Source organism: Protopterus annectens, chromosome 12.part0 (genome assembly GCF_019279795.1).
Source record: "Protopterus annectens isolate FY-2018-M chromosome 12.part0, PAN1.0, whole genome shotgun sequence".
NCBI lineage: Eukaryota > Metazoa > Chordata > Ceratodontiformes > Protopteridae > Protopterus > Protopterus annectens.
Genome location: NC_056746.1, coordinates 1431556116 through 1431628204, shown reverse-complemented (window position 1 = coordinate 1431628204; position 72089 = coordinate 1431556116).

Genomic DNA, 72089 nt, shown 5'->3' with positions numbered 1-72089 from the left:
CATATACCTTTAGAACCAGTGTCTTAAGTTGTTGGCTCACAGTGCTGTGGCAGAGTCCTACCATCCCAAGGAACAGCCGTCTTTCAAGAAGAAGGCCAAAAAAGTCTAGGTCTGATCTGCTTGCTGTCTAGTCTCCACCAGACAATAATCTAGAAGCCAGTGACCGTCTAATTCTTGCACTGAATTCCACTGTTGTGACCCCCATGAATATGAGCTCTGGCACCTCCTTTTCAATTTCTTCAAATCTTTTGGGTTTCTAATACCATGACAGGAATGGACCCTATTCCTAAGTCAAAGTACGATTAAAGTTCATGAAATTAGTATTGTTTCAATCTTTGATGTCAGCCAGAAGTGCTCTTTGCAGCACCCGTAATGTGCCCAGTAATGACTCCATCTGCAATTCGTATTGGGTTATATGGATTGGTAACCTATCTAAATACGATTGTAGATTCTTATTTATAAGACCCGTTGCTCCTACTACTGTTGGAACTGTCTGGGTATCTTTCTTCCACATTGCTCTCATTTCTCCCTACAGATACTGATATTTTATAACTTTGTGTTTCTCTGTATTCAAGGCACTGTAGTCAGTGGGTGTGGTGATTTCAATGATCAATGCTACTTTTGTCTTCTTTTCATGGACCACTATATCCAGTTTTCTAGCATCTATCTTTAGAACTGTTAGTAATGGGTAATCCGATGTGATATAAACTTCATAATTTTCTATGATAATCTGTGGGTCATGTTTCCAATATTTTCAGCCACTTCAGTACCATAATATTTACACACTCCCCAGTACAACAGTCTTGCCACATTATTATGCCTTTTAGTATACAGTCCTTCAGCCATTAGTATGTCACAACCAGCAACAAGGTGTGCAACTGTTTCAAATTCGGTTTTTACAAAACCTACATTTATCTGTTTCTCCCACATGCTCAATGGACTTTGTAAACCAGTGTGTATGTAGCCCACTATCTTGAGCTGCCAATATTAACCTTTCATCTCTTGGTTTGAATTCCCCTCTCCTTCACCATACCTGCCTTCATTCCTGATCAACACGAGGTTCTTCCAGAAGGTTTCTATACTTGCAACTATATTTATGCTTTTTCACATTTCTTGCCTTCTCATCTAGTCCTTCACCTTATATTCTTTCTTTTGTTTTTTGGCACATTCAGTTGCTGCCTGATTTTTATCTACTTCTGGTTTGGTTTCCATTCCTGCTTGATGCCGATATGCTTCTGCTAGATTAAGCAGAGAAGTCATCTTAGATTTATTCTCCTCATGTTTCAAAACTTTCACTACATTTGGGTCTTGTGAGGTCAGCAGATATGTGTGGAGTCCCACGATTGCAGATCTGTACATGTAATCAGTTTCAAGGAGGCCCATCCCTCTTTCGGAACAGGGAATATATAATCTTGATATACACACTGATTTTTATAAATCATTTGGTGAGCATACAGCATCCATCTTATTTTAATATCTAATCTATCCAGCATGTTTTGGGGCCAATCAATCACTCCAAAACTGTAAGTTAGGACAGGAACAGCAAACTGGTTTATAGCTTGGATTTTATTCCTAGATATCAATGATCTATTACCACCTGTAACATGATGTTCTATAACAATATAATAACAGCTATGAATGAAAAATTATGCTGTGATATAATTTATATAGATTTAACTTCAGCATTTGACAGGGTCATCCACATAACACTGATCAATAAATTAGTACAACTAGGTATTGATGTACTCTTGATAAGATGGATAGCTGGGTGGCTTACAAATAGGACATGGCAAGTATCATACAGCAACTGGGCAGGCAAAATCCTTGGTTACAGTCAGGATGTCCCAGAGGGCTCTGTCCTTGGCCCTTACTTGTTTAGATTGTATCTTTCAGACCTAATGTTTTCATCTGAGGTGGTCTACAGTCTATGTGTAGACAACCTGAAATTGGGTAAACTGATGACATGTGTTACAGATAAGGAATGCCTGCAGAATAACTTGACTAAATTGACCATTTGGGCACAGGAGAATAATATGCTGATAAATACATCAAAAACTAAGCACATGAGATCTGGTAGGCATAAACTGAAAGGTGATTTAAACTGTAGACTCATTTAAGGACCTCGATATATGGGTAGATTCATCTATGAGTTCTTCTAATCATATCAACCAATTGGCTAATGATAGTTATAGAACTATATATTGTATAAAAAGATTTATAAAGTCTAGGAAATCAAAAGTAATGAAGTCATTGTTTGTTAGTTACTTTAGACCCAAATTGAGTATATGGGATAACAATATGGAAACCCTGCAAGAAAACAAGCATAAGTAAACTGGAAAAGAGTACAATATACCAAGAGTATCCATGGATGTGAAAATTTAAGTTATTATAAACGACTAAAATATCTGAACTTGTACAGTGTGTCTTATAGATATCTAAGAGGAGATCTTATTCAGGTATATAGGGCATTTAGTGACTACTTCTGGGAATGTTTGGGGTAACAAAAAGTACTAGAGAATCATCAGACAACCTGTGTAGGAGATTCCTATGTAGGGGTCCAAATGGAGAGATGGAGGGGTCAGAATGGAGAGATGAAAAGTCAGCAAGCAAAGGAGAGTAGTAGTGTTGAAACTGAATTCATCCTCAAGTCTTGGTGAGTACCTTCATGAGGTGGACCCTGTTTTTACAAAATCTCACCAAGGCGACATTGATATATAGACTGTATTTATATAGCATATATCATGGACAGAAGTAGGTTAAAAACTAAAAAAGATATCTGGGTGCACTAGACCCAGGATAAAAAAGTGCCCAATTCTGGTAGGCGCACTGGTGCTAGAACTGGAAAAGATCACAGTGTAGAATCCTCAAAATACGGAAACATTCCTATGATGGGGCAAGGCCAGGCCCAGGGGGAGGATGGCCTCCCTGTTGTAGAAGGAAGTAACAGTCCACAAAAAACACAAAAACTGATAGGCCAAAGAAGAGACATAAAGATGATAAAGTGGATTATTGAGGATAATAAAGAAATTATGTATTGTTACTATTATTTAAAAAGCCCAGAATTTCCAGACACAAGATATACAAAATGATTAAGACAGAAATTAGTGTTAAGAAAAATACTTCTGCAAGAAAAACTGTCAGAAGCTTCAAATGAAAATTTGTGTTCATTGATACAACAGATTTGTGAAAAACAGTATATAGATCAAGAAACCTTGACCTGTTTGGAAAAAGAAGTATCTGAGAAAGTGCAAAAATATAAACAACAAAACCAAGAGATACTTGAAAAGTATAAAAAAGAAATATGGACATGGGAAAGAAAGAGAGATTTGATATGGTGCAATATTTATGCAAAAGAGAAAGCCAAATTAATCAATGTGAAGAAGGCAGCCCCAAAGATATTCAAAGAGAAATACAGGCAGAGGCATCCAGAAATGGAAAAATTCACAATAAAAAAATAACATCACAAAGACTGAATGTAGAAAAGAAGATTAGTAAAGCAGAAGTTAAAAAAATAGAAGTTGAAGTTATGGAGTGCCTGCGAAGTGAAGGATTTAGTGTAGAAAGCCTAGCACAGGTTACATCACAGCAGGATGTAGCGAGTCCCCAAAGCAGGGAGAAACAGGAAGATCAGGAAACATCTGAATAAGACATTTGGACATGGGAAAGAAAAAGAGATTTAATATGATGTAATATTTATGCAAAGGAGAAAGCAAAACTAACCGATACATAAAGAGCAGCACCAAAGATATTTGAAAAGAAATACAGGCAAAGGAATCCAGACATGGACAACTTTACAATACAAAAAAATAAGGCAACGAGGAAAAGCCGAAAAGGAGATTAGTAATAGAAAAGTTAAAGAAATAGAAACTGAGGTCATGGAGTACCTGCAAAGTGAAGGATTCAGTGTAGAAAATCTAATTCAGAAAGCACCACAACAGGCTAGAGTAATAAATATCCAAATTAAGGGGAAATCAGTGGAACAGGAACCAATTGGTCAGGTGCCATATCAAGATAATTTGGAACCTTCCACAGGAAGCCAGTTTAAACATTCACTTGATGCTAGAGAGCAAGGGATGGAACAGGAAACTGTGGAAACTGTGATGTGAGTCAATGTTGAGGAGTGATAGGTCAGTGAGTTCCCATATGATAGCGCAACGGATGGCACAGGATGAAGTTGAAGAGAATGTGCCATAGGAAGATGCTATAGAATCATCTATAGAATGCCTGTAGGAACTGGAAAACAAGGGATGTCCCCTTAGTTTGGAAGAAAATGAGCTAAGAGAAGAGTTGCTTGATTTAATAGACATAGATAGATATGTCAAGATCAAAGAAAGAAATAGACTGCAGAAGGTTAATAAAACCCAAAAAGTTAGAAGTTTGATAAAACAAATGAACACCGTAATTAGGACTGTTCATAGAGACCCATGTGATATAACAGAAGTAAACAGGATATATTACTGTGCAGCTAAATTAGTAACTGGTAAAGTTCTAACACAAGAACAGTGGGTAGTGTGGGAAAGGAAGGGGAGAAATTGAATACCATCATGGAAATATTGAATAGAGAAAACTATAAAGCAGTTAAGACAAGAAGTGTCACTATTAGAAGATTATAGGATTAGATCAACACAAATACTAAGAAAAATAGATGTGATAAAAGCAATGTGCAGTGATAGAACAGACCAGGAGCTATCATGCACTATTACAAATAGCAAACAAAAATTTTCAGTTCAGTTGGAAAGACTTAGAAGATATTAAAACAAATATAAAGGAAAAGTACAAAATAAGCAATTTATTGATGATCCAAAAAAGTTTTATAGAGAATTGGGAAATAAGGTAAAAAAAAAAAAAGAAGAAATAGATATATTTTGGAGAAGTATCTGTGGAACATAACAAAAATGCTAAATGGATAAAAGACGTTAAAGAAAGAATAAGAGCTTTAAAGGTACCGGGTTTTGAAATGGGATGAAGTAACAGCCAGAGAGATTGAAACAAAATTAAGAAAAGCCTCAAACTGGAAAACCCCAGGCCCAGATGCAGTACCTAATTTTTGGCTGAAAGTATTAACATCTTTGCACGAAGATTTAGCCATGAGTAAAAACTATTTATATGTACACCCGAACAGACACCAACCTGGTTAACAACAGGAAAAACAATGCTCCTACTTAAGAGTGAACCTGCAAGCTTCCCTAAAAATTATAGACCAATAACTTGTCTTCTGACAACATATGGACTCTACATAGGAATTGGTGCCAATAGAGTTTATAGTCATTTGGAAGAAAACTCAATTATGGCAGTAGAACAAAAGGGCAAAAAAGAAAGTAATATGGAACAAAAGATCATTTGTTGTTAAATAAAGTCATAGTGGAGAACTGTAAAAAGGGAAAGAATCTAAGTATGGCATGGATTGACTACAAAAAAGCATCTGTTTCCTGTGGGCATTCTACAGAAAGTTCCAGAACATCTTTCTGTGACATATTCTCATCAGCTGCATCCTGAATCATCTATTGCTCATTCATATGAGAACTTTCAACATGGAACATGTCAAGCAGAGCGCCTCTTTGGCCCTCTTCAAAATGAACTTTGACGATTGAATGGGAGATAGGAAATTCACCCCGGGGATCACGTCGGTTGCCCTGCTAGACAGAGGTCCAGGGAAGTAAATACTGTCTGAAGAAACAGCCAGGGAATTGTTATGGCTAGGCTTGTATAGACCCTAGGGCTGATAGCCTAGTACCAACCTATGAACCTATGAACTCACTGGCCTACCACTCCACAACAATGACTGTATCAGAGTTGCCACTGTTTCCTGATCCTTCCCTTGCTGTGCAATTCCAACTGAACTTTTTGTACTGAATTCCTACTAACTGCTCCAGAGTATCTTCATGTGGCAAAGTTTATTTTTTTATTTTTATTTTACATTTGTTAACCGGGCTAGTCTAGCTGGATATATGTCCATTTTCAGTAGAGGCCCGAGGAGAAAAGCTCCACACATACTAAATTTCAACGGGACAATTTACAGAGTAAATAATTAAGTACAAAATGAATTATCATTTAGTAACATGAAACAAACAAAAAAATATATACATGAAGTACCTAAGGAACATACTATAAAAAATTGTTGTTCAGTAAAAAGCATTACACAAAGTCAGGATTAGCAAGATGGTTTCAAAAAAAAAAAGAAGAGAAGAAGAACAGGAGATAAGAAGGGAATACAAAGGAGGAAGAGGGAAAGAAGCAATAGTCTGGAGAGGAGAAGGGTAAGAATGTGTATGAGAGGACAGGGGAGAGAGAAAGGAGGAGTAGGTTAGAGCATTAGAGGAGAGTAACAGGGCAATAAGAAGTAGGAATAAGTATATTTACTAAGTAAAGTGTAAAGTTCTAGTGGAGGAGGGGAAAGAAGAAATTAGTCAGGAGTCCTAAAAAGTGATCAGATGTTTCCCCTTTCACCTGTTACTCATTGTTCCATCGTGCTGTGATGTTATCAGAGTTGGATTTTCTACACTAAATTAATTATGTTACAAAATAAAATGTAAAATGTTAAAAAAATGTTATGTAAAATAAAAAAAAATAATAAAAAATAATAAATAAAATAAATCTTTCACTTTGCAGATAATCCATCACATCAGTTTCTATTTTTTAACTTCATCTTTATTACACTTATTTTCTACTTTCTCCTTCATTTTCTTATTTTTATGCTGTGAAATCTATATCTTGATGATGCCTTTGCCTGTATTTCTCTTCAAATATCTTTGGTGCTGCTGTTTTATACTGATTAGTTTTACATTCTCCTTTACAGAAATATTGCACCATATTAAATCTCTTTTTCTTTCCCATGTCCATGTTTCTTTTTTATACTTTTCAAAAATCTCTAGGTTTTGTTCTTTATGTTTTCATACTTCCTCAGTCACTTCTTTTTCCAAACAGCCCAATGTTTCTTGGTCTGTATAATGCTTTAATGGATCTTTTGTATTAATGCACATACATTTGCATTTTAAGCTTTTGATGGTTTTTCTTGTGCAAGTATTTTTCCTTTCTCTAATTCCTCTCTCAGTCTCTTTGTGTATATTCTATCTGGAAATTCTGGGCTTCTTCCATAATAGTAAAAATACATAATTTCTTTTTTATCCTCAATAGTCCACTCTATCATCTTTATGGCTCTTTTTTGGCCTGTTATATTTTGTGTTTTTTGTGGACTACCACTTCCTATACCACAGGGGGGCCATTCTCCTCCAGAGCCTGGCCTATCCCCATTGTAGGAATGTTTCTGTGTCTTAGGATTCTACACTATACTTTTTTCCATTCCTGGCACCAATGAACACACCAGGACTGGACATCTTTTTATCCTAGGACTTGAACACTCAGCTGTCTTTTTTATTTTTAACCTACTTCTGTCCATGATATATGTTAGATATACAATACAGTCTATATATCAGTATCATCTTGGTGGGATTTTGTAAAAACAGGGCCCACCTTGGCCTCACCAAGACTTTTGGATGATTAAATACCAGAAATACTACTCTTTTTTGCTAGCTGACTTTTATCATCTCTCCATTCAGACCCCCTCTCCATTCTTCCAATTTCTTCTTCTTCTTCTGTTCTCTATCATGGCCAAGGGTTGTCTCAGGATTCTAGTGTTTACCATGCTTCCTTCTGCCAGACTCTACATGAGTAAGCTTCAATGGAGTTTCCTGTTCTTTTGCTTCCTTGTCTCAAATTCAAGTGCCAGTGGTGGATTCAGTAAATTTCTCTCTGTCTGAGACTGCCCCTTCATGCTCCAGTTAGTATCCAAGAACTGTTCAGAGATGCCTCAGACCTGGGGTGGGGTACTTCTTGTGGTCCTCTGAAGGTTCAGGGTCTGTGGACTCTTCTTTAGAGGTCAGATCATATCAATGTAAAAGAGATTAGGCCTCTAATTCTATCTGTGCAGGTTGTTTATTCTCTTTTTCTCCCTGGCTCACAGAAAATCTACATGGAAAATACCACTGTGATGTTGTCTCTCCTTTAGATCTTTTTGCCTCCCCCATGAGCAGACAGTTTCTTTTATTCTTTTCTAGGGTACAAAGTCCTCTGACTTGGAAAGCGGACACCCTGTCTTTTCCTTGGAAGGGAATGTTTCTATATGGGTTTCCTCTGCTGCCATGAGTTCTGTACAAAATCAAGCAGGACTCTCCCAAAATCTTGCTGGTAACTCCCTTTTGGCCCAGACAGCACTGGTTCTCCTTTCTTTTTCATCTGGCAAGGGGTAATCACCACAAGTTGCCTTACCGGATGGATCTTCTCACACAAGACAAGAGATCTCTTACCCATTCCCACCTGTCCATTCTTCAAATGACACTATGAGTGATAGGGTTTTGATCTGTTTCAGGCAAATCTTTTCTGAGTACATACTTTGGGGCTCTGCAGGAGGCCAGGAAAGCTACTACCAGAAAATCATATATGTCTAAATGAAAATAATTTTCTATTTGGTGCCTCTCTTGCCATCTGGATTCCTTTCTCTGGTTCTCTCTTATTTGTGTTATCTGATCCATGTTGGCTTGGCATATTTTTCAGTCAAAAGTCACCTGTTAGCTATCACTGCTTGACTGCCCTTGAACCCTCTTTTGATCTCTCGGTTTGAGGTCAATCAATTTCTTAAAGGTGTCCTTCATATCAGGCCCCTGAGAAAGCTTATTCCTCCGTCTTGAGACCTCAATTTTGTTCACGAAAAATTGACTCAGGCTCCTTTTGAACCTGTTAATTTTGCTTCCTTGCAAATTTGTACTTGGAAGACTGTTCTGCTGTTAGCTCTTACTTCGGCCAAGGGAATGTCTGAATTTCAGGCTCTTATGCCCATTCCTACTTTTTTAGTTTTTTACAGGGTGTCTCTTCATACTAATCCTTCTTTTATGCCTCAGGTGGTTAAAGAGTTGTCCCTTAGTCAGCCTATTCAACTTCCTTCTTTTTTAACATCTCCACAGTCTGCTAGTGAGAAGGTTCTCCACATTATGGACTTTCATAGGCAGCTCAGATATTATTTGGATAAAACAAAGGTTATTTGCAAATCTCAGCAACTTTTCATTTCTTTTCATCTTGGGACTTTGGATTTAGGTGTTTCTAAGCAAACTATCTCGTACTGGATCTCTAAAGTCATTTCTTTTGTTATTCCTTTCATGGCAAATGTCTTTGTTTGTCTGTAAAGGTATGTTCTACTAGTGCGGTTGCCTCTTCTGGTGTCTTTTTCAAGGGTTTAGAAACCATTTCCATCCTTGAAGCTACATCTTGGTCCTCTATTCATACTTTTACGACCAATTATAAATTGGATGTTGTTTCCAGGGCCAGGGCAAGTTTTGTCAGGACTATCCTGCCTGGGCTTATAGAGGGCTCTTCTGTGCCTTTTTCTTCCCCATTGCCTTAGCTCTTGTACTCTCCCTTCAGTGAAGAATACTGCATCATTGATATAGAAGGTCATAGTACAGTTGTGTTAAATCTTACCGTAACAGTAGATGTCCTTCTCTTCACTTTTAGAGTATTCAGTCCCCCCTTCCCCCCTCTGTTATGACCCTAGCCCCTGTCCCTTGTTACCCTCCTAGCCGAAGGGCTTTTGTTTCCTTTCCCTTCTGAACTTTTTCTTCTGGATGTATATGTTCCACATTGTCGGGGGGGGGGGTATTTTGTCTCTCCTGTTGCAATTTAATTCTGAATATTTGCCCTAAGCAGAGAGCATACGTGTGATGTATGACACCAATAACATGTAAAGGGCTTGTTATATTGATAGGATATTGGGCTATCCTTGGCAGCAGAACATTTCAGTGAAGAATACTGCAACAGTGAAGAGAAGCACATATACTGCTATGGTAAGATTTTGCACAACTGTACTTCCTGTTACAAGTAAATGCCCTTTATTAAAATATATACAAATAAAACAAGCTCCTGTTAACAATTAATAATTTCTATTTAAATATGTATCCTTTCTGTAACAGATACCTTTCAAATACATCTGGGAGATATTTCTTGGCGGGACCACTCAACTGGAGAATGGGTGATTAAAAGCATTAGAAAAGATAAACAACATATGCATGGAAATGAATTCTCTACAATACAAGTAAGTTATAGCTGCATGCCACCTACTGTTAGAGTCAAGTGAAGATTGTTTCTAACTAGGCTACACATATGTCTTCAAATGAGTTTGCATATGGTATAAATAGACTTTAATGCTCTTAGCTATAACATGTACAAATGCGTCACATAAACATTTAGATGCATCACAGTGCACTGAGTTTTTTAATGAAAACACAGTACATTAGAAAGGGAAGAATACAATTGATGTTCACTTATGTAATGCTTACAGATCTTCTTATACTTTCTGGGACATTAGGGTTGAATAAGATTGGTCTTCATTTGTGTTATGCATATGGACCTTCTGATGCTTTCTGGGAGATTGTCACATAGAATAATATACCACATAGCAATGCACATGTCTTTAAAGAAACAGTGTGCATTGTTAATGTGCATGCCTTTAAAGACACAACTTGTGCTATCAACAAGTATGTTTTTAGACATGGTGTGTATATTTTTACAAACTGCATGCATTAATATCTGTAGTATAAACTATTCAGCCTCTTCCGAAGCATAGCCCACAACAGAAAACCCAAATATAATAGCTGTTTCTGAAATTCCTTCTGCCCTTCTCCTTACATCTAAAACAACTAGAGCCTCATATATAATATTATTCCTGATCCAAGAACTGGTGGCAGAATCATGCTTCCAATCAAGTAGCATGCTTTTCTGCAATTCACTGACTCTTTAAAAGCTAACCAGACTGATGATAAAGACCTCAAATGGGTGACAACAAACCTACAAAGAGGGAACCATACACAGCTTAACATTGCCTCTCTTCATATCCGTCATGTTCCTCAATTGCTATTAATTGAGACAAAATCCTGCAAATATTCCCACATGTTCCTAGCAAGAATATAATTATTCAAGGGGATTTTAATTTGGATGCTAATGACCATGAAGCCAAACAGCTGAACAACTAGCTACAACACCTTAACCTAGAACAGCTTATAAATTAGCCAACTAGGCCTAAACACAAAACAGGAAAGCATGATTTTGGAAATGGTTTTACCACAACCACTGCTATACTCTCAGCACCTGGTAATGTCTATAGTAACATAAATGATGGCCTCCTTACAGATGGCATTTCTGTGAATATGATCGCTTGTTCACAAAACTCTGTTTGTTAAGCTAAAAAATCAGTGATTTTAAATTGAATTTACTGCCCACAAAGTACTAGCCAAGAATTTCCTTCTCCATAAATTATTATATTGTCTTCCTTTACTCTCTTTACACTCTGCCTGTAACACTCAAAGACTATAAGTCACTGAGAATAAAATTAACAGACTTGCCCTATTTGCTGATGCCAGTGCACACCACTGCAACCTTCTAAATGACCTAAATAGATTCAGAGGTTCATAGCAGATTACTAGGCTAATGGCCCCAGGGCCTTTACATGCCCAGCCATGTAAAAAACCCATGTACCCTAATTTACCATAGTTAGATGGTTGCTGCTAGCAGAGTGATTCTATGATTAATACCGACTGCCCCTGTCCATGAAGGACATAGGTGCCACCCTGTGGGTGAATTTACGGTAACTCATCCAATTGTCAAGGTTGCACTTAAATAGGGTCATTGGGGAGCTCTGTTTCACATGAAGTGGGAGCTTATTCCAGAGGAGCAGCAATCTCTGGGAGATATATCTGTCTCTCCAGCATGTTCTGTTAATGTCAGAGGCTAGGTTGATATCCCTGGAGTGAGTGACTCTTGTGCCATTTGACTTGTGGATGTGCAACATTTCCATTAGGGCAGGATCAGAGACTTCTCTGTAGGCCAGGCAAAGGTTGCCTCTCAGCAGCTTGTATGATACAGAATTCAAGGACTGGCATTTCATTCTTTCCAAGTAGGTCTTGTTTTGGAAGCCTTGGATGCTCTTGGTTAGAAACCTCTGTGGTCCCTCCAGTTGCTGCAGGTGTCTGATGAGGTGCATACAGAAGGGAGCATTGGACTCAATTAGTGATCTAATAAGGGTCAAGTACAGCAGAATTATAACCTCCTTAGTCTTGGATGCAATGCCGTTATTTATGAGATTCACAATGTAGAATACTTTCCTTACCACTATGGACACATGGAGATTGAAGTTTAGATTGCTATCAGCTTGTGTTCCCAAGTCTCACACCACTGGGTTTGAGCTTAGAGGGGGTGCTATCTATGTCATATTCAGCAGAGGCTACTTCTTTGCGAAAGGGGATAATAAGGCATTTTTTGCATTTAGTTTTAGTCCACACTTTTGGTACCCAATCATTTGTCTGTGTCAGCCCTTTCTGTAATATGTTGACATCATTGGGGGACTCTATGATTGCACCCAGTTTACAGCTGTCTGCAAACTTGGTTAGCCACAGGCCATCTACCTTTACCTGGACTTCAGAGAAATAGATTCCAAACAGTAGAGGGCCCAGTACAGATCCTTGTGGTACCCCACTGGTCTACTGGTGGAGGTGGACTCCTCATCTTTCACAGTGTGCATTCTATCAGTGAACCAATTGGCTACACATCTAGTGACATATGGGTTAGTTCCCAGCTGGGAGAGTTTCTCAGTGGTGGCTGAGTGGGGGATTATGTTAAAAGCCTTGGCTAAATCACGATAGGTGAAATGTACTGTTTTGCCCTCATCCAAGGCTTTGGTGACATTCTCAAAGAAGTGCACCAGGTTTGATAAGGAAGATATACCCTTGACAAAACTAAACTGGGTTGGGTCAAGAATTTGAAGGTCACCTATGTCTTTGTTGACAAGTTCTATGATGATTCTTTCCATGACCTTGCAGATAAGGTCTATAGTTCTCAGGGTTGGTTGATGGACCGCCTTTGTGCAAGGGGATTACTATTGTTGTTTTACACTCCGCTGGAACAAAGCCAGTGCTCAGGCTGTGGTTAAAGAGAGTGCTAAGTCGTTCCACTAGGTCTTGTCTTAGATGTTTAGTAAGCAGACAGGATGTTATCTGGTCCCATAGAGGCCATATTTTTGGCCTTAGGGAGTGCTTGTATGACTTGTTCTTTGGAGATACTCGGTAGAGGGCTGGTGTCAGGAATGCTTTGGTGTATGGTTGATGGGGACGGGGGGGGGGGTGAAGCTATTGCCAAATCTGTCATCTAGCAGGTTGGAAATTTCCTCAGTTTCAGTGTGAGTGGCACTATCCACTGTAAGTTCAGTACACAGCTGGCATTCCCTTTTAGATTTCAGATATACCTAAAGACTGCCTTATGAGTGTCTTTAGCTAGGGATGTTAATTTAGTCTTTAGAGAACTTTACAAGAAATCTGATTTGTTTGTTTATGCCATAGAGGGTATTCTTCCTCTGTTGAGTAAGTTCCCTGTTGTTCTTGGATATCAGTTTCTTTCTTTATGCTTACAGTCCACCAGGATGGCTTGTTTGTTCGAGATGACCTAGTTTTGGTCCTGAGAGATACAGCCAAGTCAATACATTTGTTTAAGTGGCTATACAGGGAGTTTGTGTACTCTTCTGCAAAGGAGTCATTGTTGGCTACCTTGGAAGGGGCTTTGAAACATTTTATACCCTTGCTTAGTAGGCTATAGTTTGTTTTGGAGAACTATTTCAGTTTTTGCTCCTGAGTGGTATTCAGGTCTTATTTTTGCTTCAAAAGAGACAGATTTATGGTCTGACTTTGCCAAGGAGGACAACACAATGGGGGTAGTGCAGTGCCCCCCCCATGTTGGTAAATACTAGATCTAGCACATTTGAATCCCTTGTGGGGGTGCAAACTAACTGTTAAAGGACATTTGACTTGATGAAGTCCAGGAACCTCAGAGTGATCATGTCTGTGCTTGTGTAAGTCACCCACTCAATGAAAGGATAGTTGAAATCTTCCATGATCAAGGTGTTTGGCTGTATACTGAGTGACTCTAGCAAGTCCAGGTAGGCAGTATGCTTCTCCTGGTTCATGGTGGGAGACCTGTAGCTAGTTATGATGTGGTAGGGTATGTTACCTATAGTTATTTGGACTAAGAGTTGTACTGTTTTACCAGTTTTGAGGTATATTTGGATTTAATGAAGATGGATACACCTCCACCTATGGTTCTTTCATGCTCATTTTGGAGTCTGAATGTGTGAAAGGCATGGCCATGGTACTCTCTATGGCCTTTAACCAAGTATCAGTGACTGCACAGACATCAGCATCTTCCAAGGTTAGGAGTTCTTCCACGGAGTGCAATTTACTGTTTAGACTCCTAGCATTAAGCAGCATATTCTTGAGTTTGTCTCTGGTGGATTTCATGTCAGAAGTTTTGTTGTTTTGACATAGCCTAAAAAAAGGCACTATGTGGGAGGCAAGTGTCTTTGCCAGTATCCGAAAGCCTTGATGAGACAAGTGAAGGCCATCTCTGGCAAAGCAATGTGGTGTTTGAACGGTATCTTCCCAGGCTGACAGATACTGGATCCCCCTAGAGTGACACCAGAATTTAAGCCAATTGTTGAAATCAATCATTTTTTGCCTGTATTGTGGCATCATCCTAGGTGAAGGTAGAATGCTGCTTAGGGCTAAGGACATACCTGAAAGTTCAGTCATGTCTGTCTTCATATAGTCCAGAGAGGTACATCTTAAGTCATTCACTGTAACTTGCACTATGACAGAGTCATAACAGTAATTGCTGCTGACTGACTTAAATGGGTGCATGATTTGACCTATCCTGGCACCTGACAGGCAGCTGACCATGACCTTCTCCTTGTCCAGCCTGGCAAGGGGGATATCTGTGTGTCTCACTATTGAGTCACCTATGACAAGGGCATTTGGTTTTGAGGTGTCTTGCCTCAGGAGGCTTAATTGTTGAGACACTGATATGTGTATTGTTATGTGTAGTGGTGGATTCTGTTTGTTAACCAATATGTGTGGGTTGTTTTTGCTTGGGAAGTCTCTGGTCATTTGGTAGGCTCTTGGTAAGTACCTCCGCATATGTAGGTTTATGTGTCTTGCCCTTGTCTTGTGGGAGAGGTGAGGAAAGGTGTGCGTGCTGACAACTTGTTTGATGTCTTCTTTATTGTTACATGAGAGTACTGATTCTAGTTTCATGGTATAATTACATCTCTCACATACTGTATTTGTTTGCTTTAAGAACAAATAGTTGTCAGTGTACATGAGGCAATTGCTACATTGTCCCAGGATGCCCATGTCAGTAATGCTTGGTGGGGAAGTATTGGGAAAGTGACTTTCCATAGTAACAGGTAATTCTTAAGTACTAATTTGTGAGAGGGCGGGTTAGATCAGCTTTTGTTCTGGGATTAACAAAGGGATTTGTTCCATAGAGGATCAGGGATGAAAAAGGTGTGGCAATGCTGCTCACTGCACAGCTGAGTTGCCTGCAGTGTAGAAGTACACAGCTGAGTTGCCTACAGTGTAGAAGTGCACAGCTGAGTTGCCTGCAGTGTAGAAGTGCACAGCTGGGTTGCCTGTAGAACAGCATCACCACACCTTTTTTATCTCTGATCCTGTATAGAACAAGTCACCTATATACATATCAAACATGCTGATCACACAATAATATGTCCAGTAAAGGTGATAAAAAGGAGACAAATACTTCTACTGCATATTGTGAAATGCCCAGCTAAATACTGCTAATATATATTATATATATATATATATATATATGGATCGTGTAGTGGTGCAGTCATATTAGTGGGGTGGCATGTATACTTTGTCATGACAACAGGACTTATTTTTGGTGAGGTGGGGGAATTGAATATACAGCCATCCCAACAATCTTAGTGCAAACAGGCTTAACATGATGATCCACTTGTTTACCTGTCGAGGAGGAGGAGACCTGCACTTCTAACATTGCACAGTCATATTACTGGGCATAGTCATACTGTTACCCTTGAGAAATGCCAGTAAACAGAGATGTGGAACTGCTGTATAAAAGTTATACAGAATCATTTTAATGGCTACAACTGTTATTATTGCAAACAAAGACTTGTTTCACAACAGTACTCTCTTATGCACCGTAGTCATAGCCGGCCTTAGGCATAGGTCAACTAGGCGGCCGCCTAGGGCGCCGCTCTAGCAGGGGCACTTTTCCAGTATTTATTTGGTGTAAATAGACCAGGATAGGGCACCGGGTGGTGTGGTGGTGGGGCGCCGTGGAGCCTTTTTGCCTAGGGCACCAGTTGACCTAAGGCCGCTCCTGACTGTAGTCTACTCCTGTGTGTCTATTTCTTTTGATCTCTGCAGAGGCTAGAGACATAAATATAATGAGAAATTGGATGGTGACATGAAGTGGCAGGTTGTTTGTTTAGTTAAAAGATAGTATGCATACAGAACTGGAGAGGTGACTATACCCTAACTTCAGTCCCCTATCAGTCAAGGATCTCAGGCTTGCATTTACTCAAATCAGTGTAGCAATAACAGCACTGTTCCTTCATGCACGGGATGCCAGTAGCATGGGTAAAAGACTTGGTCAAACAATTCCAGCATCAGTCTTATATTGTGACTCAATATAGCCCTTCTGCATGAGCCTACAACTACAATGCATATGTAATGTTTCCAGAAAAATCTTACACTCCTCTTCACACTTTCTCTGTGCTCTAAAAGGAGCAATGTCCTCACTTTTTCCTGCCGTAGTTGTCTCACCTTGAAAGATCTCAGGAAAAATAGCAGTAGTTCTTGTGTGCCTCAACCCCCGTGTAATGACAGGCTAACAGGCACCAATATGCAACTCATTACGCAATAGATGGCAAAAGAATAACATGGAGTCACAGCATTATTATCTTCCAAAGGCACTCTAAGATGGGAATCCTGGCAATCCTCCATCCATACCTCTGAACTGTCTGGATTTTTGCAGTTTGTAGATTCTTGCCTCATATTTTTAGTCTGTTCCTCATACAATTTTCCATTTTCTGTCTAATCAATGAGGAACGGAATCTCTAAATAATGACAGACATTTGAGTTTCAGATTTCATATCCTTCAAAAAAATGCATGCTAACAAATCCTGTTACTCTACCAACTGTCTAAATTTATAAGAATAATAATTAAAATTTTAGGCTTTATCCAAATTTTTCTGTGCTAAGAGGTTAAGAGGTATGCCTTAATCTCTCTGTTTGCTGATGAGAATACCTGCTCTACAGTGTCTCCATCTGGAGGTGGTTTAATTATGGGATGATAATTCTTTCCACCCTAACATGATTTTCTTCCCACATGTGGGCATAGTTGCCTACAGAAACTCAAGTGCAATATTAGACAAATAACTTGGGCATTTCAAAGGTTGCTATGTTTTACTTTAAATAAGGTAGATAATTTAACTCAGGGGAGGGTATTCTTTGCATGTATGAGTGTTGGTAAATGTCTCTGCTCTTTCTTGTGTATATTGGAAGTAGTACTGTATTTGCAAGTTATGTTTATTTCTCGACTTGTATGTGTTGTTTCATTTTCCTTTATAATCTCAAGAACTTGATCTGATGCATAAAACTTCGTTTAGGCTACACGTGTGGTTGTAAATAACAATAACGTTTACTTTGACTTTGTATCCTGAGACAGTGCATGAACTGCCTTGTGCTCACTGATAACAAATTCATATGAAACCCAAAGTAATGTATCTGTAACAAGTATAAATATTTAACTGGTGGTGTCCCTCTTTCAGCCAGCTTTATGCAGTGTCTTACCCTCACCCACATTTATACAACACTCACATACTACAAACTCTATGTCATCTTATGCTGATGCTAATAAAAAATCTTTTCCTAGACTCCAAAAACTAGGCGTCAGCCTAATCCCTATAACTTACCTCCTGCACACAATCCAGCTTCAAAGCCTATTATCCAACTTACACTGAGTTTTAAGAACATTTTTGAATCCACCATCAAGGAAAATAAACAGAAGCACACTTGTGCATGCTTACCACATAGGTGGTAGCTGCAAATATTGCAGAAATATTTATTGTGGTAATACTTTTGTAGCAAAGGACGAATGTCTTAAAACCAAGGGTAGGTACAACTGTATGACAAAAGGAGTTATTTATTTAGCCCTATATCAGGGCTGCAAATGTTTCTATGTAGGAAGGACCAAACATATGTTAAAAGACAGAATTTTCAAACATTTATATGTCTGTGCTGATATTTTATTTTATTATTTACATTAGTACACAGTATATCCTCATCTGTTCTGATACTGAGCATTGCTTTTATCACACCAGTCTTTCTGAGTGTTTTTGTTGACCTGCTCCCTCTTCTATACTCTTCTGTCACTGACACTTCTTAATTGCTTTATAGTTCGATACTTGATACTTCCATAATGGCATTCAATTTCTCTTCTTCTTTTCCCTTACTACCCTTTGTTTTTGTGGTAAGACTTTATCTGTTATTAATTTAACTGCACATTAATATATCCTATTTACTTATGGACAGTCCTAATTACTGAGTTCATTTGTTTTATCAAACTTCTAACTTTTTGGGTTTTATTGACTTTCTGTAATCTATTTCTTTCATTGGTCTTAATATGTCTGTCCATCTCTATTAAATCAAGCAACTCTTCTCTTAGATCATTTTCTTCTAAACTAAAGGCACATTCTTTGTTCTCCATTTTCTGTGGGCATTCTATAGATAGTTCCACTGCATCAGAGTTATCACAGTTTACTGTTCCTCCCCTTGCTATGCAACTCCAACTGAATATTTGTACTAATTTCCTATGGAAAGCTCCAAAGTATCTTTGGCAACTGATCTGTTTTCTGGTCCACTGGTTTCACCTTAATTTGGAGATCCATTGCTCTATCCTGCTGTGATGTTTTCTGAGTTAGATTTTCTACTGTAAATCCTTCACTTCACAGGTAATCCATAACCTCAGTTTCTATTTCTTTAACTTCTCCATTACTAATCCTCTTTTCTACTTTTCCTCTTTGTTTTCTTATTTTTTGTATTGTAAAGGTTTCCATGTCTGGATGCCTTTGCCTATATTCTCTTAAAATATCTTTGGTGCTCCTCTTTTTGTATTAATTAGTTTTGCTTTCTCCTTTGCATAAATATTACACCATATTAAATCTCTCTTTCTTTCCCATGTCCATATTTCTTTTTTAAATGTCTCCTGATCCTCCTGTTTCTACTTACTTTGGGAACTCATTTTTCCATCATGCTTTTATGTAACCTGAGTTAGACTTTCTACATTAAATCCTTCACTTTGCAAGTGTTCCATAACTTCAACTTCTATTTTTTTAGCTTCTACAGTAGTCAATTATCCAAACTAATTGGAACCTAGGGTAGTTCAGATAATCAAGATGTTTGGATAATCAAACATATAATAGAACTGGATAAAAAACTTCTAGAAATGCTTTCCATGAACATTAAACAAGAAAAATAAAACAAGTTTACTGTAAGTACAACATTGTACAGTATAGTATTGTAATAAAATATTTATTTGCCAAATTACAACATAAGAGATACCAAACATGACACAACTACATATAATCCACTATAAATAATTATCATAAATTGTTCTTTTTAATCAAATTCAATAGTCTTTTCTTTGCAGCTAAATCATGCATTATTTTCAACAACAGAAGTTGAATAGGACAGCTTGCTTCTTGTGCCCATACCAGGACATTTCATTTTCCAGTGCTGTAAAAGCCTCTTCATTACTTGCTCCACTTTTTCTGTTTTCTTCACCATTCCCATCGCCAACATCTTCATCATTGGTCACTGCCTTTTCTTCCTCTTATGCAAATGACAACATTTCATCATCATTCAAAATTTGAACGCCAGGATCATTGTTGTTTTCTGACCACATTTGTGCATCATCTTTGTCACAGTTGGAAAATCCAGGGATCGCCTGGAACATTTCCACAATTTTGTTTAGGTCCTCATTGGCGTCCACATCAGTTTTCTCATTTTCTCTTCTTTCATCCAGCAATCTATTCCAAGCCTTTTTTAATATTATCTTGTGAGAATTTGATTCAAGCATCAGCCACCATATAACAACAATAAGTCTTCTTGAAAAGGCCACCACACATTCCTCATCTTCTGCCAATAATAAATGACATAGGACTTCCTTCTTATACACCTTTTTAAGCTTTTCTGTAACACCTTGATCCATTGGTTGAATCAATGCTGTTACATTTGGTGGCAAAAAAATCACTTCAAAATTTTCATCAACTGCATTTAATTTCTTCACTCCTGGATGCGATGATGAATTATCCAGCAGAAGAAGTACTTTTCCAATTTTCTTTTCTTTCTCTCTGAATGTCTTTACATTTCGGATGAATTCATTTATATATCAATCAAGAAATATTTCACAATTCATCCAAACACTCTTCCATGCTCTGTTGGCACAGTGACAGACATGTCACATTTTTGAAACAGCTGGGCTTTTTGGCTTTGATGATCATTAGTGGGGGTAAGAGATGGATTCCGATGGCATTTGTAGTTACTATGATTGTTACTCACTCTTTGCTAACTTTAAAACCAGGGGCTGTTGTTTCTCACCTAGATGCATGTGATTTACTGGGCAACGATTTCCAGTATAAACTCATTTCATCTGCATTATACATGTCATCGAGTGAATAGCCTTCTTTTTCCACTGCACTAATTCACTGCATCTTTGCTATTATGAACTTTGATCTTTACAATTTCTGCGATTTAGCAGTTCCGGTCATATAATCTCAGGATTATGGTCTTCGGCATTTAGTACACTCGATCTACTGAATTAGATCCCCCTTAACCATTATACTGTACAGTACAGGGAATTTTTTAAAAGGTAAATACATAGTGAATGAGCGATGGGACACATTTTAAATATTGCTTGTGTAATCTTCATTACAATAAAAGGTTTTGTGTTACTGCACCATGCATTTCCTGAAAGATGGTCACAAGCCTTTTTTCCCAATGCACTGTTTGCTTTTTATAAGACTGTTTTGGGGATGGGTAGAGACCCTATTTTAACAGATTCTCAGTAGTGGTAGGGGTAGAGAAATCAGGCTTTTGTTTCTTGTACCTAACGTACAGCGTTTGAACCTGAGCAATAACACTATCAGTTATCCCTAACTAAGGCATTTTACATACACACTGATTCTGTGAAGCTGCTAAATTCCCTTCAGAAGCAAATCCCGGCTAAATTCCCTTCCAGCAAGTAACAACAAACTAAATCCCCTTCAGAAGTAGCAGCAGATCAGAAATTCCAGCTAAATTCCCTTCAAAAGCAAGCAATGGACATTCAATTCTGGTCAGTAGGAAAGACACACGATGCATGTACAGACACAATGGCTGTGTTTTGATAACTGATGGTTTGGATAATCAAGGCTGTACTGTAGTTTACTAATCTTCTGTTCTACATTCCCTCTTTGTGATCACATTTTTTTATTGTGAAATTTTCCATATCTGGATGCTTTGCTAGTATTTCTCTTGGAATTTCTTTGGGGCTGCCTTTTATTTTTGTGTTGACTAATTCAGCTTTTTCCTTTGCATAATTATTGCACCATATCAAATCTCTCTTTTATTCCCATGTCCATATTTCTTTTTTATACCTTTCAAAAGTCTCTATATTTTGTTCTTTGTATTTTTACTCTTACTCAGATGCTTCTTTTTCCAAATGGACCAAAGTTTCTTGGTCTATATAATGTTTTTCATAAAACTGTTGTACTAATGAACATGCATTTTTATTTGAAGTCTCTAACAATTTTTCTTGTGGAAGTATATTTATTTCCTCTAAGTTCTCTCTTAATCTTTTTAAGATTACCCTTTTTCAGGAATAGGCTCCTCATCCATGTGAAGCAAAGCTCATCCCTACCTCTGTTTTCATGCAACTTGAACTAATGGATGTGAAATTGCAAACGTATCTCTGGTTTGGCACCTGTGTCCCTAATTGATAGAGCAGGCTGTGAAAGCTTGATGTGTACAAGCCTACTGTATATCATAACTGTAACAGTCCTTGAGGTATGTCAGCAATATTTATTTAAGTTTGGGGGAAGCTTGGCTAGGCTTAAAAAGGCTCTTGGGTTGACAGTTTAGTAACTACCTATTCACCTATACCTAATCCTCTTGTTTACATTTTTAGAGTGACTTTCATGAAAATAACGTGCTGATGGATTGAAAGAAAATGATTATCAAAGTGATTTATAAAAACTAGGGTGATAGTCGTAATGCTAAAAAGTATTGAATATAAGTCTAACTTCATGTAGTTGAAAAATTATGGAAAAGTTAGTATTGAAGATATTCCAAAATCAAGTGAGGGAGTTAGGATTATCAGACATTTTACTCCAGGAAGATCAACAACCACTTGTAATTTATATTTTCACAACAATGATATAATAACTTTAGAAAATAAATTATAGTTGGATACAGTGTATATAGATTTCTCCAAGGCATTCTACATTATACACCAAAATCTGTTATCCAAGTTAATAAAGTAAAATGTTGAGTTCTCAGTGGTATCTTGGATCTAATGAGCAGTGGACCATGAAGGCGCATTGTCAGACTAATTTACATTAAATCATGGCTTTACTCAGGGCTACATCCTTGGAGCTTATCTAATCTTAAATAACTTGTGCCTACCAAATTTACATTTTGAAGAATGTATTTTCTTTAATTCATATACATAAATATCAGACTTGATGAGACAATTATAAATACTAAGGGTGTTAAGATTTTATAGCAGGCTTTGTTCAGATGTATCAAGTTGAGCAAAATTTAGCAATATGAAGACAGATATTGTCAAAACCAAACTTACAAAGTTTATCAACAATAAAGAAATAAGCCTAGAATATCATATTAATATAATAGCAGATCATGCCTTTTAAACTTGGTTGACTTTTTCGAAACAGTCACCAAAGCCATTGATGAGGGAAAGGCAGTCCATACAGCCTCCCTCGATCTGGCTAAGGCCTTCGATACAATACCCCATTCAGGTATCATTGAAAAACTCATCAGCTTAAATGTCAACCCATACATCACAAGATGGGTTGCAAACTGGCTGAGTGACAGAACCCACAGGGTCAGAGCTGCTGGCGCCATGTCAGACTCAAAGCCTGTCACAAGTGGTGTCCCACAGGGCTCAGTCCTGGGCCCACTCTTGTTTGGCATCTACTTTTCCGAAGTACAAGCAAACACAGGAGGGTTATGGCTGACAAAGTTTGCAGATGACTGCAAACTGGGCCATAGTAGAAAACACATCTGACACAGATATCCTTCAGAAGGGTCTCACAGAAATGGATAACTGGTGCCAGAGCCACGGCCTAAAGTTAAATGCCAAAAAGTGCATAGTCATACCCTTCGGGAAAAACAAGGTTACCCCTAGCTACCAAATAGGTGGCAATCCACTGAGCACAGAAGAAGTTATCAGGGACCTGGGGACCCAGGTTGATAGTAGTCTGTCATTCGACACCCATGTAGCTAAAGTAGTTAGGAAGACCTTCTACATTGCCCACCTTATCATGAAGGGATTCTCATCTAGATCAAGGGAGGTCATAGTCTCCCTTTACTCATCACTCATCAGACCAATGATTGAGTACAATGCCCCATTCGGAATGTATCTGACCCGACACTTGCAGCAGCTGGAGAGGCCACAAAAGTTCCTCACCAAAAGGATAAAGGGTCTCAAAAATCTGTCCTATGCTGCACGACTGAAAGAACTCCAGCTCTATTCAGTCGCTTACCGCTTGCTCAGAGGTGACCTTTGCCTAACATACAAGGCCATGTCAAACCCAGATTTGATGAATATGCTTCACCTCAAGAAATCTAGATCCATCAGAGCCACAAGGGCGGGAGACTTAAACCTTGACACGGCTATTAATAGGACGTGCTGGAGGGATAGATTCATCACCCAAAGACTCCCTATGCTGTGGAACAAAATCCCGGTACATGTGAGGCAGAGCACCTCGCTGGCCTTGTTCAAGAGAAATCTTGACCAATGGATGGGAGATCGCAGATATACCCCAGGGATTACCTCAGTGTCACTGCTCGACAGAGGCACAGCAAAATAATGGGTATAGTTCCCCATACTAAAGGGGTGGCGTAAGCCACAAAACGATGGGCTAGGCTTGTAAATGCCCTCGGGCAGATAGCCTAGTATGAACCTATGAACCTATGAACCTATATATTAATTACAAGAAAACTTAAACAGTTTAAACTTTTAAGGATCAGGGAATCATAGATTCATAGATAGTTATTAGGTTAATGACGGGAGGCTTTCCTAAGCCTTGCCAAGTTTTCCTGAAAGAATAATGATGTCCTGTATCCACATAAGAGAGTGAGGTCCAGGCACTTATAAGCTACCGCTGTTCATAAGGGACACAGGTGGCAGGCCTGGTGTAAATTTCCTATTCTCCATCCACTGGTCTAGGTTGTACTTAAGCTGGATAATAAATGAACACAGCTTCATGTGGATGGGAAGCTTGTTCCATAGGAGGGGCAGTCTCTAGGACATATATCTGTCTCTCCAGCATGTTCTGTTTAAGTCACAGACAAAATTCAAGTCCCTAGATCTTGTATTTTTGGTACTCTTTGACTTACAAATATGTAAGAGATTTATAAATGAGAAGTTTGTGGATGACCTGTAAGCCAGGCATAGATCACCACTCAGTAATCCATAGGAGACTGAGTAGAGGGAAAGGGCTTTAAGGCACTCTGCATAAGGCAGGTTTGTTACACCTTGTCTTGTTTTTGTAAGGAGCCTCTGAGATCGATCTATTTACTACATATGCCTGGCCATGTACATATCAGAGAGTGCAGTGTACTCTATGATTGGTCTGATAAGGGTGGAGTACAGTGGGATAATGACTTCTTTGGACACAGATACCATGCACTTAATTATAAATTGTACAACAAAAAAGGATTTCCTCACTACTGTGGCCACACGGTGGTCAAAGGTAAGGCTACTGTCTAGGTGTGCACCCAGATCTCTGACTACTGGGTCAACTCTTAGGGGCATATGATTTAATTTATAGTATATCATATTTAATAAAAATCTAACATTTAGTGCCTACATGAATATTTTATACCAATGGTGCCTATAGATTTCAGGCCTAATTGAAAGATTCATTAAATCCAAGCCTAATGAAGTTATTATTCCTGTTTTCTCAACTAATGCTAGATCAAAGTTAAAATATGGTGACCCAATCTGGTCCCCTTCTAGCAGTAGCTAAAGGAGATTGTTGGTAAACTTAGCAAGAAGAATCTTCAAATGGTTTATGTTTCCAATACCTTAACATTTCAGAAGAGGTTAAGGTCATTGCATTTATATGTTCCAGTATACAGAAGGTTAAGGGAAGATCTCATTTTTAAATACAAAACAAGAAAAAATGATTATCTACTCAAATGTGGATTAAGAGCATTACATAAGGATCGTAGATTAATAGATTATCAAGGAGGTGTAAACACAGCAATTTTACACCAAATGGTTTCAGTGAAAGAACTGTATAGTTTTGTCCCAGTATACATAAAAGGTTGTGAATCTCTGGAGGTTTTTAAACCAAAATTGGATGAGTTTTATGGGGATATTAAGCTTCTTTCCTAATGGTTGGCATCTCAAGTAAATGTGATGATGAATGAGCATGATGAAGCAGCCGGCAAAGTGTGGACTGGGTTAATAGGAATGGGTAGGGTAGGAGTTGAAATGGCACACAGATGATAGGGGTTGCTGTATGTACAGGTCATTGTCATTATTCTCAACATCATTTTTTATCTATTTGTCCTCATGGGAGTCATGGGTTTAACAAGATCAGCAGGACAGACTAGACTTACATATTGTCAGTAACAATATTATTATTATCCTTTGGTAGCCTCAGATATTCCCAGACAAGCTTAGATATATACTCTCTTCAGCATGACCTGGGTCTGCCCCAAGGCCTCCATCTAGTGGACTATGACAAGTATACCTCCCATTTGAGAGACCTGGGGCATCCACCTCAGTAGACATCCCTCAACACAGAAGAGCATTAGCTGTACTTTGTGGGTCCTCTAGGTCTGCTTGAGATCTTCACTTTATGTCTTAGGGTGAACCCAGATATTACACAAAGGGACGTCATTTCTGCAGCTTGTATCTGTAACATCATCATTTCAGTTATTATGTAAAGCGTATGATAGTAAGTGAAGATTTTTATTTTATTTGTTTAATGTATGTATTCAGACTCTATTCATTGTATACACTTATTTTTCTACTCAGTTTGTTCTTTGTATATATAAATTCTTACCAAATGGAATAATTGCATATACTCATTGTTTAAATAGCATAGATTCATAGGTAAGTACTAGGCTAGCTGCCCTTGTGAGACATTTTATGCCTAGCCAGTTTCCTTTTTTTGTGCTTGAAATAACCTATCCCATTTGGTTATAGATTGGCCTTACTCATCTCGTGGTTAGTAATTATATATTAATCCTAATGAGACTAATCGGGATTATATAACATAGATAATTTGTGGGAACCCATGCATAGGATAAAGCATTTAGGAGCTCCCTCTGTCCATCAATAGAACAGATGGCAATCCTAGGGTAAACGTTCTGTTTCCCATCCATAAATCTAAGTTGTGTTTGAAAATGGATGAACTTGTAAAAACCCAGAAAACCCATACCATGTATTTAAAGTTATTAGAAACACTAACCATCCAACCCAATACCATATTCATGGGTGACTTTAATTACCCCACTGTTAACTGGGAATCCTATACGACATCAAACATACATGCACAGAGATTCCTGGATTTTGTAAACGCAAATTCCCTGGACCAGATAGTCAATAGACTGACATAGGGAGAGTGCTGCACACCCCCTACTGTAATGCCTTCCCTGGTAAGGTCAGATCACAAAATGGTCTCCTTTGAAGTAAAAATAAAACCTGGACCCCCAGGTAAACCGGGAATATTCAGGAACTATTCTAAGGCTTACCTCCTGTTATTAAGTGAAAACCTGGCAACATTTCAAGCCCCCATAAGCCCTGAGAACACTTCTGTGTATACAGAAACCTGGCAACATTTCCAGTCCCCATAAGCCCTGAGAACATTTCTGTGTATACAGAACTGTTCACAGAAACCCTGTACAAGCATGTTAATAGCTGCATAGAGGCAGCAGTACCCACTAGGAAGAAGTACAGAACTAACTCAAAAACAGCCACCCTGGTGGAATCACAAAATCAATCAGTTGTATAACAGGAGGAAGAAAATCATGGCAAAAATTAGGAGGTGCAGCACCCAACAGGATAAAAGCACTCTCATCAAACTAAACAAACAAACTGTTACTCTTCTTCCCCACCCTCAAGTCCCCTCCTCTCAACTTCTCGGTCCTCTCTAATAATGGCACCAGTATATCTCCAGATCCCTCCACTATCCCTCCTGGGCGTTGAAATAGATAACAACCTATCCTTTGGTTCTCACATAAATAACAGTATTAAGCAAGTCAACAGAAAACTAGGCTCACTTTATAGAATCAAACCATTCCTCACTCCACTGGCCAGAACCTCCATTGCTCACTCCCATCTGGTTTCAACCCTCTTTTACGCCTCACCTATTTATACTAATCTCTCTAAATCTAACCTCAAGAAACTGTCTACTGCCTATAATAGTATTGCCAGATTTGCCACTGGTTCTACTTACAGAACTCACCATTGCAAAAACTTAAAGGAATTAGGATGGCTAGAATTGCAAAACCTGATCTTGTTCTATCAACTCTCCTTAGCCCAAAAAATTCTGTACAAGCCCAATAATACCCCTATACTCACTTCCCTTATAACTCCTTACTGCAACCTCAAAAGCCTACGTTCCTCTAACAAACACCTCATAGCAACGTGTAAAGCCAACAACTTGGCAGGTGACTTCTTGTTCTCTAACACTATTGGAAAATCCTGGAACTCACTTCCTGACAATCTCTCTTCCATCTCCTCTCCTCACTGCTTTAAAACCCAGCTCAAAACCTTCCTTAGAACCCGCTGGCTCTGCCCCTGCATAAACCCTGACTAACATTTCCATCTATTTCTACCACTTCTACCTTTTCCGCCTACATTATTTTTTTAATTTAATCCACAAGCAAATTGACTGTTAGTATGTTATGTCCTAACTTTTGCTCCTGACAGAATTTGACACTTTAAATGCTCTTTAACTAAAATGTTACTCTCTGTAATTCTGTTTATAAATGAAAGTATTTTTGGAGCTTTTCTCCCCGGGCCTCCACTGAAAATGAACTCAATATCCAGTTGGACCAGCCCGGTTAACAAATGTAAAATAAAAAATAAAAAAAAAAAAATAAAAACAATTCAGGGGGTAAATAAAGTCTGCCAAAGTCAAATTTGAGGTAAGTTTGCCCTCCCAGGCCAAGGACAACCACAAAGCATTCTTTAGCTATGTCCACAACCTTAAAGGCAATACAAAATTGTGTGCAGAGCTCATTGTAAATGGAGCCACCTATACTGAGCCAGAACATATCCAAACCTCCTGGGTAGTAAATTCAGCTCCAACTTTACTTCTTTCTCCCCCGCAACCTTCCCTCAGGAAATATCATCAGATATAACTCCCCCTACTATCACTAGGGAACAGATCCTTAATGCTCTCTCTAAGACCAAGAACACTGCATCAATTGGCCCAGCCAATATCCCATGATGCCTTATAAATAGCATGAAACATGACCTATCAGGGCATCTGGAATTACTATTCAATTGTAGCCTCCAAACAGGCTTCATGCTTCATGAATGGAGAAAGGCAACAGTCATCCCTCTGCACAAAGGTGGGCCATCTACAGACCCTGGAAACTACAGACCTGTAGGTCTCACTAGTCTTATATGTAAAGCCATGGAAAGAATTATCATGGAGATGATCAACAGAGACATAGTAAACTTCCAGACACTGGACACAACCCAGTTTGGTTTCTTCAAGGGCAGATCATGCCTACTCAACCTGGTGGACTTCTTTAAGAAGGTCACTAAAGCATTGGATGAGGGCAAAATTGTTCACACTGCCTACCTTGACCTGGCCAAGGCATTTGACAAAATACCCCACTCGGGCATTGTTGACAAACTCAAGAGGTTAGGTACAAACCTGTATGTCACCCATGGATATCCAGCTGGCTCACAGACAGGACCCAGGAAGTTAGAATTGGGGAGTCCACCTCTACAAAGAGGACAGCCACAAGTGAAGTACCTCAGGGATCAGTCCTTGGAGAGCTCCTTTTTGGCATTTACTTGTCAGAATTCAAGGCCAATGTCAGTGGTCTCTGGATGAGTAAATTTGCAGATGATTGGAAATTAGGAGCTGTCATTCAGTCTCATACTGACACAAATGTTCTCCAGGAGGGGCTGACACAAACAACTGGTGTCAGAGCCATGGACTAAAACTAAATGCTAAGAAATGCATAATAGTATCCTTTGGAAATTCATCCATCCCTGGTAACTATCATATTGATAACACACCCCTTAGAGCTGACCCAGTAGTCAGGGACTTAGGGACACACATAAATAGTAATCTAGCCTTTGATCATCACATGTCTACAGTGGTGAGGAAATCATTCTATGTTGCCCAACTTATAAACAAAGGTATGGCATCCAAGTCCAAGGAAGTCATTCCACTGTATTCATCATTCATCAGACCTATCATTCAGTACAATGATCCTTTTAGTATGTACCTAACCAGGCTTATCCAACAACTGGAGCGTCCACAGAGGTTCCTCGCTAAAAGAATACAGGGCATAAGTAATATGTCCTATGCTGACTGCCTCAAGGCCCTGTCCCTGTATTCTGTCTCCTATAGGCTTTTGAGGGGTGATCTATGCCTGGCATACAGTCAGATCCCATGTCAAACTGTCAGTCAGATATGTCAGACCCCACTCTGATGGACCTTCTGCATATTCACAAAACAAACAGTACCAGAATTACCTGTTCTAAAGACTTTAACCTTGCCTGTGATATAAATATGGTCTGCTAGAGAGATAGGTATGTATCCCAGAGACTACCCCATCTATGGAACAGGATCCCCATCCATGTGAAGCAGAGTTCCTCCTTAACCCAACTTGGACAATTTGATGGGAAACTGGAAATTCATCCCTGGTTTGGCACCTGTATCTCTAATGCAAACCGGTAACCTGTAAATGGTTCATCTCCAGGCCCATGCTTACACTTATCAAGGGTTTCAGAACTTGTCAGAGATTTGGGATGCATGGCTAGGCTTAAAAAGGCTCTTGTGGTCATTAGCCTAAACACCTATGAATTTATGAACAAAGTGCTATCTAGTTAACTAATGCAGGTATAACTTGCTAATGACAATAAGCATGCAGTCATTAAAAACTAAAAGTACAGACAATGTTGAGACAGAAAAATAATTTGATTATTGAAAAAAAATAATATTTTGATGCAAGTATTAAAATGTGGCAGTAATAAGAACACATTCTGCTGCAAATCTAAATATATGTTTCTGTGACATGGATTTTAAAGTTTACTGCATAACTAGGGCAAGATGCATCATCACTTGTGCTTTGATTTACAAATGCAATTTAGATATTGTGTGGATAGTCTAAGATCCTTATGATCTTCTTTTCCATTTAATAGGTTAGTATTAGGCTAACTGCCCTTGTGAGCTATTTTAAGCCAGGCCAATTATCCCTTTTGAGACTTGAACCTTGCACCTTGTGTTTATAAGGCAAACACCTTAACCATTAGGCCACCCTCCCACCTGAGAGAATTTAAGAAGATTTAAGAATATTTGGCAAATATGGAGGTGGGGAAAGCAAAGTAACTTAGGGGGAAACATTATTTTTAATTGAGACAGCAGCTGGGAGAACTCCAGCCACTCTAGAATACCAAGGGATGAGCAGAAATGAATTTGGCCATGATACTCATAAGCAAATCTAAATATCTTGTTATAATCTTCCTGTAGTTTGTGAAGAAGTATTCCTTTTTATTAAAGTCACCTTCTGCCCTGTCATGCCATTCCAGCGATGTTCCTAACCCCAACTGTCTGCTCACCCAGATAGCTCAGCAGACAATCCCAGATGTGTGACCTTTTGTCAAAATTCTTACAGCTGGGGAGCCCAGGAGTGGAAGTGGGAAGCTGCAGCCCTCTGTCAGCAGTTGAGCACAATCCCTACCCTGTGGGAGCAACATCAGTAATGCCAGCATGACTACTGCTGTGTTGCAAGACCTTGGGTCTCCACTAGAAGTCACAAAGGGTGCAATTTTGTTAATAATCTCTATCGGGTTGGAGACGTTTCATCCTATTCTCTTGGCCAGCCTTACCAGCAGCCCAAGCTTGTTTGTAATTGTACGTTACATTGTCTGCAACACAGAAGGATGTCCACATACTTCTGTTTCTTTAAGCCATCAGTCTGTGTAGAGGAATGAATGAAAAAAGTATGAACAGATGTAAAGAATGTAGGACAGCTAGAGGGGAGGGAGAAAGAGAGAGGGAGGCCAAGTACATGGTTGTAGTGGAGATTCTAGCACTAGGCTACAGAAATGATTTGACAATATACAGGTGACTGAGTTTTTGGTTTGTTCTAACTCAGGCAGAGTTCTCATACTTGAAGAACTTTATCTGATTATGAATTTTAAGCCAAGTAAGTTACTAGAGCTTACTTAATATAGAACTGAATTATTCAAGGGAAGCAGTGTTAAGTCCATTAGACACAGGAGAGGCTGGTTCTGACTAATAAAGAGCACAGACTCAGTTTTGAAAGTGTTAACATGTAGTGCAACTAGATCTATCTACATTTCCCTGGGGCATATGCAATTTTGCCGCTATTGATCAAATTTTGAATATTGTGGTATGCTTTGCAAGTTTTACTGTTTTTCCTTTTTTATCACTGTAGTATGAATGTGGATTTATTATATATATCAGTGGGGAGCTAAGAGACCAAATCCGCTACATGGTGGGGAGCAGGGGGCTTGCCTTCCTCAAAAATATTTTTTTGAGCTAAACTTTTCCAAACTGAATATTTGGACAAGCATAACTCATACTATTATAACACAAATGAGCTTAAGAAAACTGCCCAGATGAGCTACGTCACAATTACAAAGTATTGAATATATTCTACAACTGTATCATCTTGAAGATTCTTGTAATCGTTAAAGTGTTTACTTCACAGATACAGGATATAAGGTTTGATTCACACCTTTGAGGGAAAGTGGCTAGGTTTACATTGGACTAGCAAGGCGGCTAGCCTAGAACTTACATATGAACCTATACCTATACCAGTCCTGTATCCCCATAATGGAAAGCCATGTCATTAATGAAAATTGTGACTGGGAGAGGATCTAACTAAACCCGTTGGGAATCCAGGAGTCACTGCCAATGGGAGGAGATGCTATCATTCTTTTGGACAAGATATTGCTGGTTTCCTAAGTAACAAGTGACCCAGCTGCAGGTACTGAGTGGTAGTGCATGTGACCCATGGTAGTGCCTGTGACCCAGCTGCAAGCACTGAGTGGTAGTGCATGTGACCTAGTTGCAGGCATTGAGTGATAGTCCGTGTGACCCAGCTGCAGACACTGAGTGGTACTGCCTGTGACCCAGCTGCAGGCACTGAGTGGTAGTGCATGTGACCCAGCTGCAGGCACTGAGTGGTAGTGCATGTGACCCAGCTGCAGGTACTGAGTGGTAGTGCGTTTGACCCAGCTGCAGGCACTGAGTGGTAGTGCATGTGACCCAGCTGCAGGCACTGAGTGGTAGTGCATGTGACCCAGCTGCAGGTACTGAGTGGTAGTGCGTGTGACCCAGCTGCAGGCACTGAGTGGTAGTGCATGTGACCCAGCTGCAGGCACTGAGTGGTAGTGCATGTGACCCAGCTGCAGGCACTGAGTGGTAGTGCATGTGACCCAGCTGCCTGCCAACAAAGGTTTGCTGCAGCATGTGATCAATGATAGAGTCAAATGCTTCTACTGGACCAAGAAAACATGATCCTGCTTCCTCTCCTACATTTAATTCATTATGTATGCATAATTTGTAAATCTCCTTATTAGGTCTCCCCCAGCCCACCTCCAATAGTTATCATTTAGTAAAATGACACTGCACCATCTCTCCATACTTTCCAGACACCACCAATGTACCACAAGGCTCTGTCCTTGGTACTCTCCTCTTTAACATATTCACCAACACCCTCCACAGAACCACACAACAGGCTTTCCTAATACAGCATGCAGATGACTCCACACTCATTTGCACACTGACAACATTGCATACCTCCAAAAAATTACTCAGGAAGTTTTAACAGCCACTGAAAATAGCTCTGTAACTCACAAATCCTGCTCAACCTTAAAAAAACAAAAACTAATCCATTCCCCCAAATCCCTCTCTCATGATAATGCGATCATTGAAGTCACTTTTCATAGCATATTATCAAGGATGATAGTGGTTGATAATCTTAAATTTGACCCGCATATGTAAATTTTATCTCTAAATGAGAACAAATACCTCTTCATTCCTTATACCTCCTTACTCTCCCTTCTTTACTCACTTCCTTACTTCTATCAGTTTCTCTCCCCTGGCTTTCTCTTTAAATATTCCATAAGCCTGCTTTTCTCTCACTTCATATTGCAATTCCTGTTTGTGTTATACTATCTTACCTTTAATTACTCTAAAAAGTGGCTAAAATTTGTCTAAATATTGAATCTTCATAATATAATGTATAATTATTTAAACTGTGGACGTTTTTTGTATTATTTTGAAGATTATACAATTATTGTTCTTAAAATGTTTTCTAATACTTTGAAGCTTCTCTCTCTGGGCCTCCACTAAAGATGTGCCCCTACCCAGTCGGCCTTTTCCGGTAATCAAATATCAGTAAACACAATAAATAAATTGATGCGTTCAGCTGCATGCAGGAAAAATTATCTTGTTCTATGTAATTATGCTGTAAGTGGGAAATGCGGTTAGTGATGATAATACAGATAAATGCGAATACTTTTTTCTTCAAATGAATGAAGTGATAATTCTTTAACACCACTAGCACACTATCTTTATGTAAAGGTTCAGTGTGTGCTTTTTCAATATTGAGGGCTCAAGAATTTCCTTGATGAAGCAATTAATGACTACTGAGACTATGTTATGGCACGTGAAGAAATGTTTGGAAACTTTGGCGGCAGTCTGACTACAGAGCCTTACCCAGGCTTCAGTTTCCAAAGCAAGTTGTATACTGTATTTGGTGTGATAGCTTGAAGAAAAACCACTGGGTATTCTTAATGAGATGGACCCTGAAAAGCAGCTTGATATTTAAGTGAAATGATCTGTTTATCTAAAACTCAGCAAATGTATTTAAAAACTGACAGCAATTTCCTAATTTTAGATGAAGAAACAGGAAAGGAGTAGGGCTATGGCCAAGAAGGAGGACCTGATCAGTGGAGTTCCAGAATTGTTGGGATTTATTAGCATTTATTTTTTGTTATTCCACATAGTAACTAGTTATAATTCTTTGAACCTATGATTCACGTTAATGTTACTACTACAAATACACTATCAGTGAGTTGTCTTTATGATTCCCACAGAATCTGATGTGTTCATTGCTCTGTCCAGCATTAAAACAAAGTATATCATGCCAAGACATAGAAAAACATTTGAAGCATTTGATAGATGACTTTATTCTCCTTCCAGTCTAACCTTATGGACGACTTTCTCAACTCGTAACTCATACTACAAGGATAGACAGATCTACATTTCAAGACAGCGAATACTTTAGATTTGACCTTAATAACTGAGCCCTGTTATAGTGCTCTAGGAGGTATCATGGCTGAGGCCATCATTGACTATCTGTCCATATCTCCTAAGCATGTGGTCAAGGCAACCATGGAAGAGCCTAGCCCACTTTCCAAATAATCCAAAGAACTATATATTTAATTCAATAGCTGAGAGATGTGCGGCTACATGCAGTTCTTATCCTAATGATAGGGGTCTTATTTGGATTCATACAAAAATATGGACCTGGTCTTGCACCTGTATTCACACCACTTCCATGCAATAGCCTGATTGCTACATACTAGCGATTGTATTATTGCAGTGACATCTATGCGCTCCCCCTCCAGCTAACTCTCCACTGAAGGCCAAAAAAAAAGTTCACTGTAATAACACTATGGTTGCTGCTCTCCCAAAAAAAAATAAACAGTTCACTGCAGTATGGATGGTGTCTCACTCCCTTCCAACACTTTGTACTAAAGCTATGCTTCTGCCTGTATTGTTATAGCAAATACATAAACTGTACATGTGTTACAAGCAGTTCATTTTCTCATGCTCATTAGGATGCGATCAAAGCTTAAATCGGGGTTGGGGGGTGCCCTTACATGATCTGCCTCTAAGGGTAGGGTTGCCACCTTTTCAAATGGCCAAAGTGGGACATTTTTGGTACAAACATCAGATTTTACAGGCCGAAACACACCCACGGTCAGTACAAAGGTTAGAACTTAAATTTTTTGTCTAAATAAAAGCTTATTCTTGTAGCATTTTAGTTGCTTATTCCGTTTCTTATAACATTTTGGTATTTTAGCTACAGAATAACTGTTTCATGCAACTATTACATACAATATAGGAAATAATTTTGTCCTAAAATCTCAGGACATTTAGCATTTTTTCAATTTTTTGTCAGGACACAACTGCCCAAAGAGGGACTGTCCCTCGCAAAGTGGGACAGGTGGTAACCCTATCTAAGGGAAAGACCTCTAAGAGGAAATAGGGTGAAGATCACCAGAACCAAAAAATATTTCACAAAGGTATAGGCAGACTTGTTTCATTTACTTTGTAATACTATCACAGGTGTGAACTTCTATAATGAACATGACTATAGAGACTAATAGCTACAAGTGACCAGACAACAAATTGCTACTTATACAATAACACATCTAACAGTGTTGTTGAGAACTGTCAAAAATAACCTCAGTTAAGGAAACTATTAGAAGTGAAGACTAGAACAGATACATTCCCCTGCCAAGTTCCAGGAGATAGCATAGACTAACAAACAAACAAACAAAAACAAATAAACAAACAAGCTAATAAGGCAGAGAATAAAAAGTCTGTACTTGATATAGGAAATCTGCCAGTCTAACAGGAATAGAGCCAGCCTATGGACTGACTGCCTGACTTTGAAAGAAGATTTACAACTATGCAAACATAGTAGTGTCAATGTTGCAACATATAGCACACTTGCCTTTGGTGCAAATGGCTGTGGGTTCTATTCCCACACTCAGTAAATGAATTGCTAATACTGCAGTGCAGCATAAGGGAGATACTGCATCTTAAGTGCTTTGTCACTCAGATGAGACATTAAACTTAGGTCCTATCTATTTGGTTGGTGGTAACTCAGGTGGATGTAAATGATCCCATGACACCTATCGAAAAGAGCAGGGGAAGTTTCCCGATGTTCTTGCGAAATTTCCTCTAATAGTGTCATTACCACCTTGTATCTTTCCTGAAAAGAGGCAACTAGCCTAGTTGAACTATCCCTGTCAACAAAGGATAAATAAAATACAACAGGATAGAATAAAAGCACAAGAGGTCAAGGAATTACTCAGAGCTCTAGCACCTCACTAAGAAGCAGAAATAGCTGGAGTTGAAGAATAATGGCAGCATCTCAAAACAGCCTGGGTGAGGCCTGCAGAACAGGTATGAGGCCGAGTGTTCTGAGCCAGCTATGGAAGTAAGGTATAGAAGTAAAGTTGGTGATGGAAAGCAGAAGTCCAGGAAGTCATCAAAAGAAATAAGAAGTATAGGAAAAAGTGGGAGATAGAAAAGATGAACTTGGCTAGGAAGGAATACTGGTAGGGTAACAGAGAAGTTAAGAAAGGAGATGCAATAGCAAAGAACAAGGCATTAGAGGCACTCTATCAGCCTCAAAAAATGATTCAGTAAGTGGCACAATAAAACTTCATCAACTTGCTTTGCAAGGCAAAGACAGAAAGACACAGAAGATAGGCAGGCAACCTTCATAAGAGATGCCAGCAACAACCTGTTCACTAGCCCACTGAAAATCAAAGACAGATGGAATAAGCACTTTCAGCAGTTTCTGAATGAAGAAAACCACACAGAAGCTGTATTCCCCCAGTCAGCCTACAGCGGAGGAGCCCAGCCTAGAAGAAGTAAGGACAATACAAAGGAAACTGAAGTCAGGGAAATCAGCAGGCTCAGATGAGGTCACAGCAGATATGACCAAGATGTTGAATAGGGGAGAAATGGCTCCTGAGGGAACTCATATCAGTATGGAGGAAAAGTTCTATCCCAAATGACTGGAGGATAAGCATACTATCTAATGCTAGTGTACAAGAACAAAGGGGACATCCACAACTGTGGGCAGTTCAGAGGTATCATACTCCTATCACATTGCATGAAAGTTGTGGAGAGGGTGACTGATAAACACATAAATGGAGTAGAGGAAAGTATGATGGGAGATGAGTATTTCTGATTCAGATCAGGATGAAACAAAATGGACCAGATGTTTGTAGTGCGACAGATAGTTGAGAAGGGGCTCGAGATGAGGAAAGAGTCCAATTGGCCATTCTTATACTTGGAAAAATCATATGACAAGGACTCAAGAAAGCTGATTTGGGCAGTCCTGCTGTATTTTGAAGTCCCTGAAACATTGGTAGAATTAGTACAGGCTATGTGCAAGGACTGAATTACTCAAATATGAACAGTGTCCCAACCAGTGCTACAGATGGGTTCCCAGTGGGAGTGGATGTGGATCAGGTTTCAACTCTGAGTCCACTGCTGTTCATACTGGTGATGGAGTACAATAGCAATCAGGTAGGAGGGGAAAGATCAACAAAGTTGCTATATGCAGTTGATGTCATGTTGCAGGCAGATTCTGAGCAAGACCTTCGGCAAAGGATAGAGTAATAGGATACAAAATTAAAGGCACAGGGGATGAAACTGAGTACAGATACGGCAATTGTAATAACAGCAAATGGGGATACCAGAAGAAGATGAAAACTGAGCTAGAAGGGGATATAGTGAAACAGATTTAGCAGCTTCAAGTATATCAGAGGGGTGGTGGAGGAGAAGGGAAGATTGAGTGAGGAGATCAAAGCTAGAATCAGAAGGGCTGCGACCAACTGGCATGGAGTGTCAGGTGTAGTATATGACAGAAAAATGCCAAATAAGTTGAAAAGTAAGGTGCTCAAAACAGTGGTGCAACCAGTGCTACTGTATGATACAGAAATTAGGACAGTAAAGGCAGAGCTGATAAGGAAGCTAGAAGTGGTGATGATGAAGTGCCTGAGACAGGTGGTAGGATGCACATTGTGGGATCAGAGTAGAAGTCAAAGTAGCTACAATTTCAGAGCAGATCAAAGAAAACAGATTATGATGGTTTGGGCAAATGTGCAGTAAAACAGAAGACAATCTGGTGAAGAAGATTTGGGACAAAACAGGAAGGAGGCAAGAGGAAACAAAGGCATTCATCAAACAAATAGATGGATTGTGTGAGAGAAATCCTGCAACAGTCAGGCATGACTGTGTAAATAGCTGGGAGAGTGGCACTGAATTAAGAGAAATTGTGACAGCTGACATAACACCCCAACCCCATGTAGAAAATGGAAAACAGAGAATTAATGATGAGGATGATGATGATATGAGATCAACACTATGAAGTCCCATAATGTTTCCTTATTCCCTCTATCCAAAGCTATAACCAATCACTAACGACCAATCCACATACTATTTCTCCCTAATTCATTCCCTGGTGTAAAAAAATAATAAATAAATATAGTGAGTGGGTATTAGGGTATATCTCAGTTTTTAAGGAATTATTCTGGGTGGAGCTTGGCTTGAGAATTTTTGGAGGGTGCGGGCTGGAATGATGGCAGAGTGAGTTCCGAGGCTCAGAACCAAGCCCATAGTCAGGAATTAGTGAAGATCAACAACACAGATGGAATGTTATGGTAAGACATCTTTTTTTCTCTATTACAAAGCATGACATAATTTCCTACCACATGACGTAATAAAAGTTTCCTCTCTCTTGCTCTTGTTCTCCCACCCAGGAGCCACACTCTAATTCTGTACATTCTGTCTGGTGCTTTTGTCAATTTAATGAAGTACTATGTTTCTGTGAACATTAGAGTACAAGTTTTTCTATCTTGCAGGAATTATTTGTATTCCGGACCAGTATGTTTCTTAATAATCTGCAGTGGTGGTGCTGCGGTAGCGCTGTCACCTCACAGTAAGACGTTGTCCTGTTCGATTCTCAGCTAGAGCGTCTTCTGTCTGGAGACATACGTGAATGGGCGTACCTTCGTTGAAGGTTGTGCATCAGGGCTGGCAACTTGGCACGTAAAAATCTACTGCCAATCATTAGCGGACCGGAGTTCCGCTGTGGTGACCCCTAACCGGGAAAAAGCCGAAAGTCACAACAACAACTTAAATTGAATGAAATATAATTTCTTGTTTTCTACAAAATGTCTTTACCTTCACCTTTATGTTAATTTGAAGGTGGTATAGTATTTGTAAAATGTTTGCTATGATGTTATAATTGTTGTCTATATTTTTATATAGTTTAAAGTCTTTCTTTCTAAAATTGCATAACCACCTGTCTTCTGTATTCTGATGGTGTTATTTTATTCATTGTGGAGCTTTTCTCCCCAGGCCTCCACTGAAAATGGGTTTCTGACCCAGTGGACTTTCTCGGTCAACAAATGTTGATAAATAAATAGATAAATAAATAATCACCAAACAATAAACACAGCAACTTAACTTGCCTTAGATAAATAATTTAGAATCGGGAGTTACACATAATCTAAAATGCATGTTAAATGAATAGATGGAATAAAGCCAATAAAGAAAATAAATGTATAACTGAAAACAGAACTACATTTGAGAGGGTCATTTGAGCTATTGTACTGGTAACAAGAAGAAATTTAGTCCAGAAATGTGACATACTAGCTATGATTTTAAAAAGTTAAGAGGTATCATTGAATTCGATGTGTACCTCTGCCTCTGAAATATGTGCAAAAGTAACATATAAGTTCCACATATTTATTCTTTCAAGGACTCTGGATGATACACTAGCCAAACAGAAACTAAGAAGTGAGGGATCAAAGGGCATGCTGCAAGTGGGTGATCTGGTCAAGCAGAGCGCTGTCGCTGATCAACTACAGCACAATGCAGTATGTCAGATATCGAATGTACTCAAAATATATTTCAACTTATCTTCGTAGAAGGGGGATAGCAACAAAATAAATAGAAAAAAATGCTTGATTTGAAAAGAAAATAGGAACTTTCTGTGTGCCAAAGGCTCCCTTGTTGCCCATGTATCAAAGAGGCACTGAAATCCTCAAAGATGAGAGACTGAAAAGTTCTAATAAGAAGGATTTTAGTGAGGAAGCAATAAAATTATAGTTAATGTCTGTAATAATCAACATGAGAATAACAGGCTGTAAGAAATCATAGAAGGCTCACATCCCACGGCAAAACAGCTCAATGTGAAGCAGACTGTGTGGACTGAAAAACTGGATGGCAATTTAACCTGTGAGCAGCACACCTGGTTACAATTACAACTCCAAACCTAAAATGTGTAAATCAACCATAAAATATCCACCAAGGAATCCTTGAAAGATCAGATGATTAGGACATGCTCTGAAGTGAAAAAATCCAGTAAGGTTGGAATAATACCACACATAGTCCAGATAGTGGAGTTGAAAAGCCATGCTGTGAGGGTTACACCCTAAGTCCAATTGCAGACTTGATATTTGCCCGAGGTAATCCATTGCAACTGAGAACCTCTGTCATGAATAAATCTCTCTGTGAAGAAGAGAAAGAAGTCCCATACAATAAGCCATTTCTGTGTAAAACATATAACTAAGTAAAGGACTCTACTGAATAGCATGTTGAAGACAGAAAATTGTTTTTCATATAATTGTATACATTTCACACATATTCCAAGACCACCAAGTCTTATGACCATTCTGGCCTTGGCAGTGCCACACACACCTCTCTCTAACTTGCAGGGGAAGTTTATTCCAGTGGCTTGGGAGGTGCTGGGCTATACACATGTCCTACAACTGCGTTTTATTTGACTGTTGGTGAAGACTTAGGTCCCTAATTCTAGTATTGGTAGAGATATTAGATTTGTGGAGATACAGAAGCTCCAGGCCAACAGTGACTCCAAAGGCCCATAAAGTAATGCAGCAATCTCCCCTTAAAAGTTTATAAAACACTGAATAAAGGGGTAGAACTTTCAGCCTGTCTCTTGGTAGCTCTCGGACTGATGTTTTTTTCTAAGGTAAGGTGTAGGGATGGGGTTGGGGCAGGGACAGGGTTAGGGTTAGGATTACCACATATTAGTATATGCATGCTAACCATAACTTTGTCCTTGCTCCTGCCCCTTCTCTTAACCTTGCATCTCACTATAGAAAAAACCCTTCCAAAATGCTATCACTATACAAAATAGGCTCAGACAAAGAAACACAACAACAAACATGCACAACACTAAAGCCATTCCCTTACATAATCGTTAGTCTAACCCTAATCCAGTAGCACTCACACAGTCACATTCTCAGCCCTAGTATCAACTCATAGGTTCATAGGTTGATACTAGGCTATTGGCCCTAGGGCCTGTACAAGCCTAGCCATAACAATTCCCTGGCTATTTCTTTCCACACTATTTACTTCCCTGAACCCCTGTCTGACATGATCCCAGGGGTGAATTTCCTTTCTCCCATCCAATCATCAAGGTTCCTTTTGAAGACGGCCAAAAAGGCGCTCTGCTTGACATGTATGGGCAGTCTATTCCAGAGTCTGGAGAGTCTCTGGGTCAAGAAACTATCCCTCCTGCATGTTTTGTTTATTGTGATGACAAAGTTTAGATCCCTGGAGCATGTGGCTCTGAGGGATTGGGATTTCTTTAAGTGTAGCATGTCCAGCAGCTCTGGGTTTGATATGGCCTTGTATGTTAAGCAGAGATTGCCTCGGAGTAGACGATATGCGACAGAGTATAGCTGGAGTTTTTTAAGATGGTCAGCATAGGGCATCTGCTTTAGGCCTGTGATTCTTTTAGTGAGGTATTTCTGCAGCCTTTCCAGTTGTTGCAGATGTCTTGAGAGGTACATACCAAATGGGGCATTGTATTCTATAAAGGGTCTAATGAGGGATGAGTACAATGGGACAATGACCTCCTTTTTTCTGGATGAAAAGCCCTTAGTGATGAGGTGTGCCACATAGAAGGATTTCCTGACTGTTGTGGTGATGTGGTTATTGAAGGTGAGACCACTGTCCACCTGTGTCCCTAAGTCTCTTATCACACTTTTGGTGTTTAGTGTACTACCACCTCTGTGGTAATTCATGGGTACATGTTTTTTCCCAAAGGGGATAACTACATTTCTTGGCATTGAGCTTGAGCCCATGGCTCTGGCACCAAGCATCTGTTTCTGTAAGTCCCTTTTGTAGAGTATCCACATCATTTGGGGATTCAATAATGGCTCCCAATTTGCAGTCATCTGTTAGCCAGAGTCCCTTACTGTTGGCCTGTACTTCAGTGAAGTACATGCCAAACAAGAGAGGTCCCAGGACTGAACCCTGAGGTACTCCACTTGTTACTTCTCTGGAGCTTGATTTGAAGTCAGCTACTTTTACAGTGTGGGTTCTGTCAGTAAGCCATTTGGCAACCCATCGAGTGACGTAGGGATTAATGCCCAGTTTAGTAAGTTTATCTATGACTCCAGAGTGGGGGATGGTGTCAACGGCCTTGCCGAGGTCCAGATAGGCTGTGTGGACTGCCTTACCCTCATCCACAGCTCTGGAGACTGATTTGAAGAAGTGAATCAGGTTCAGGAGACACGATCAGCCCTTCACAAACCCAAACCCGGTGGGGTCCAGTGTTTTAAGGTTGCCAATGTCTTTGTTTATAAATAATTTCCATGATAATATGTTCCATGGCCTTGCAGAACAGGCTCATCAGACTGATGGGGCGGTAGTTACTGGGATCCAAGGTGGATCCCCCCTTGTGGAGTGGGATAACTGTAGCTGTGTGCCACTCAGTGGGCATGAAGCCTGAGTTGAGGGTATAATTAAACATGACACTTAGGTGACATGCCAGTTCATTTTGTAGTTCATGTAGTACACAGCCCGGGATGTCATCTGGTCCCATGGATGCTGTATTCTTAGCTTTCGAGAGTGCGTTTTTTTTACCTTTGTGGCCGTTATTACCAGAATTTGGCAATCTTCTGGTAGTGAGATTGGCCATTTAGGGTGTGAGAGGGGGGGTGAAGTTGGCACTGAATCGATTTGCCAGGAAATATCATCAAATATAACTCCCCCTACTATCAAAAGGGAACAGGTCCTCAATTCTCTCTCTAAGACCAAGAACACTGCATCAATGGGTCCAGACAATATCCCAAGATGGCTTCTAAATATCATGATACATGACCTATCATGCCCTCTGGAATTACTATTTAACTGTAGCCTCCAAACAGGCTTCATGCCTCATCAATGGAGAAAGGCAACAGTCATCCTTCTGCACAAAGGTGGGCTATCTACAGACCCTGGAAACTACATACCCATAAGTCTCACCAGTCTTATATGTAAAGCCATGGAGAGAATTATCATGGGAATGATCATTAGAGATATAGTAAACCTCCAGACACTGACCCAACCCAGTTTGGTTTCATAAAGGGTAGTTCATGCCTACTCAGCCTGGTGGACTTCTTTGAGAAGGTCACCAAAGCAATGGATGAGAGAAAAATTGTTCACATTGCCTGCCTTGACCAGGCCAAGGAATTTGACACAATACCCCTCTTGGGCATTGTTGGCAAATGCAAAAGTTTAGGTACAAACCTGTATGTCACCCGGTGGATAGCCAACTGGCTCACAGATAGGACCCAGGAAGTTAGAATTGTTGAGTCCACCTCTACAAAGAGGCCAGTCAGAAGTGGAGTCCCTCAAGGACCAGTCCTTGGACAGCTCCTTTTTGGCATGTACTTCGCAGAAGTGAAGTCACTTGTCAGTGGTCTCTGGCTGACTAAATTTGCAGATGATTGCAAATTAGTAGCTGTCATTGAATCTCACACTGACACAAATGTACTCCAGGAGGGGCTGGCACAGACAAACAACTGGTGTCAGAGCCATGGACAAAAACTAAATGCCAAGAAAGGTATAATAGCATCCATTGGGAAGTCATCCATCCCTGGTAACTATCATATTGAGAACACACCCCTTAGTGTTGACCCAGTAGTCATGGACTTAGGGACATACATAGATAGTAATCTAGCCTTTGACCATCACGTGTCTACAGTGGTGAGGAAATCATTCTATATTGCACAACATATAAACAAAGGTATGGTAAGTCCAAGGAAGTCATTGTTCCACTGTATTCATCATTCATCAGGCCTATCATTGAGTATAGTGCCCTCTTTGGTATGTACCTAATCAGGCATATCCAACAACTGGAATATCTACAGAAGTTCCTCACTAAAAGAATATAGGACATAAGTAAAATGTCCTAGCAGACCGCCTCAAGACTCTATCCCTGTATTCTGTTTCCTACAGGCTTTTAAGGGGAGATCTATGCCTGGCATATAGGGCATTGTCAGACTCCACTCTGATAGACCTCCTGCATATCCACAAAACAAACAGCACCAGAATTATCCATTCTAAAGACTTAAACCTTGCCTGTGATATAAATAGGACCTGCTGCAGAGATAGGTATGTATCACAGAGACTACCCAGTCTATGGAACAGGCTCCCTATCCATGTGAAGCAGAGTTCCTCCCTAGCCCAATTCAAGTGCAATTTGGACAACTGGATGGGAAACTGGGAATTCACCCATGGTTTGGCACCTATGTCTCTAATGGACACAGGTAACCCGTAAATGATTCATCTCCCAGGCCCATGCTTACAGTTATCAAGGGTATCAGATCTAGGCTTAAAAAAGACCTTCTGTTCATTAACCTAGTGAATACCTATGAACCTATGAACTGCTGCAGGAGCTTTAGCTATGTGGATTATACCCTGCCAAGGTTATAACAACACTTCAGCTTCCAAAGCTTCAGGACTTCATGCCCAAATTTGTCATTTAGTCAGCTCAGCTCAGGTTGCCTGGCAGTTTAGGCACATGGAAGGTGCCCTGAAGCTTTGGAAGCTGGCCGCCCAAGATATCCTTGGCAGTATATAACCCATATAGCTGGGCTGCTGCAGTAATGATCATTTGTATGTCTAATGTTATCGTAAATTCAATTTACACAACTGTACTTTCCAGCTGTCTTTTGAGTAATATAAAGACTAAACAATAAGATAAATGAATCTGAAGCTCTCTTAGCATCTCACAACTATAACATTATTTGTGTTATAGAAACCTGGTACAGCAACTTATGCTCTTCTGTTGAATTTGCTGGTTTTAGAGGTTATCATAAATACAGAATAAATAGGACTGGGTGAAGTGTATCAATATACATCAAAGATGCGATTCCAATAACGGTTATGCATCTTAAAAATAATATGCTTGCTGTCTATCTCCCTTATAGTGTGAGTGGCATTCATAGGTATCAAATTTATTGTAATGGTCTCCATATATATATATATATACACACATATATATACATATACATACATATACATACATACACATACACACACACACACACATATATATATATATATATATATATATATATATATATATATATATACATACACACACACACACACACATACATACATACACACATATATGCATACATACATAAAAAAAAAAAATGTTAAGCATTATATGCATCAATTAACCATGCCACAAGTTGATTAAATCAGAAAGTATCCGTAACAATGAATATAATGTTACATTTGTATTGTCATTTATCAGTAATCTTATAGTTTTCTTTTAATTCAAAAAGTCATATTTTAGTGGTATGAATGCTACTAATTTGTTTTTGGCATTGGTATTATATAGTTTAAGACTATATTTCTTAGCAATTCCTATATATTTATTAGTGCCACTGGCATATTTCATCGCTAGTGTACCACATATGTCATATGTCAAATAGCAACTCATACGCCTTATGATATTACACAATTTAAATGCAGCGTTATAACTGTAAGGTTGGAAAATATGAGAAGCAAAGTAGGCTTTAAATATGCTATAACACAATTGTTTGGTACTTATTACTGTCAACTCTTCTACATACACAGGAAAAGATAACCTTATATGACCATCAACCATTTTCCTTCATTTTTCTCTTCATCCTTCTATTCTCCATTTTTAATAAATATTTGTTTCTATTGTGGCTTCTTTGAATTTAGTGAGGGCACTCCATATCATATTATAGATAATATACAATGTTCAAACAGAGAACATGCCCAATATAGAGACATATTCTCAACTCAAGTGGTCCACACCATATATTTATAACACTGCAGTCAGAAATATACTAATGAATATGCAATAACTAGCAGCTTTGCAGCATGTGTGTGTCTCTAACAAGTACATACCTATAGGATATTAAAAAGAATAGATAGCACGCTCTTGTCTCATAATTACCAAATGCACACAGCCTGGTATTTACTTTCATAGACAGAAATTAGACCTGTTACTTATATGCATATCAGGTACCAACAGCAATGTGTTAGTAAATGCCTATGCTATTCAAATCATATTTTAATGCTGATTGATATGAGATGTAGCTGACAATGGCTTTAGTGTTTGTGATGCTATATAATATATATTCAGTATTACAAGTAAAAGTATGTTGCATGTCTATTTGCAATCTAAGGTTCAAGGCTGATCAATTTAGACATACAAGACAATCTCTTTAGCCTTTGTTATATAATGGGAGTTACTGTGTCTCTACACAACCATTCATTTTCAGTGAGGATGTTCAATATTAATATAACTTGCCTTTAATAAAAGCATACTTATAATTCAGCAGTTTATATATATATATAAACAATATCATAAGCAAGACAGAGATTTTTACTTGCTCATTACTGCTTAATGATTGTGCTACTTGAACAATTTAATATTTACAGAGTATCTTGATAATTAAACAGCAACTCCTTTTTACCCTTAAAATGCCTAATAACACATAGCTACATTCATGAACCTTAATTGACTTACTATCCTTAAGGTTGAGTACACTAGCTGCAGTGTGTTTACAAATATGTTATATAGTTCCAGTCAAGGACTTAAATATATTAATTTTTTATAAAATTAAGTTAAATTATAGTAATTTACATGGGTGATCTTATCAGAAAAGATTATAGTAAAGTCTGTATGTGTTAACTATTCATACAGTTTCTTCCAAGTGATATACTTCTTTTTAAGCTTTGTGTGCTATTTATGTGTACAATTCAAAATGAATAACAAATATTTCGGTATAATAAAACGTCATGTATGTGTTGATACCTTCTAAATTCATTAGGTACTTCAGTGTACTTTTAATATTTGTTAAAACTGTAAAAGCACTTTGCCATCTCATAAATAGTGTGCTGGTTACTTTAAGTAGCTTAGGAGCTGACACCACACCCATACTGTCTTGTTTTAGTGCTGACATCACTCATGACTGTTTACTTTCATTTTGTGCTGTTAGAAGGTTTAACACACTGTAATGGATTCTAACTGAAGAACCTTCATTCAGGGGTGGTAAAATAAGAGTTCCCAGCTCGTGACCATGGCGGAAGACAAAAACAAAGTAAGTGAAGTTTTAGGGCTTTTTAAACTGAACACCAGCTCATTAAACTTCTATTAGTTTTCTTAACATTAAAGGCAGATATACAAGCCAAACAGTTGTTTGTTAGTCAAAAAGGCACTTTTAGCATCAAAGAATAGATAATTACTTTTCAAGGCACTTTTTGACAGTTATTACTATCATTTTTTATATATTATTATGTGTATTAAATACATCAGTTTAGATATTTCATGCAGCTTAGTGTAAATAATATAAAAAGGAATCATGCTCATTTAAACACACCACATTAATATGTCAGTGTAAATACATCATATTCTATACTAGCAGTAAAAGGCAGGTAATTTATAAATTAACTATCTAAACATCATTTAGAGTTAGAAAAATCATGACTGTAAGTATTTACACTGTAATAGAGAAAGATATGTTACCTTGCTTAAAATGTCCTGCTTATCTTGTATTTTTAAGATGTATAACCGTTATTGCTACACAAAAGAAATATTAAAATAAAAGATTTTCCTTTACAATTTAAACAAAACCAAATAGTTAAGTATTAAATCTATGTATAGTTGTGTTGCCTTAGTGTTTTATAAAATATTAAAAATAGATAAAGACTGTATTTAAGTAATCTGTAAAGACAGATACATGTATACTTAAAAGATATATAAGATACTTTTCATTATAAAACTACCATATGGCAGAGCCGAGGGAAGATGCTGAAATGCAGACTTTGAGAGATCGCTTGAATGAATAGATCATTCAAGTATGAGATGTTTTTTCTCATGGAGGGGTTTGGTGGTTGTTTATCTTATATTGTTCTCAGTTATGATCTTGTAATTTACTTTTATTGGGTGTCTATAATCTATTGTAATACTGTTGGAAGAAGAAAGAACAAGTCATTCTCTTCATGTACACACATCTACACATTGTTACGAGTACATGAATATGGATAAAAGCAAAGCTAATATAAATCCAATTGCAAAATGTATATCTCTTAATGTAAATGGTTTAAATAATAGCTGCAAAAGGGGAGGTCTTTATAGATATTTAAAGCTATGTGAAGTGCAACTAGTATTTTTACAGGAAACACACCTTACACAGGAAGACATAAATAAAATATACAATAAAAATTATACAATACTAGTAAGTTCCACCTATAATCAGAAGCGAAGGGAAGTAGCAATTTTGTGAAAAACACTACTTTAATGCCTAAAATCATAAACACGTTCCATGACAACTCAGGAATGTTTTGTCTAGTGACAATATCTATCAATGAAATGATAGATACATTAGTGAATATTTATTGGATACCAGGACTAGGTGTTAGAGTGGCCAAACAACACTTAGAAGACATTGTACAATATACCAAAGGCAATTTAATCATAGCTGGAGATTTCAATTGCATTATAAAAGAAACTGACACAAATACTAAAACTACACATAAGAGATCACCTTTAACAAAGTTGTTATCTGAGTTTGTTGAAACTTTTAATATAGTTGACATAAATGAGTATGCTATCCCAGATTCACTATTCTTTACACATTTTTCCCATAGACATAATACATACTCTAGAATAGATAGCATGTACATAACAAAGGATTTAACCTCTAAATTAAATAAAGTCAAGACAATTTCATGTCCATTTTCGGACCATAACACCATAACGTTTGAGATAGACTTATGTTTCAAGAGAAGGATATCAGTAACAAGAATACCATCTTACATAACAAATCTCAAAGATTTTTAGGAATTTTATATTAAAGAGACACAAACATTCCTAGATATCAATCTTACAAAAGATGTATCTGAAATATATATATATATGGGATGCATTGAAAGCATACCTATATGGAAGAGCGGTGGGATGGTATAAAAATAAACAAAAACAGTGGAATAAGGAATTAATGGAATTACAGTCAAAAGTAGTTAATTTAAAGTTTGATATTCAAAATGGAAACACCAACTTAATAAAAGAACAAGATGATACTAATAAAAAATACTCAGAGACGCTACACCACAAAACAATGATCAACTTAGAAAAAATTAAACTATGTTACTATTCAATGAACCCTAAAAACCAATGAAGAATAGCAAATATGACTAAAAAGATTATTAAAACAAATCAAATCAAGGAAATACATAATATAGAAACCAAAAAGAAAGTATCTGATTTAGAAGGAATACTAGAAGCTTTTAGGCTATTTTTCATAAACTTAATAATCAAAATAAAAAAAACAGAAACACATTCAGCATTGAAAGCTTTTCTCAAAAACAATGTTAAAGTTAGGTTATTAGAGGAGCAGGTACAACTAATAGATAAACAAATAACAATGACAGAACTTAAAGCTGAAGTAAATAATCTAAAATTAAACAAAGCTCCAGGTATAGATAATATCACCCCAGAAATGTTTAAATTACTATCAAATGAGGCTTTGCTTTGTTATTGAATGTCTTTACATCAGTTAAAAATGGTAAAGAGATTCCTCCTTCTTGGAAGTACACATTAATATCACCAATTCTGAAACAAAATAAAGATCCCAGTGAATGTTCATCATACAGACCCATTTCACTTCTTAATATAGATTATAAATTTTTTATGGCAATACATGCTGCTCGAATAAAACAATTACTACCACTTTTGATAGAGGAGGATCAAACAGGTTTTATAAAAGATAGGAACACTTATGACAACATTAAAATAATTATTTTCTTAATTGACTATATAAATGTCACAAAAAACAAAATGAATGTTATTAGCTTAGACATAAATAACGCATTTGACTCAGTGAACTGGGATTATCTGTGATTAGTTTTAGAAGAATATGGCTTCTCAAACAACTTCACTTTGTTAATAAAATCATTATATGAAAAATCATTGGCTTATATAAAACTGGGATCTTGTTGTCTAAATCTATTAAAATAACTAAGAGCACAAAACAAGGCTGCCCTCTTTCTCCTTTATTGTTTGCGCTAGTCATTGAACCCTTAGCAAATAATATACGTATGGATAAAAATATTGAAGGAATACAACTAGACAACAGCCTAGAGCTTAAAATTCAACTTTTTGCTGATGATATTTTAATTACCTTAAAAAATAATAATAGCAGTTTAAAAGCATTATGGGACTCAATTCAAAACTTTCAAAACTTTTCAAGTCTTAAATTTAATGAGAACAAAACAAATGTATTGCTGATAAATACTAATAAAAAATATCTAAATAAAAAATACCATAAATATATCTCTACCGATAATATAATTAAATACTTGGGAATTATAATAACTAACAACCTAGATACTACAATTGAAACAAATTATAAAGAGACCTTAAATAATATTAAAAATCTAATACAAAGATGGAAAAAATTCTTATTTTCAATGGAAGAAAGGCTTTATATAATTAAAATGATCATATTTCCAAAAATTCTTTATGTCATACAAGCTTGTTCTATGCCACCAGCTAAATCGCACCTAAAACAATTAAATGATTTAATGGTAAGATTCCTATGGTATCCAAAAAAACCAAGGATAGCTATGAAGTATCATCTAGATGATTGGGATATAGGTGGCATAGGTTTACCAGACATAGAAATATATTGCATTCATCCATTATTAAAACAATATCATTATGGCTAAATACAAAATATACATCAAAATGGAAGCTAGTTCATGAGAGAATCTGGTTAAAATCAGGATTTGTAGTAGCAAAAAAGTATACAGATTTCATACCAAACAATTTTCTATGGCTGATGAAGGAATATATGATGATACATAAGAATAAAAATATAAGTTCCAAATACATTACTTATACATTATAAATTTTCCAAAATCTTATTAATAGCAATCCTGATATTAAAGCATGGTCATTTATTTTATATCCAGTAGCGTACACACAAGGTAATATAATAACATTTAATATGGAAGTAGTCAACATGCTTAAAGAAAAGGGATTAATATATTGGCATCAATTGCTAAACTCTGGAAAACCTCTGACAATAGACCAGATTAAACAGAAATTAAATATGGAAGATAGTTTGTGGTTACATGTACAAGAATTAAGACAGTATATATTAAGCAAACAAGAAACAATGCAACCATCAATAAGACAAAATGTTCCTAACCTTATAGAACATATAATATTACTAACGAATCAACCCATTACTGGAAAGGGATGCTTATCATCTATTTATAAAACAAACAAAAAAATAAAAATGCATAATAATGACAAAATATGGAATTATTATAGATCAGTTAATGGACATGTGCCAAATGACAGAGATAAAAAATGAATTCTTCTCTCTCCAAAGCAGACATCACTATCATTACATTGGAGACTGTTTACATGGCAATTCATACACAGATCTTATGTAACCCCTCATAAAATGGAACTTATGTTTAAAAAAAATATTGGCTGCTGGAGATGTGATTTATCAATAAAAGCAGACTGGCAACATATGTTCTACGAATGCCATTTGATTAAACCATATTGGGGTAAAATAAATTATTTTCTGCAAATGGTATTCAATGATAAATTCCAGATTTCCAAATCTATTATTTTGTTTAATGCACCTGTACCTGACTGTGTGCCAAAAACAAAATATGTAATCTTATGGACTCTCCTAGCTATTGCAAGGAAGAACATTACATCAAACTGGAAATCCAAAGCTTCTCCAACTTTTAAGCAATTCATGAATATGGTGTCAGCAGTATCGCAATTGGAAATGAACACTATTAAAGGAAGAACTGAAAGAACTACATCATTATACATAGTATGGCAAAAAGTAACTGAAATACTGGAGAATAATGACTGCAGCAGATTATAATCAGGAAACAATTGTATAGAAAGTCAATTATATGTCAACTATAGACACCCTTGTAAATACTTTATTTTGGTTTTAATGTTTGATATCTGTTTAGAGGTTTTAGCCTACCTTTTTAAATAATTTGTAAATACTTCATTGTCATAAATAACCTGCATTCGTGTTTTCTTGTTTTTGGAAATGAATAAAAATATTTAAAAAAAAAAAAAAAAAGATGCGATTCCATTGTGAAAATGTAAACAGGAGTTCCATAGCAAAATTGTAGTGGTTACCATTCAATTTGGAAGGAAAGCAGTTATGATAGCTATTCTTGTCCCTCACCCAACATTAACAGAACAGACAATGTCATACTTGTGAATGAGCTATCCTGCTGCATTCAGAATGAGTATTTATTTCTAATTATCTCAATGCATCAAACATTAACTGACAATTATGGGAGGCTAGAGGAGAAGTTCTGGAAGATTAGTACAGCTGTACTCCTGTTTAAGTAAATTGTTAATATTCCAATACTCATTGAAAATATTTTGGATATGGTGTCATTTAAAGATACCAAATTTTAACAACTTGCTCAGTTGTTCCTGACACCAGTAATTCAGATAATCTGGGGTAAAAGCAAACTTTAGTAGAATAGCTGAGATCCCTACATAACCATGTATTGCTTTAAATATATTATCATGATAACTACCCTTTTATGAAGAATGAAATGAACAACTGAAAATGGAAATAGGTGATGTGTGAAAAACCTATTTCAGAAAAATTAAAAATATTTTATGATTTTATTGATTCCCTAATCATCAGTTTTATTCCTGTGAAGATTAGGTGACAAAATCAAAAGGTTAATACATTCCCATTACTCCCGTGGTATTCATGTGTACTTCGAAGCACCTTAATCTGGCAACATCGAGTTATTGGTGGATAATTAAATGACTGCTGAACAAACCAATGTTGCAGATACTCTTTGCAAACAGTTTTTAATATTTATAACCCCCAAGATGATATTAACTTCCTGAAATCATTGAAAACCATATAATCTCATCTGGCTTTGGCACAAGTAGAATACAATTGTATCACTTATTCTGCGATAATACTATAACCCCATGTTTAAGCATCTTCATATTTTATCTCCAACTGCTTGGCACTGGCACTCTGGTATTCTATATGGTTTTAAATGTAGTTTCTTTCCAGGTACAGTTTTTGTGTTTTGTTGAATTAGACTGGATTTATCAAACAGCTCTCAGAATATGTTCTTATTTCTGAGAATGTGTTCTTTTGCTGCCTGCTTCTGAAACACTGATAGCATCTCCCATACTACGACTTCAGAACCTACTGCAGGAACTTTAACTTCCTCACCAAATATATTTATTACAGAACTGTCAGTAGCAGTTTCTTTCCATGGTTTCAGAGTCTTGCCTTTAGCCAGGTCAGTTGGAAATCAATAGTGGCAAAATCCCGAAAAACTTTGTATAACAGCTAATATGCTTTTCAGTAGTTGACATAGTCCAGGCTCAATCTACTTCTACTTTTTCTGCCTGTAATTTCAAAAGTCATTGGCCCATCACACAGCTCAAATAGTAGGTTCCTGTGATCCATAAATTGTATTTGCCTGGATTAGCCATCATGCCTGCCTCACTCAGACAGTTTAAAATGACTTGGTATTTCTACAAACTGCTCTGCCAGTCTCCTGGTACATGGTCTGATCATTAAGCATTTTGTCTGTGAATATCTAGAATGTTACAGAACCTACACAAAGACCAAAATTAAGCACTTTATAATGGAAAAGCCTATCTGGTATAGAAAATGCCATTTTCCCTTGGTATCTGAGGCTATTGGGACAGTACCTCAAAGTACCTTTGGTTAAGTCTAAAATAGGCAGAAATTCAGCCTTGCTCAATTTCTCAAATAGTTTGTCTACTCTGAGCATAGGATATAAATCAAACATGGATATACTGTTTCGCTTCTTGAAGTCACTGCAAATTCTTATAAACCAATCAGGCTGGATACCAGCATAATATCACTATTTCACTCACTATGAGATTCTTCTACACTCCCAAGTTTAAGCAAATATTGTACTTTGTCCTTGATTGCCTGGCCCTGAGAATCTGTTAGTCGCTGTTTTTAAGAGTACTTCCTCTCCTGCACAGCTTCCATGCTGTGCTGAATTAAACTGGTTATACCAGGCAACTCTAAGAACATGTCCATATTTCTGTATACAAATTATTTTACTTCTGTATCTAAGATGTGGATAGTGCCTTCCCTGTTTTGACTTCAGGGCAAGCTGTATGAACATTCCCCTGCAAACATTTTACAAAACTTCAGTTAAAGTTTTTCCAGAGTTTCAGAACATTTATGTTAAACAACTATTCTGGTTTCATTTTCCCAAACTGTGTCAGTTTATAACATGCTTCATTTATTTTCTCTGTTACTTCAAAATGGTCTTGCCACTTTACAAGGAACTAATTTCCTCCAGCAGGTACTAAAAGAGATTCCATAAATGAAGGATTATGTAAATAAGATAAAATTATGGAAATTAAAAACTGATGAATGTGGTGAGAAAATGAATAAGTGGTATGAAAAATCATGAAGGATTACTGTGTGGAACTATCACACTTGAGCATTTACTGTGTGGAACTATCACACTTGAGCATTAATATTATAATACACCTGTTGTGCCTGCTGTGACCTCCCAAATACTATCTTGCTACAGGCATTACAGTTCTTAGCCTATCTTTCTGGAAAAAAGATTACTACACTTCTGAAGGTCATGCTTTCTTCCACCCATGCTTTTTTTTACTATTTCTAGTAGGTCTTAGGGGTGTCTGCCAGACAGTAATTCAAGTGGTACGAATACAGCTAAGGCTTGATGTATTTCTGTTATAGCAAAAAGGACATATGGCAGCCTCAGGTTTTCCCATCTATCTCCAGAGACTTTTATAACACATGGTTTAATGTTCTATTTAAGTGTTCAACTAGAACATCTAGGGGTGGTACACAGATATTCTTAGGAGTCACACTTTAAAGCATTGACAAGATCATGCATCACTCTGAATGTGAACAGGGTGCCTTTGTCAGTAAGAATTTCTTTGAGAATTAGAGCACAACATTACTAGTTACGTTGATATGGACATTACATTCAGTAGAACTACAATATGATATTTTATTACATAATCAGTGATAAACAGGATATACTGATGTCCATTATTTGATTTCACCAGTGCGCCTACGATGTCCATTGTTATGCATTAAAAAGGAAAAGCTACAATGAGCAAAGGTTATCAGAGGATTCCTGAATTCTAGCATGGATGTTATCCTTTGGCATTAAGGGTAGACCGCACAAAAGTTCTCTATGCCCTTCATAATACCAGGTGAATAAAAGCTAGCCAAAACTCTAGTATTGTTTTTTCAGTTTCAAAACTGCCACACAATATGTAGCTGAGTGCTAATTTAATTACAAATGCTCTAAAAGGTTGTAGAATTAATGAGTGGCCAAGTGTTTCTTTATCTTTGGTTACTGTATATAGCAGGCCATGTCTTAGCTCAAAATGGGGGGGGGGGTTGCAGGGGTCCTGTCCAGTTCTTTTAAATTCCCATCTCCTCTCTCTTGTTTCTCAGTTATCATGCTCCCACTGATTGAAATTGAAATAGCTTAACTAGAAGTCAGTCACATCAGTATTTCCTCAGTTTTCTGGTATGAAGCCGACAATGTGGACTCTTCTTCTAGAAGTACAGGTACAGGTGTTTTCCCCTTAATCTCATTCATTCCATATAACACTCCTAAAAGTTTCATTCATTTTACTTTCTAAAGACAGTGTTCTGTAGTTCATTCTATCTTACAGTCGCATCACATTCTTTCTTCCATTGCTTCATGCATTATATTTTCTTTAATATGTAACTGATTTAACCGTATTTTCCATAAAACATACTCAGCTACATGTAACTCATCAAATCTTTTCTTCCATGCTTAATAACATTTCTATTATCTACAGGTCACTCCATACATATGCCAGAAAAAAAAATCCTTCATGATTTTTCATACCACTTATTAATTTTCTCACCACATTCATCAGTTTTTAATTTCCATAATTTTATCTTATTTACATAATTCTTCATTTATGGAATCTCTTTTTTTATTCCTTTCCCATAAAACCTTATCAACATTTTCATCTGACTTTCACACTTTTTATAACCGAAAATAGGTGTATAAATGGTAAGAAATGGGATTTTTTTAATCCTAACCCCTTCTTCCTTTTATTATATATTTTCTCTATTAATGGTATTCAGTCTAGAACCCTAGAAAATCAGAAAAAAAAATGTTTGCAATTCTTTTTACATTTTTCCTGAAAACATACAAATTCCCGAAACTTAAGCCAGTATTTCTAAATATATGCATTTAACATACAAACATTTTTGTTATTGGATGAATTAAAAGTTATCTAACATTCCACTTAGTCATTATATTTTTCACATTCTCCAAATGTAACTCCTGATATACAAATTTCCTTCCTACTATAACAGATACAATTAATCTTTTGTTCCACTAAACGTATTACTTATTCCTGTATTTGGTCTCATGCCCACCTTTTCAACATGTTTTTTCAATTTTTATCACATCCATTCATCTATCCTCCATTTTTTGCAATAAACCAATCATCTGCACAATAAAAATATTGGTAACTTGATTTCTCATCCTATCTTCCATCATAACTCTTCCATTTCTGGCATAAAAATTTGAACAATTGCATTCATTATTAAACCATAAATACAAATACATTAATTCCCCTTTTAGTTTGATTTTTCTCCATCCATCACCATTACATTCACCCATGAATTTTATTTTACTTTCTCCACACGCTTCCAAAATTTCCCACATAGCCTCATAAGTTATTCTATTAAAAGCCTTCTCTACATCACTTGTAACCAGTCTTACTTCATTTTTTTAACAAAACCATACTTATTATTTATTAGACTATTATTAACATTTTCTTTATTTTCCTTTCTTTAATATCAAATATCCCATCACCCATTACCTTGTTCAATACTTTTGCATCCTTTTTTGGATTATTCTCATATACATATTATAATCAGTATTCCCTAAATGTATAAGTCTCCATATCTTTCCTCTCAACATTTTCCATAAAAATTTTATCACTGTATAACGTATCTCTTCTGAAAATATCTCTTTATACAACCATTCATTTATTACATTGCAAAAAACAATTTTCTATCATCTTCATTTGCTTATAAACTTCACCAGCTAATACATCTAACACTGGTGCAGATTCTTGTCTCTACCTTTTTATCATATCTTGCAATTCTTCCACAGTAATCTCTTTCCCAAATTCTCCTTAGTACTTTCAGATATTTTTAACACAGTTTTGTTCCCCAACTACTTCCTTCTCATACATTTTTTCTACAAATCTTTCAACTTTTTGTAATTTATTTTTCATATCTTATACCATCTCCATCATCATACATTGCTTCCATTCTTCCTTCTTCTGTACTAACCTATTTGCCTCTATTGTTTCCTTTAAAAAAATGTTTGGCTGTGTAACATATATTTTTTACTTTTTGTTTGTTTTTCATACGGTTTATTTCAATTCCTCTCACCATATTACTCCTTTCCACAATGTCTAATTGAAGTTTTTCCAGAAATTCTATATATTCCTTTTTGTTTTGCATGTGTTCTATTTACTACAATCAAAAACATTTGTATAGTTTTCTTTATACACTACCCACCATACAGACCACTTTTTTAAAAAAAATCCCTCATTGTGATTTGTTCTCCACATAGTTTCTTACCTTCCAAATTTATTTATTCTGTCTTACTGACCTCATTATTTAATGTTTTTGTTCCTTTATCCTTCTTTTACCCATTCAGTATTTTCACTGATTTTGTACATTGAACATGGTTTCTTTCCTTGGTTCCATATTATATCTCCTCCTCAAAGTTTCTTTATTTGTTACCACTCTTCTTGTGTCAAAAAATCTTACTTTCTTCCAATATTATTACATCAACATCACACTTACTACACCAATTTAGGATGTCTATTCTTCTGCTTATGTTTTTGATACTATTTACATTTCCTGAAATTTGAAGTATTTATCTCATTTACATTATCCATTTCATTTATTTTTCTCTTTTACACTTATCCCTTTAAACATATTGTGTCTTACTCTTGTGCCAATATAATTATTTTAACCTTTCACTATTTTCCAGTTTCAATCTTCCTCATCACTTATTTCAGAACCTTAGTTTATATTATAATCTGTTTCATTTTTTACCTTTATCTATTTTAGTGTGCTCTTCCTTCCCTACTTCCTTTTTATCTTTTATTGGGGCTGTTTCTTATCTTTGCACACTGTTCTGACTCTTGTTTTTTTCTTCGTCATCTTTTTTTCTATATTACAGTCCATCCATAAATGCTTAACTTTGCTACATTTATAACATTTCAATTCATACTTTTTTTGCATCATGACCTGTTTTCCTACAAACATAACATTTTCTCATTACAGTTACTTATCAAATTATCATCTTTTCCAAAGGAAAAAACATGTTTTCAGTTGTGCTCGATATTTCTCAACACCTTGGTTGCCCTTGCCATTTATCATACTAGGCATATGAACAATTTTTTCAGTAGAATATGACAGTCCCATCTCCAGTCCATAATCTTCTGTTATCATACTTTGCTAATGTCCTTAACATCTTTGCAAAGTTTCCTTAAATGTCTCTTTAAAGTCTCTTTTTCAATGGTAGTTTGAAATTGAACACATATTTTCTTTTTTGTTTCTCTGTGAAATGCCTCAACCACATAAGAGTGACACAGATTGCAGTTCTATTTCTTGTCATACTCCAGTCTCAAAAATAATGACACAAAATGTCCCTTTGTGAATAAGCAAAAAGGTTTAACCTTCTGAGCCTTCATTCCTAAAGGGACCATTAAATTAATTCAAATGTCATACCTGTACATTTCTGTTTCTTCTTTGTTCTTAATGATTACAATAATGTTTGTTTGATTGTTGACATTTCTTTTCCTCTGTTTATCTCTCATCACTTTCCCTGCAGTTTCTTTAACATTCTTGGCATATGGTTTCTTAGTTTGGCAATCTTCTTTCAAACTGGAATTTTGTCCCTAATTTCACCCCTTGAAACATCTTTTCAGCTCGTTACCTCACTGTGCAGCAACAACCCACCCAAAATATCTTCCTGCAACCTTCCTGGCTGGAGAGTTATAATACCACACCCATCTTTGTATTGAACATTTGCTTCTGATGAAACAAACACATTATGCTGTAACACCTCCTCTAAATTTTGTAGAGCTTCAAACACTGCACCAGCATTTGCCTCTCTGCTATTTGCCATCTTGGATCACCTTGAGTGCTGTTCTCCCAGCTGCCACTGTTAATGGAATGGAATAAGTACTCTCCTAATGAGTAGGGCTTGTTATTGATATATATCTATATATCTATATATATATATATATATATATATATATATATATATATATATACATTACATATTTACATGTTTTCATATTTACATTATTCACATCTATTTACAAATCTCCATACATTATAAACTTAAATTTAAGCATTTCCCCAACTCTTTTATCCACAGCCAAAACATTATGTTCTCCAGAATCTTTGTCAATGTCCATTTTCCATTGTATTTAATTTCATTTAGTCTCTCGTTCCATATATTCTATAAAACATTAAATATTACTCTGTCCATTTTCTTCACTTCTTCCTTTAGTGCACCATAGTAACCAAATTCTATTATGTCCAATTTTATTTACAATTGTTTCACTCGATTATATTTACATATTTCTTTCCACAAATTGTTAACTCTATTACATTTAAAAACACATGGTCAGTAGTCTCCAGCTCTCCACATTTATTATATATCCTATCTTGCTTTTTCTTGTATGGCATATTTACCTTAACCAGCAATTTTCTAATAGACAAACTCAATAAAAATCATTACACTGTTTAAATCTTTTTATAGTTATTATATCTCATTATTATGTTTTTTTTCTTATCTGTTTCTAAATCTTCAAACAATCTCCTCTGAAAGTTTTCCTCTGAATCCATCTCTGTTTCAACTACAATCTCCTCTTACTCCAATGTCATTGTTTTTTCTGCACCCACGTTATAAAAAATAAATAAATAAATAAAATAAACATCTGGTAGCAATTCTATCATTTCAACTACATTTTCAGCAACTTCCATTCCAGTTTCAACAAAAGCTGAATCAACCATGTTTTCTCACTGTTTCCCCAAGCTGCTTCTGTACATGGAACAGGAACAGGAAGTCTGTTGTGTTACACACAAATGCTTCCCCTACTATCAAGAGTAGGGGAAGTTCTCTAGTCTTCCCTGAAAAGAGGCTACCAGCCTAGTGGGAATAATCTTTTCAATCAAAGATAAAAATTAAACTAAAAAAATAAAAATGTTCTGCCTTCACCTTCACCATTCAATTACCATTAATTTCCTGATCTCATTTTTAATGCTGTTTACAGTAACACTTAATGTAATCACATCGTCCTCTTCCATCTGTTTCTTCTTTATTGCATGTTTTCTTCTTTTTTCTTTGCCTTTCTCTTCTGCCTATTCAATTTTCATTATTTTGTTCTTGTTCTTCTAATGTCTCAAAATCACCCTCTTACCTTTCATTACTTCACATTACATTATACTACTTAAATGAAAAATAACATTTTATTTTCTAATATTATATTTAACTCAATTTTATCCTTATTTATTATCTGTTCTTCTTCTTCCATAGCACTGGGTATTTTATCCTGTTTACTATTATTTTCTATCATTATTCTATCATCCTGTTGTGTAGGACAATCAAACCAAACATGTCTTAAGTCATTAAGTTTCCCACACTTTGGTTCACAGTTTTCTTCTGTGTGTCACTTCTCTCTCCACAATGCCTGCATCTTCTTTTTACCCAGGCCTATACTAAATGTATTTCACCTCCATAGTCCCCCTCTCTCCATTAAGAGTTATTATATGTTTACATGCTGCAGCCTTCTATCTGTAACATTTAATATTGCCAACACTTCTCATCTTATATTTCTTTGCTCAAGAATATTTATATTATGCACTTCTTTAAAGAAATACTTAATCTCAACAGCCTCAATATCAAGTTATAAACTAGTAAAAATACCACCTCAGGTCTCCCCTGAGAAGAGGCTACTAGCCTAGTAGAACTAACTCAGTCAACAAAGGATAAAAAGGATACACAACCAAAAAAATTAATAATCATTATAATAAAACTGTAGATTGCAATCCAAAATTTAAAAAAATATGTATATATTCATTCCATATACATGCAGACACATATATATACATACAAATATTTCAAGCATTGGCATTAATGCCCTTCTAGCCTGCCTATATAACAAAACATTTGTTCCCATAATAAGTATCCAAGCTATTCTTAAAAAAGCTAAACTAGTGTTTACTGTAATGTAATTTGGTAGTCTTTTCCATGCATCAGCTGCTTTCTCAGAGAACTAATTAGTACACTTATCATGCCTATAGAATCTTCTACATCAGTTTTCTGATAATTCTCTACTACTTTTTGATAACCACACACATTCCCAGAGGTAGTTGTCTCTAAATGCCCTGTATACCTGAATAAGATCTCTTCTTGAATATCTATATGAGACAATGTATGAATGCAAATATTTTAGTCTTCATAATAACTTACATTTTCACAACCGTGGATGGTCTTGATATAGTTCTGCTATACTCTTTTCAGTTTACTTAGGCTTGTTTTCTTGTAAGGTTTCCATATTGTCATTCAATACTCAAGTTTGGGTTTAATGTAGTTAACAATGACTTCATCATTTCAGATTTTATAGACTTTATAAATCTTTGTCTACAACCTATAGCTCTATAACTATCATTAACTAATTGATTGATATGATTAGAAAAACTGAAAGCCCTATATATCCATATTCCCAAGTCCTTAAATGAATCTACAGTTTCAATTACTGTGTGATGTATTAAATATTCAACTTTCAATTTATATCTCCCAAATTTCACATGCTTAGTTTTTGATGCATTTATCAGCATATTATCTTACTGTGCCTAAATGGTTAATTTAGTCAAGTTATTTTGTAGGCATGCCCTATCTGTAACACATGTAATCAGTTTACCCAGTTTCAAGTCATCTGTATGCAGACTGTGGAACACCTCAAATAAAAATAAGTCTAAAAGATACAATCTAAACAACTATAGACCTAGGATAGAATCCTGTGGGGCACCCTAACTAAGAATTTCACCTGTCCAATTGGTGTATGATACTTGCCATGCCCTGTTTGTAACCCACACAGTTATCCATCTTATCAACAGTACATCAATACCTAGTTGTTCTAATTTATTGTTCAGTGTTTTCTGTATAACCCTGTCAAATGCTGAAGTAAAATCTATATAAATTACCTCACAGCAAAACTTTTCATTTATAGCTGTTATTATATTGTTATAGAACATCATGTTACAGAAATATTTTCAACATATGCATGCTGATATAAGGTTTCAAGTCCCATCCTTTTCAATTGTGGTAATAACTTACCTAATATTGCCATCTACATTATTTTTCTTTTTTTAAGAATTTTTTTATTAAATTAACACATACTGTTATACAGTGTTAGGAATACATTGAATCATCAGGTAATCTTATACAGTTAACACAGTAAGAGTCTTGAGATTTCAATAGCAACATGTCAAGGCTATCCCAACCACTATATGTCTTAATAATATGATTTATATATCTTATTCCGATCACTTCTTTTTCAGTTTTACATAGGAATTGAATTTGATTTCTAGGTTTTTGTAATAACTTTTCTGGCTACTGCCAGGAGACTCCAGAACAACTTTGGTTGTTTGGCTTTTACAGATAAAGGAAGTAGAATATTCATTAGTATTATTAATCTAGTTAAAGAACAATTATCAGACCATAACCCCTTAAAAACATACCTTTTCTCAATACACATTTAATTTTTCACAACCCTTAAACATAGGTGCCTAATCAGCTTTTACATGTTCACTACATTTTCAACAGAGTGAAGAAGTCCTTGTACTAAACGTAGAGATTTTATAGGGAGTAAAAACATTATATAGAAACATATATATATATATATATATATATATATATATATATATATATATATATATATATACACACACACACACACACACACACACACACACACACACACACACACATATATATATATATATATATATATATACACACACACAACACACACACACACACACACACACATATATATATATATATATATATATATATATATATATATATATACACACACAGAGAGATTTCTACCTAAAAACTTTCCAGTATAAACTTGAAGCAGTTTGACTAACTGACAAGATATATGTAACAACATTTTATTCTTACCATCTATTGAGTCAGTAAATCCTCTTCTATCTATAAGTTCCAGAAGTTTGCATAAAAATTATTATTATTATTTATAATTAACTTATATAACTTGGACAAGCTTCCTTTGTAGGTCCATTTACCTTTGCCGATAGCATTCATATTTTCATATAATGGGGGATAATGTTCCGTCCTCTTCACTCATATTATCAATAAATTAATTTAATTTCTTACTTATGTATAATATTAACTTGTTAACAGATCCATCCAATTTATAATCTTTCATTAAATATTCTGGTGACTTAGCTTTTCCTTTTTCAAAGCAATCAGACCATAATACTAACCTATTCCTTTTTAGTAAATTCATTTTAATAATGTTCTGAGTTTTTTAATCTAGAGGTGTGCTCAATGGAAAAGCACAAAAAAATCATTTTCATATTAATGGAGTTTTAAAAACACATTTCTTTAACTGTTTTAAGAACTGATCTCTTATACACACAGTCTAATGATTGAAATTAATTTCCTTCTAAGGTAAATTGTATTAACCATATGAAAGGATTGTTACATATTACTAATTTATCATATTTGATAAACTTATAAGATTTAGTAAAAGCTGCTCCTAAATGGTTTTCCATTGACTGGTAAAGTTAAGTCTATCTTATCTAACTGTATAATACAGTTAAAATTTGCAGCAATAGAATAAGATTCTTCATTTGGGAAGCTAACACCACCATACTCCCATAATCTTACATGATTTTTATAAGCAATTCTTGGCTTTTTAGGATACCATACAAATGAAGTTAACATTTTTTTTCACATTTTCTTTATTTTTTTTTGTTAGATATTAAAGCTATTGAATACAATCTTAGGTAATATAATCATTTTAATAAGTACTAACCTATCCTTGCCAGTAAAAAAAATCATTCTATTTTTAATTAGAAGTAACACTTCTTCAATTATTTTTTCCAAAATTATTAATAATCTTACTCACATCTTGATAGTTTTATTCCTAAATATTTTAGTTATTTTCCTTCTCGATTATATTTATATTTATCTTTAAGCTTACTATCTAGTAATTGATTTAACACTGAAGTTTCAGTTTTATTATTACATTTCAACAGTGATACCTCTTGAAACTTTTCAATTTCCTCATCTATTTCTTCAATTGAATACATTAAAATCTCCTACAGTTAGTAAAATATTCAAAATCAGGACTATTTTTATCTTTAATAAAATCCTTGTGGATTTTTTAAAAAATATTAAGCATTTCCTTTATGTCTGAAGTAATCTCATTAAGTTGAGGATTTTGAATATTATTGATTTGTGCCCTATTTCATCTTGTAGGTCTAACAATTTTTCCCACTCTTTCATTTTATTACTAGCCCATCTTCCCATTCTGTCTTTAATATGCATTTAAAGTGTCCCATTGTATGACTTTACTAACGTGACCATTATCATTCAAAAGTAAAAAAATGCTCCATTTGTTTCTTAAGATAATGCTTAAATTCTTTTAATTTTATCATATATACTGAGATTCTATAAATCATATGAAATTTCCTTATATCCATTAATATAGTAATATATAATTAATTTGTTGGATCTCACTGTAGAAGGGGAAAGAAAAGATGGGGATAACTACTAAGCTATTCAGAAAGTTTTAGCAACAGGAAAATATATTAGGTTCCAGTTGTCATCCCTCCATACTATTGCCTCTATACCTTATGGTGAATTTATGAGGATTAAGAGGCTGAGTAGTAATGAGCAAAAAAATATTAAAGAAATAAATAAGGTACCCCATATGTTTTTGAATAGGGGTTACCAGAAGCAACAAGTGTATGAGGGAATGAGAAAAGTTTTAAATAAGGAACAAAAAATGTTAGAACATGTAATAAGTATGTAAGATCTAGGAAAAATGAAGAAGAATGGGAAATGTATTTTGTTTCTAGATATACTCCATTTTCAGAGAAATTGGAAAGTATAGTAAAATATTGTTGGGATATCTTGAAGAGGAAGGAAACCCTGTTTAAGAAAGTAAAGTTATAATTTTCTTATAAGAAAGGGCAGAGTATTAAGGATATGTTGGTGCAGGGTCTGTATTAGAACACAGAATGTTTGAAATGTCAGGTGTTCTAATATCTAGGTCAGGTGAAATAATATCGACCAGTTTTCAGCGAACACTGAAAATATCAAAGTAACAGGAAACTAAATTCTGTTGCTTTGATATTTTCATTGCTCTGGTGGAAAGTTACGGGTCGGGTTCAGGTAAGTGTGCTATTGTGTGGACGTGTGGGTTAGGGTGGGTTAGGTGAGTTAGGGTTAGGGTGCAGGTCAGGTAAGTGTGCGATTGTGTGGACGTGTAGGTCAGGGTGGGTTAGGTGAGTTAGGGTTAGGGCGCAGGTGAGGTGACTGTACGATAGTGACGGACCTTAGGGTTAGGGTTTGGGTTAAGGTAAGTGGATAGTTAGTGGTGTTTGTATAGTTTAGTGTAGGGTTAGGTGTTAGAGTTTAGGTGTATGTGTGGATTGCTGTTTGTTTGGTGTGCTTGTGTTGTGTGTGTGTGTTTTGTAACAGCAAATTTTTTCCCTAGGAAAAAATTTGCTGTTCCGAATGTTCAATGTTTTTTTTTTTTCGATTGCTAGGGTTTGATATTAGAACACTTGACATTTTTAATGTTCGGTGTTCTAATATAGACCTGTTGGTGCGTGGGGTCTTTAATAGACCCATAACTAGGAATTATAGTATTACATCAATAAAAGGAACATTCCCATGTGGGGAATGTGCAGTTTGTTCATATGTGGTTAAAATTTACAACTATATGTAAGAAGAATTTTTTTTGTACAAGGTAGTTTCAGATGTAGAAGTGAGGAAATTATATATGTGCTTAGGTGCCCATGTGGCTGTTCTACATTGGTGAGAGTAAAAGAAGTTTTTGGACGAGGCTCAAAGAGCATATTAGGGATATAAGAAAAAACAAAGAATGTAGCCTGATAGCAGAACATTTTTTTAAGTGTCACAATAGGGATCCTATGAGGTTGGAAGTCACAGTGCTAGAGCAGAACAAAAATAACTTTTTAACTCCTGAAGAAGTTAATTATAATTTAAGAAAGAAAGAAACTGTTTTTATTTTGAAATACAGCACACTGAATCCAAATGGCTTGAACAGGCATTGTAATTGGAAATGTTTTTGTAATGTGTCTTTAAAATTGTACTTATGGTATTTGCTTAACTGAGTGTTAGGAGTTGAATTTATGCTATGCAATGAGTAGATTTTTGTATTGTAGAATATACTCTGAAAACGTTTTGTATAGCCGAGGTGCTAGAGGTGTGAATTTTCTGCATTCAGTTGAATTTGGGAACTGTTTTTTATCAAATTCTTGAATTTACTGGCTGATCTGTGGTGTTGTTTCAAGAGTTGCTGCTTTTTGTGTGGTCTACATAAATAATACTCCATTTGCTCCTTAAGATAATGCTTAAATTATTTTAATTTTATCATATATACTGAGATTCTTTAAATAATATGAAATGTCCTTATATCCATTAATATATTAATACTTAGTGCATTATGATCAGATAAATGCCAGGACAAATTTTAAAATAATTCATTTGATTAAGTAAATTTGTACAGGCATAAATCCAACCAATTCTAGTTTGCATCCCATTTGCATAAGTATAATGAGGGAAGAATAATGACTTATCTTCTGCTTTTGCTGTTAAGTCAACTAAATTATTATTGGCTAATCCATCTGTTTAGTGCTTTAACTAATGCCAGAATTTTTGTTTTCTTCTGTTCACTTGTATCTTCTATATCAGGTATGCAGTTAAAATCCCTGCTAAAATTAAACTACCATTCCAATGACTTTGTAGTAAGTTTAAGTGATCTTTAGCCACTCTTGCATCTATTCCAAGGATCCATTAAAAATATAGTGTACAGAGTTTGCCATTATATTTAGTTATTACAAATGAATGCATTTCATTGGGATCATTAACAGATTCCTTGACATTAGGCATTACAGTAGATTTTCTCAAATATATAGTGGTTCCTCTCCTCTTTTTTTAAAGAAGCAGATGATAACATTTTACAGCCTAAGTTATTTAAATATCATATATCTGTATTTATCAAGTGAGTCTCTTGCAGGAATATAATGTCTCCTGTATTTAATGTTAGATATCTCATTAATGATATTAGTATATATAAGTTTAATATAGTGTCCTCCTCATACTTTTCAGGTATACCATACACTGTAATGTTATTTCATCTCAGTCTATTTTCTAAATCATTAACTTTATCTATGAGTCAGTTATTTTGTTTTAAAGAAAATCAGTCTGAGACTCACCTTCAGTTATTCTCCCTTCATGATCATTTAAAGCTTCTTCCATACTGCTGAATTGCACACTTTATTTAATAACAATTTCTAAATATTCCATCTTCTATCTGGTCTCTTTTTTGAAACTTTCTATTTTGGTATCCAGTTTGTCTATTTTAAGTAATGCATCTTGCATTCTAGATATTAGTGACTAGATATCTTTTTTAACACAAGAATTCTGGGTACCATTTCTTGTGTGGCTCATGTTGAAGTCTCTTCTCTCTCTTAATCAAGCAGTTGAAATTCTGTCAGGAAAGTTGCAGCTTTTGAAGAACTTGAAGCTATAAATCTTTGTTCTATTAGTGAATATAATTAGCTAACAAGTGTCTCCAAATTTTAGTTTAATGATTATATTTTCGGTCTGAGAAAACTTTTCAGTCACAGAGCTTTCACTAGTTGCTGCGCTCAGTTAGCAATCTTGGCCATGTCCCCCTCCATTATTATTCTACAATATGATAGAAGACTTAAGGGGCTGTATGACTCTAGGTTTGTCTTACTCCCATATCCTTTAAAGGCGGGTTTAATAAGTGCATGTCGCTAATCTTGAAGAACCTCTCCATATTTATATGAGCTAGTAAATAATAGATATAATGGCGCTTGCTGAAGTGTTCTCATGTCATTATTACTAACTCCATCTCCTCCCTGTACTTTGTTTGGATCCAGTTTGCATAGTTCTTTTTCAGTGTAATCTAATTTGATTTCAGTATTGCAGGTTACCTGGATGTTACTAGGACAACTTATCACTCTGTTTGTGGAGCCAGATTTGCATAAGATTTTGAAAATATATCATTAATCTCTTGTGTCTGAGAAAATAAAATTTAGAATCTAAACACAGTTTATCAACGTATATGTCTTTACTCTTTCTACATTTTGTGTGTCTATATGCTCATTATTTTTATATAAATTTTCTTCAAATTTTTCTTGAGCTTGTCTCACACTATGTCCCTCCTGTGTTTCATGCAAGAAATATATGAATTCCTGTATGTCATCAGAACTTGACTTTGATGGTCTATATATTCTAACAATTGTTATATGTTCCAGAGTTGTCTTTATTGTCACAGTTACACAACTTATAGTATCGGCGTTACCACTGAACATGTAATAATTATAGCTCTCATAAATATCTTTAATCCCTGTCATAAAATCTCCACCTGATTTTTGTTAGAATGTCTGTTACAGTAAAGACATTTATACTGTGACAGAACTGGTTTCCAGTCATTATTCCTTAACCATGTTTCATAAACAATAACAACATCAATCTTGTGAGATTGTAGCAAATTTTCCAATAAAAAAAAAACTTTATTTTTAATGCTTCTAGCATTAACAACCATCAGAGATGCATCAAATGTTACTATATGTGAACTGTTAAATTTTTGACCTGGCAAAAATCCTGTCTTGTGTTTGTCAAATATTCTAAAATATTTGCTGCAAAAATTCTCTTCCCTGATCTTGACAAATGCACTCCATCTTGTCTTGGAGATGCACAGTCGGCTGATATCACTAACTGACTAACAACTCAGACTACACTGTGTCTGCTCAGCTCTTTATGGAACTGTTTAGAATTGCCTTTAGTTCAAAGCTAATAGACTGAAGCCATTTGTGTTTCATGGTGGCAGTGCTCATAGCATTTCTCAAGAACAGTGGAAGCCAAAAGTTATCCTATTGCTGGAGAACAGCAGTTCATCTGAAGAAAATGCTGGGAAAAACACAAGTTTAATCAGAAATTCATGTTTCAAGTGTACAAACTTGCTAGAACTGTTAGGTGGTGGCTGCCTGTAGATGAAGTAATTGATTTTTTTCATAAAATTTAAACAATCCTTTTGGCTTTGAGGAATACTGAGCATTTGTGTAAAGTAGCAAGGAAAGCCCGTGGGTTGGTGTAAGCAATTTTACCATAACTTGACATTGGTGGTTCATACTGTCAACATTGTAAAAACATTTGCTGTGTATGGGAGGAGATGCAGCATATGGATGACTGTAAATTACTATAATATGTCTATAGCTACTGGATGTGGCTTGGGATAAAAGTAATTGACCATTTAGTTATTTGTTTTCTTTAAACAGTTATCTTGGCTTTGCAGGGCTACTATGCATTTGTTTGACATATGCAGGCAACTGTGTGCTTATGTTTATAACTTTTTCTCCTATTATTCAAATTTTTAGTATACACAGTCATCAATGTGGGTACAGCTGCTTGATATAGAGTGATTTACTGCTACATGAGGATGATCGTAACTTACTGTGTTCTTAGTCTCTAAAGTAAAAGTGCTTTTAACTGATAGGTAATGGGGATGCCGCTTGTGGACAAAAATAACTGACCAATATGTCGATTGTTTAGTTTAAACAGTTATTCATGTTTTATAGAACTACTGCACACTTGTGTGAAATATGCAAGAAAAACTTTATTGTTACTGCGTGTTTGTGAGAGGCACAGAGAAGACAGAGTCGGATTAGATGATTAGAGGGATATGGAGTGGTGGCCCCCCAAAATCTCCAAATTGGCCCCACACAGTTGCTAAGGCTAGCTATGTCTGTATGTACAAATAAAAATGCTCTAGTTAGCCATGACTCAATTTTCAGACACACTGACTCTACAGCCACTAGGCTGGACAACACAGAATGACAGCTGCCTTTACAATGCTTAGCTCCATGATATCACAAGTGCCGTACCACCCTTAAACAGGACATATATAGCTATTACCTGCTGATTTCTTATGTAGGTATGAATGACCTCAGCCATGGAGACAGACATGTTGGAGCTCACTATACATGTGTCAAGTGCAGCTAAGACTCTGGCACTGATTGGCATCCTATCCTCATCAAAAATGATACACAGATACAATGAGAAGATAATAAGCTGTAACAATTTGCTTAGCAGTCAGTGTCTTTGTATTGGGATCAAGTATATGTCAGCTTGAGACAAGATGATTGACAGTCCAACTTGCTTGATCAAGGATGGCCTGCACTTTTTTCTCTATTGCTTTTGCATACTTGCCGAAACATTTGCTACCTTCTGGACAGTCTAACCTAATAAAAAGGTTTGCAGTAAATTCCAGTCTGGATCACATCGAGGTTTCTCTGCTTAGTGCCAGAAGTTTTAACAATTGTCAGCTCTTGAGGCTCTGCTGCAACTTGAACTAATCCATAGCTGTGTTTTCAGTATAAACACAGCACTCCTTCTTTCAGTACCTGTCATGTATTCAGACCTACTGGAAACAATGTGGGATGTATCTATATTTGACAGAGACCCAGTTATCCCAAACATAGTCACTGGGACCCACAAATAGATCTTACTGAGCTTGAAATTTCCCTAAACAAGATGACTTGCCAATTTATGTCTATTTCAATGTCTCAGGAGTACCTTGACAGATTTCTAAATGTGCTTACAAAGCAAGCCATAAATGAAAATGCTTTTTGGGGTTGGTGATTTCAACTGTGCAATGACTGGTTCCTAGACTCAGTAAATGTTAGTATCCTTGCACAAATAGTTAATCAGACCAACAGGGATCAAAATCATATACACCTCATCATCATTAACATCATATCTATAGGCAGTATTTCCAAAGTATCTACATCTCTGGGTCAGATCCATTCAGAAGTTAGTAGACTTCTCTTTTCAGGCATTTGAACCCAGCACATTGAACACTTTGGACTTCAGTGCCTGTCATGCATTCAAGACAAACATGTAACTCATTACAGCCAAATGCACTTCAAGGCGTTTATGCAGTTACCTCCTTCTGCACCTCTAGACATCAAATATTGCTTGTTCATATTTGCATTAATAATTCCAAAACCATGCTACATACAAGGCATAAGAATATTTTATCTTGAAGCTTATATGATGACAAACACAAATGTATTGATATCTGAACTCTATCAGCATTTGTTAGAACTGTAAGGTGATAACTTCATTTTTAAAGGCTCAA